Source organism: Vigna unguiculata, chromosome 3, assembly GCF_004118075.2.
Source record: "Vigna unguiculata cultivar IT97K-499-35 chromosome 3, ASM411807v1, whole genome shotgun sequence".
NCBI lineage: Eukaryota > Viridiplantae > Streptophyta > Magnoliopsida > Fabales > Fabaceae > Vigna > Vigna unguiculata.
The window spans coordinates 18,293,723-18,365,811 of NC_040281.1; the positions used below are offsets into that span (position 1 = coordinate 18,293,723).

General features: G+C 37.4%; 2 protein-coding genes, 1 long non-coding RNA gene, 1 other non-coding gene and 1 pseudogene across 4 annotated transcripts; 2 read left to right on the top strand and 3 right to left on the bottom strand.

The window, feature by feature from the left end:
• The first annotated feature begins 4,122 nt into the window (after positions 1-4,122).
• On the top strand, positions 4,123-5,750 carry LOC114176980. The gene is made up of 3 exons (XR_003603091.1): positions 4,123-4,160; positions 4,269-4,338; positions 5,714-5,750. It is a non-coding gene; the product is annotated as an uncharacterized LOC114176980 (long non-coding RNA).
• A 22,671-nt stretch (positions 5,751-28,421) lies between these two features.
• TRNAI-UAU lies at positions 28,422-28,495 on the bottom strand. Its single transcript has one exon. It is a non-coding gene; the product is annotated as a tRNA-Ile (tRNA).
• A 14,597-nt stretch (positions 28,496-43,092) lies between these two features.
• On the bottom strand, positions 43,093-44,820 carry LOC114175107. The gene is made up of 2 exons (XM_028059865.1): positions 44,205-44,820; positions 43,093-43,175 (listed from the first exon to the last, which is right to left on the bottom strand). The coding sequence occupies exons 1-2, from the start codon at positions 44,818-44,820 to the stop codon at positions 43,093-43,095; spliced, it is 699 nt and encodes a 232-aa protein (XP_027915666.1).
• Positions 44,821-59,160: 14,340 nt separating this feature from the next.
• LOC114175110 (CBL-interacting serine/threonine-protein kinase 23-like) lies at positions 59,161-62,234 on the top strand. The gene is made up of 15 exons (XM_028059868.1): positions 59,161-59,364; positions 59,461-59,523; positions 59,627-59,698; positions 59,791-59,898; positions 60,027-60,107; positions 60,188-60,241; positions 60,352-60,477; positions 60,615-60,704; positions 60,806-60,877; positions 61,008-61,121; positions 61,452-61,568; positions 61,685-61,741; positions 61,820-61,894; positions 62,035-62,110; positions 62,209-62,234. The coding sequence occupies exons 1-15, from the start codon at positions 59,161-59,163 to the stop codon at positions 62,232-62,234; spliced, it is 1,335 nt and encodes a 444-aa protein (XP_027915669.1).
• An 8,279-nt stretch (positions 62,235-70,513) lies between these two features.
• The window catches only part of LOC114175111, a 1,614-nt pseudogene continuing 38 nt past the window's right edge, over positions 70,514-72,089 (bottom strand).

The window sequence follows — 72,089 nt, forward strand, 5'->3', positions numbered from 1 at the left end:
ATTTATGGTATCAGAGCGGTCATTCCTTAGGTCTGTGGATTTGGGTTGTCCGCTTAGCTTTCTCTGTGTGTCTTTGAGTGTTTAGTTAAAATTTTTGCCTTTATCAAGCCTAACCAAGTGATTATCTGTGTGCCAGTGGACTATGGCACCTCCTCGTCGAGCTTCTCAGTCATCCCAGGGAGACGTACCTGATATCGCTAGAGCCATAGAGGCGATGGTAGCAGCTATGACGCAGCAGAGTGCTGCGATGATGCAACAACATGAGGCATCCATGCAGCGTCAAGCAGCGTCGCTTGAGCAGCAGCAGGCTGTGATGCAGCAGATGGAGGCTGCGAGAGTAGCTGCTGAGGATGCTCATCGACAGCACATGGAGGCCCTCCGCCAGTTGGAGGAGAACAGGGTGGCTACCCCTGTGTTTGGTCCCGAGCCACGACCGCCAGTCAGAGAGTGGAGTCTGGAAGACTTCCTGAAACACCATCCCGTGAAGTTCAACGGGAAGACCATCCCAGATGCAGCTGACCAGTGGCTGAAAGACCTGGAGAGGATCTTCGATGCGAAGATGTGCCCGGCAAAGAACCGGTTGGCGTTTGCAGTTTATATGCTAACCGGAGAGGCTGAACATTGGTGGATTAGCATGAAGTCCATCATGGAGGAGCGAGACGAGCCAGTGACTTGGGAGGCCTTCAAGGGGAGATTTCTCTCCGAGTACTTCCCAGATAGCGTCAGATATGCTAAGGAGGTGGAGTTCCTCCAGCTCACACAGGGAGGGAAGTCAGTAGCTGATTATGCTGAGAAGTTCAAGCACCTCAGCCGTTTCTACACCTTGCCACTCGATGAGGAGTGGAGATGTCGCAAGTTCGAGAATGGACTCCGCGGCGACATTCGCTTGATGGTGGCACCCTTGTCCATCAAGGACTTTGCCGCCCTGGTACAGGACGGTGCGCAGTGCTACGTGATCTTCACGCATATGGAGGTGGAGAGAGGAGAAACGACGTCTGTAATACCAGTCGTCCAGGATTTTAGGGATGTGTTTCCAGAAGAGGTACCAGGGTTGCCTCCCAGTAGAGAGGTGGAGTTCTCTATTGATCTAGTCCCAGGAACAGGCCCGGTCTCGATGGCCCCATATCGCATGGCTCCGGCAGAGTTGGTAGAGCTCAAGAAACAGATAGAAGACCTGATGGAGAAACAGTTCATACGGCCCAGTACTTCGCCTTGGGGAGCACCGGTGTTGTTGGTAAAGAAGAAGGACGGGAGTTCGCGTCTGTGTGTGGACTACAGACAGCTGAACAAGATGACGATCAAGAATAAGTATCCGCTCCCGAGGATTGACGACTTGATGGATCAGTTACATGGGTCATCAGTATTCTCGAAGATAGATCTGCGATCAGGTTACCACCAGATTTTGTTAAAGGCTGATGATGTATAGTAGACAGCCTTCAGATCCAGGTATGGCCACTACGAGTATGTGGTTATGCCTTTTGGCGTGACTGACGCTCCAGCAGTGTTTATGGACTACATGAATAGGATCTTCCGACCCTTCCTAGATAAGTTTGTGGTGGTCTTCATAGACGACATCCTTATCTACTTCCGGACTCAGGAGGAGCATGCAGAACATCTGAGGTTGGTGCTTGGCATTTTGAGAGAGAAGCAGCTGTATGCCAAGTTGTCCAAGTGCGAGTTCTGGATGGATGAGGTTCAGTTTTTGGGGCATGTGATATCTGCTCAGGGGATTGCAGTGGATCCGGCGAAGGTCGAGGCAGTGGTTAAATGGGAAAGTCCTAAGTCGGCCACAGAGATCAGGAGCTTTGTGGGGTTAGCAGACTACTATAGGAGATTCATAGAGGGATTCTCCAAGATAGTGGTGCCTCTGACTTTGCTTACCCGGAAGGACCAACCTTTCACTTGGACGGACAAGTGTGATGAGAGCTTCCAAGAGTTAAAGAGGAGATTGACGAGTGCTCCTATATTGGTAATTCCGGATGTGGGGAAACCGTTTGAAGTCTACTGCGACGCGTCTCATCTTGGACTTGGTTGTGTTTTGATGCAAGAAAAGAAGGCGGTGGCATATGCTTCGAGGCAGCTTAAGGTGCATGAGCGTAACTATCCCACTCATGACTTGGAATTGGCGGCCATAGTTTTTGCCTTGAAGATCTGGAGGCACTATTTGTATGGTGCTCAGTTTCGGGTGTTCAGCGACCACAAGAGCTTAAAGTACTTGTTTGATCAGAAAGAGCTGAACATGAGGCAAAGGAGGTGGATGGAATTCCTGAAGGACTACGACTTCGAGATTCTATATCATCCGGGAAAGACAAATGTAGTAGCAGATGCTCTGAGCAGGAAGACGGTACACACTGCACACCTTATGATTAAGGAGGTGGAACTACTAGAGAAGTTCAGAGATATGAGGATACAGGTGGAGTTGGGGTCCGAGTCCATTAGGTGTAGTACCCTTACTATATCTAGTGACTTCTTGGGCTCGATCAGAGAGAGGCAGTTGCTGGATGCTAGTCTGAACAGAGTTAGAGAACAGCTTGGATCAGATGAGGCTAGAGACTTTGCTGTGAGTGATGATGGCATACTGAGGTTTCGAGGCAGAGTGTGCGTACCTGATGATGCCGAGGTGAGGAAGTTGATCCTTGAGGAAGGACACAAGAGTCGTCTTAGCTTGCATCCTGGCATGACTAAGATGTACCAGGACCTCAAGGAAACTTTCTAGTGGCAGGGGATGAAGAAGGATGTGGCTCAGTTTGTATCCGCCTGTCTGACTTGTCAGAAGGCGAAGGTGGAACATCAGAGACCCGGGGGCATTCTACAGTCGTTGGAAGTACCGGTGTGGAAATGGGACAGTATCTCCATGGACTTCGTGACTCATCTTCCACGGACTTTTAGAGGACATGACACTATCTGGGTGATAGTGGATCGGTTGACCAAGAGTGCTCACTTTTTGGCGATGAACTTGAGGATGTCTATGGCCAAGCTAGCCCAGTTGTACATTAAGGAGATAGTGAGACTTCATGGAGTCCCCTCGAGCATAGTTTCCGACAGAGACCCACGGTTCACATCCCGGTTTTGGCAGACGCTACAGAGTGCTATGGGTAGCAAGCTCACCATGAGTTCAGCTTATCACCCTCAGACCGATGGTCAGTCTGAGAGAACGATCCAGTCATTAGAGGACTTGTTGAGGACTTGCATATTGGACCATCTGGGGGCTTGGGATGAGGTGTTGCCATTGATCGAGTTTACCTACAACAACAGTTTTCATGCGAGCATCGGCATGGTGCCATACGAGGCTCTTTATGGCAGGAGGTGTAGGACTCCTCTCTGTTGGTACCAGGATGGGGAGGCAGTATTAGTTGGACCAGAGTTGTTAGAACAGACCACCGAGAAGGTGAGGATGGTGAGAGATAGGATGTTAGCTTCGCAGAGTAGGCAGAAGGCCTATGCTGATCGTAGGAGGAGACCTTTGGAGTTTGCACCGGGAGATCATGTGTTCTTGAGGGTGACCCGAACCACAAGCGTGGGAAGGGCTCTCCGCTCAAGGAAGCTTTCACCCAAGTTCCTTGGCCCGTATCAGATCACGAGGAGGATTGGACCAGTGGCTTATGAGATAGCCTTACCCCCGCAGTTGGCGAACCTTCATCCAGTGTTTCATGTGTCACAGCTGAGGAAGTATGTATTTGATCCGGCCCACGTGTTGGAGGCTGAAGATATACAGATCAGGGAAGACCTCTCAGTGGAAGTACCACCCATAGCTCTTGAGGATAGCAAGGTTGAGGAACGTCGTGGGAAGACCGTTAGTCTTGTTAAAGTCATTTGGGATCGGAGGACGGGTGACTCGACTTGGGAGTTAGAGGAGGACATGAGAAAATCACATCCCCATCTGTTTACCTGGTGAGTCTTTCATTTTCGAGGACGAAAATTTTGTTGTTGGGGAGAATGTAAGGCTCCATTTCCTTTCTGCCCTAGAATTTGTGGGCTGCTCTTGTAAGTGGGCCTAAGGGTTAGCCCAATGTATATACACCCTTAGTGTTGCCCTAATCCCATCTCACACTCACACTTTCAGAAAACCAACCGTCAACCCTTTCTCCCTCTCACGAAAAGCTCTACTAGGGTTAGGTTGCGCCATCTTCAAGCTAGCTCGAAGCTATTCCCTACTCCATGTAAGTGACTTTCGAGTTCGTGCTAGTTCCCTTTTGTTTTTTTTTCGTGATCTGTTGTAAGAGCCCTGGCTAACTCACCTGTTTGGTTCTGTTCCACTCTCGCCGCAGCCCTGTAGCGCATCCTTGGAGCTGCCGAGCTCGTGGCCACGTAGTAGAGGTCTTCGCTAAGCTTTTCCAGGTACGGGAAGTTAGGGTTCTAGTTTCGACTCTTTTAGAACTGTTTTTGTGTTGGTTGTTACATTGTATGGTTGGAATCTGTCGTTTTGATGTGTGAAACGCTTTGTATGTGTTGTTTGGCCGGAAAACATGGCGGTACAGCGAAGAACAGTGGCGAGACCTGTTAATCTCGCCCAAGCGAGTCCATCTCGCCTAGGTGAGATGAAACAGGGAGCTCGCCTAAGTTTTTTGCGCGAAAAGTCGCCCGGGCGGCTCGCTCAATTTTTGAGCGAGCAGGCAACTCGCCCAAGCGAGAGGGATCTCGCTTAAGCGAGATCCCGTGTTGCCATGCCCTTGTTTTCTTTGTACTCTCGCCTAGGCGAGGGGGGGCTCGCCTGAGCGAGCACGTCTCGCCTGAGCGAGACCCTTCAGCCTGAGCGAGGGGTTTGGACGAGACAGCGTGATGTGGGGTTGCATATTTGTTCTCTTGTGCTTGGACTTGTTTGGGTATGACTGCTATGATAAGATGCATGTACTGATGTATGAATATACGCCTAATGGGTTGCTATATATGCGTGACATGATTTATGAATGATGAATGGTGAGTGTGGTGGGGACTTAGCATGTGAAATGAATGAATGGATTTGAACTAAAGGAAACATGGTATTATCATGAAATGAGACCTTAGACTCATTGGGACGGTGATGATCAGAGGTATGAACTTGAGAGGTGATGCATATGAGGAATAAAGTTCAAGGGTTGTTATGGGATTGAAAAACATGATTTAATATTCTCTTATGGCTGATTTATGAATGTTGGTCCGTGTCAGCGTGTAATTCCTTGGGGTCTCTAGGTGAGACCTCCGGGGTCGCGCTTCAGTGGTCGGGACGTAATTCCATGGCCCCTGCTAGTGGGTGTTCATGGTGGTGCCCCATCGGTATAACTAGGTAAGGATTCAAGGTAAGGTTGCATCCTGACGCTTCGAGGAGCCAGTTAGTCTCACTTAGAGCGGACTGACTCTTGTGGTGGGAGTAGCAGGAGGCTTGAAACTCACTAAGGGCTAACCTTGTGGTGGGAGAGATTTTGATTCATTGTAACACTGGTATCACATAGCTCAGGATCGAGCAGCTCAGGGTCGAGCAGGGGTATCCACCACAAGCGCAAGCATCCGCTGAATCCGACTAAGTTATACGTATCCGGATGAGTCGAGTCGAGTCGTAGTGTATTGAATGAAGAGTCATAACATGTTTGGTTGCTATGCGGATGAGATGATGAGAATATATTTGATTGCATGTTGAATATGTTGATTGGCTCTAGCTTACCCGTTTTGTTGCATGGTTGTGATGTATGTGGCTGTTCTTTCTTGCGATGATCATCGACTTGGTTGATGGGAGCAGATGGGCGAAGTTCTCGTGGTCAGCAGGGAAACGGTGATCCAGCAGCTTAGCCATCTGGGCTAGACCTCACGCTTCTTCTTTTCATGTTTTCCTTAGGGCTATGGCCCCTGTATTCGTAGTTGTTAGATTGTAAACTCTTAAGTAAACGATTATCCTGTTTTTAGTTGGCATCGTGGTGTGCCTGGTTTTGTAGGGGTGACGTCATGAACCCCAAGACTGCGTTGTTATGTTATCTTATGTGTGGCGTTTCCTTTAATTTCGTTTATAAGTTAAATGGGACGTTACAGTTTTTCTTTTCAGCATTTTTCGTAAGCAAGTATTCGAGATCTCGTATCTCCTCTACAACAAAAATTGGTTTTAGGAGAGGTTTTATTTGGCATTTTTAAGAGTTTTAACTTCCATTAAGTACTTCACCTGCACTTTAACTTTTTTCGAATAAAACCAACATTGTTAACAAATAACCGGTGATTTTGAGTAACCTAAGGTAAAATGGAAGTTCCATGTAGTTTCAAATTATTAGGAGTATTAAAAGCTCCGTAAATTGTCAGGGGTTTCAGAACCCTCATAAATTATCAGGAGTTTCAGAGTCTTCATAAGTTACTAGGGATTTCAAACCCCCATGATAATTTGTTATTTTTTAGTTAATTTAGATACTGTTATCTTTCAGTTTCCAGTTTCTGTTTTTCCCTTCTCTTTTTATATATACCTTGTAGCTTCCGTTTTTGTAACACACTCTGTATTCTTTTCTATTCAAATAATAATGAGAAGCTTTCTCTCGAGCATTTTGACAAGCACTATCATGGTATTAGATTGATATCATTTGTTTCTCTCATGGCTGTTGCATCTTCTTTCTCCGATCACCTTTCTAACCCTACCCATCCTTTATTTGTCAATCTCGGAGAAAATCCAGCCCTAATTCTTGTTACTCCCCCTCTTTCGGACAACAATTATGAAAAATGGAAGCATGACATGCTTGTGGCCCTTGAAACCAAGAACAAAGAAAGATTTGTTCTTGGTACACTTCCGTGCCCTCCTTCTGACAATGCTCTTCATGAACCTTGGAAGAGATGCAACAAAATGGTGATTTCATGGCTGACTTGTTCTATGTCTCTACCTATCAAACAATCAATCATGTGGATGGACTTTGCATATGAAATTTGGCACGATCTTTTGCAGCGATTTTCTCACGGAGACAAGTTCTATATTGCAGATCTTCAAGCCATTTATCTTTATTGGTGGTGTTCATCCTTTGTCATATCTCTCCAAGCCATTTATCTTTATTTTCCAATGGTCTTATTATCTGGTACACTGCTAGGCAAAATTTATAATTGACTTGCAGGCCTCCATTCTTCTTTGGCATTAGAAGTTCTACTTTGAACTAGAAAACATGAGTGTATCACACAAAGAATATTTTCAATTATAGCTCAAGTTTCACCAAGGTAAAATCTAAAAATGGATATAGACTAAACCTTTTCATGAAAACATATTCAAACTATCCATGCATGAATAAATTAGCACAACTAAAGACTCTATCAGCCTAAAATGTGGTAATCTAGCTAGTTGCAAACTAGAAAACAATAAAAGCATAGATATACAATTAATTGATGTTGTGAAATGCTTCTAAATAGATAAAAACCCAAAAAGTCACTAAAAACAACAAAGACTCATCAAAAACAAATTCCTAAGGCTTAAAATAGTAAAAGAAACTGCTTATCATACTTGAAACAACAAAAGAGTTTAAGACTAAACATACTATTCTACTAATCCTAGAAGGAGAGTAATTAGGCTATTTTAGGACCACAACTGTTTTGAACTTACTTTAAATCACCACACTGTTGTTTTCATCTTAGAAGGAAAATAATTAGGCTATTTTGGGACCACTAGAGGATTAGATGCCTTGTCATCATTTATCTTTATTGTCAGCTTAATTAGTTAACTAGGCCAAGACTAGGTTTAACCGGCTAATCCTAATGAAACTAAAGTAAAACAACTAAGCTATTGGTTTAAGAATCTAATTGTAGAACTAAAACCCAAAGCCTACACTAGAAAAACTAACTAACCTAATCTATTAAGCAAATGAAAACAACACTAAACTACTATTTGAAACTTCAAAATAAATATCCAGACAACTTCCAAATGGTAAAGAAACATGAAATTCAAGTTAGAACTCAGAAATAATAAGAAACTCCAGATATGACTACTAAAAACCTAAAATACAAGTTAAACTAGGCTAAAGTAGGGTAAAATGAAAAATTGTACGAAACTAGTGAATTTAACTATCATGCAACTACTTCAACACATTTTAAATGATATATGAAGGATAAAAATTGAGCTAAAAGTCAAGAACCATGAAAAAAAACGAAATTTGATGTATGCAAAGCTAGATGTGTCAATTTGGCACAGCCCATAAGGCTTGGCCTTGACCCATGTGGACTAGGATCAAAAAAGCCCACATTGAAAAAAAGACCCCATTAAAGAAGCCCACAGGGCCAAAAACCCTACAAAAGCCCTGTGGGTCAGGGTCAACCCATGGGCTTTCATCTTTAACATGAAAAATATATTATTTTTTAAAATATATTGTTATATGTGGGACAAGACCAACGACTTAGACAAGCACGAAGACCCGAATAGGCCCAATTACCCGTACCTGCCCGACGACCCTGAAAATCTCGACGACCCATACGGGTCCAACGACCCGGACGGGCTTGACGATCCAAATAGGCCCGACGACACCGATGAGGGCGTAAACCTGGACGGGCCCGACGATCCGTACGGGCCTGATGACCTGAACGGGCCCGATGACCCGGATGAGACCGACTACATGGATAAAACGACGACCCGGACGGGCCCGTCGACCCGGAGATGCCCGACGATCCAGATGGGACCAACAACATGGATGAGCTCGATGACCCGGACGAGACCGACTACCTGGACAGAACAAACGACCCGAACGGGGTTGACGACCCGGACATGGTCGTTAAGCCGAACGGGCCCGACGATCCAAACGGGTCGATCGACTCGAACGGGCCCGACGACCTAGACGGACCCGACGACCCGAACAGAACCGACGACCTGGACGAACCCGATGACCCGCACGGGCCCGACGATCCGAACGAGCCTGAAGATCTAGACAAGCATGACGATTTGGACGGGCCTGACGACACGAACGGGAACGACGACCAAGATAGGCCTGAAGACCCGAACGGGCTCGTCAATTTGGACAGGCCCGACGACCAGGACTGGCCCGATGACACGGATGAGAAAGATTACCTGGATAGGACCGACGACCCGGACGGGCCCATCGTCAGGTCGGCCTGGGTCGTCGAGTTCGTCCATGTCGTCGGGCCCGTTCGGGTCGTCAGGCTCTCTCGGATCGGCAGGCCCATCCGAATCGTCGTGCCCGTCTGGCTCGTTGGGTCCGTTCGAGTTTTCGGGCTCATTCGTTTCGTTGGGCTGTCCAGATCGTCGATGTCTTTTAGATTTTCATGCCCGTCCATGTCATCGGGATTGTTCGGGTCGTCAGGCCCGTCCCGATCGTCAGGCCTCTTGGTGTTATCAGGCATGTCTAGGTCTTCAGACCTGTCCAATTTTTTGGCCCGATTTGGGTCTTTGGGCTTTAGGGCCCGTTCGGGTCGTCGAGACCGTTTGGGGCTTCAGACTTGTCTGGGTTATTAGACATGTTTGGCTCGTTGGGCCTGTTTGAGTCTTCGGACCTGTCTGGGTAGCTCGACTTGATCTTTAACTCTAGCTTAATGTAGTATTATTTGGGGGGCCTAACCTACCTTAGCCCTAGTCCTAACCCACTAGAGAAGACACCTCTATGCAGACCTATAAATTGCATTAGAACATCAACTAGTCTTGTTACTAAACTACAATGACTGAAAATGAATGCTTAAGCTATCTAAATAGAAAAACCACCATCTAAACAAGTTCTAATTGACAAGAGAATGCTAAAAATTAGGCTAACTACTGCCAAATACAAGAAATGCACAATTTCACTATTCAATACCTATGAAATATGCATACTAAACTAGTCTAAAAACTAAAATTGTACTAAACCAACAACTATTAATGCAATGCAAACTAATAATGCAATGCAATTGTCTAAACAAGTTTGAAATGGCAAAATAATGCTAAGAATCAACTCAAAAGCTTCCTTTCTACAAAAACTCAAAAGTTTACTATTGAGAACCTAAAAACATGCTAAAACTAGACTTAAAATGAGGATTGCACTAAACCAGAAAATGAAACAATTATATAACTATCTAGATATATTTTCAATTTTAAAATACTATTATGAACAAAGCTAACTACTGCAAATATCTAGGCATATTTTAATATGCCTATGCAAACCTGAAAAATGCCTTAAAACTAGCAAAATAGGACAAGATTCTATGCTACTTTCAAATAGTAAAAGAAAAGCTATTTAATATGCACCATAAAAATGCATGATCCTACCATCTATACATGGTTAATATGATGCTAATGAGTTATTAAAATAGAGAATTTACCTAAAGAACTAGTGTAGAATAAAATTTCTAATTCTAGCTATTAGTTTAGAAAACCTTGTAAAATGCATGGAATGAGATAATTGATGGCTCAAACATGTTTAAAATGACTAAACTAAGATGCTAAAAGTGCTCAAAACAGTTTTGGAATTACAGAAACTCAAAACCAAAGGTTGGATCAAATTTGAACATAAAAATGGGTTTTCATTTAGTTTTGAATTCTGGTGCAATGTTGGATATATTTAGATGGTTTTATTATTTGCACATGCTTAAGATAAAAATATTTGAATGCTAAAGTGCATAATTATGCAGAATATGCACTAAAGCAAAAATACCTAATTCTATAGATGCATGTGAACCTAAGATGCAACCAAATGGGTCAAATTTTATGAAATGACTTAGAACTCTAAAAACTTTATACCAACATTAAACTAAAAACGAAAAAAAAACATGTTTGAATGATCAAATTACTATTGGAACCAAGAGAATAGAAAAAATCATATTCAAACTCAAAGAACGAACACATGATGGGAAAAATCAACTAGACTAACTATAATAATTTGTGCATGGTTTTGAATCTCCAAAGTGAAAGTCAACCCTAAGGTCAACTATGCAGATATTTAGAAACTCCAAATTGCACACAAATTTATTCTTTTGCAACAATTTGTGCCATTATATATGACATTATATGTGTGGAACAATGCATATAATTTTATGGTAAGGTTAATATTGTGATCTATTATAACTTTTGAATTGAAACGAAATAGATTCCTACTAGTGTAGGAAAAGAAATAAGTATTTTTGTTAAGTAGGTCGAATATCACATTTTTCTAAACTTAAAAGGCCATCTTCACACATTTTCCATCAATATCTATTGCATAGTCTTTATGATTTTACTGAAATTTTGTTTGATGACTATTGCAAATATATTTTTGATCCTGGTGGAACCAAGCTTCAGTTGCTGTGGGCCTTGAAGAACCCTCTTGATTTGAGGACAAATCCTCTTCAAGAGGGAGGGGATGATGAATCCACCCCAAGGCCCAATCCATGGCCCACATGTACCTCAAGGCCCAAGCCCAATCAAAGGCCCAATAACAAGATGATGCATGTTGGAGCATTAGAGTATACTTTAATTTTGGGCCAATTATTTAGGTCATACTTTGAAAATAAATTGCAAAATTACTAGAAGTAGTTTTGGGTCATAATTGATCTAGCTTTTGTAATTGAGTCCATTCAAGCCCAATTACAAAAGTCTAGACCAAGTTTGCATTTAATCTTAGCCATGAGTTGCACATTTAGCACAAGTTTAAATGAGGAAAGTGTGACATGCCACATGGCATGTGATCCACTTTTTGTGGATCTTAGATCTAAATCTAGATCTAAACATATGTGCTTCACATGGCCACCTTGCATTTGCATTGCATTTAGTCTTGCATTTGGATTTCATTTTAGGAGATGCTCTCTACTATAAATGAGAGACTCCACACTCTTTGTAAGGTTACTTTGGATTGGTAATAGACTTAGTGTTGAGAGTACTCCACCTATTGCCTCTAGAGTCACTTTGCTAGACTAGTTTCTACCAAGAACTCCTCTAGCCTCCTTCCCTAGAATAGATTTCTCTTCTAGGTTTCCTTTCCAATTCACCTTCATTACTTCAAGAGCCTCCAAGCTTGAATCCACTCCTCTATTTTAGCTCCATTTCCGTTGCATCCATGGACCTCTTCCTCTCCATTATGGCGCTTCAAGGTCCATCACTGAGGCCTAATGGGGTATCAGAAATTAGAAAAAAAAATAAAATTAAATATACTTTCTGCCTCAGGTATGGTCCAACCGAGGCAGAAAGCTAGATTTACTACCCCGGGTCTGGTCCAGCCGAGGCATATTAACTATTAAAAGGATCGAAATAACCTTCTGCCTCAATTTTGGTTACAACTGAGGCATAAAGGTGTTGCTTTTTATTTTAAATTCTGGTCTTGTTTCATTCATATCCAACACATTTAACTTGGAAATTTTCAACCAGAAAACCAGAACCAGGTAGAAACAAAAGTCAAATGCTATTCAAACAGAAAATGTGGCAAAATACTTAAATATTATTCATATTAATGTAGTATTCATTAAATCTCATATGCTACCATAAACAAATATACTAAGTACTATTGTACATTTGTATATTGTACTTTGCACAAGCTATCATTAAATATTTGATGGACTTGGCAGGGATTGATGTAGTGGTACTGAATCTCTGCACACAAGAGAATAATTTAAATTAGTACATAAAAACTAAGACAAAATTGCAAATAAGTATTTTATATAGTGAAATTATTACCGTTTCCCAACCATTTGTGATACGAGCACGTACAACGGTTGATATCCATTGCATTACATAGTAACCACACTCATATGAGCCGGTTTGTAATTCATTGTTGTACCTTAAAATAACAGATTATAATTAGAAGTCAACAAACTACACTTACCTAGTGATCAAGGTCGTACCCGACCAAATAGAACCGTTAAATGTAATACTCGGGAGTTAACCCAAGGTCGTCTCCCAATGACCAAACCTTACATTCAAAGCTTTCCAGATTGTAATTCAACACAAAGGGGGGGGTTGGCAGATTCAAATGCTTACAACAGATTAAATGAAATGCAACACTGATTAAAACGTACTAATTTTCGTAATTCAAATACAATTTCACTTATCATAGGCCACTAGATTAACACCTCTGCCTACTCTCAATCCATTAGACAATGATCCACTAAGCGAAAGTTATAATCCAGTTTCATTATGCAATAAGAAATGCATACATCCATGAATTCGTGACAGCCTACACACATTAAGCATGAATATAACCAAACCCAAACATATGCACTTAATATGTAAATTAAGCATAAACATATGAACCCCATACATTCCACGAATTCAAGATAAAGACATGGCAGATTTCATAAAAGAAGCAGAACCTCAAAGCTTCATTGTATATTTCATTAAGGAGTCAATACACGAATTTAGCAAACCATGGAAATGGAGCAATTAAACATTTCAAAATGAAAATGACCAAAATAGAACATCAAAATCTAACTTGGGTCTTATTGAAACGCAAATTCAAGAGCAAATGAGAATTCTAAAGTTTTAATGGAACAAAAATGACTGTTATTCTATAAAAACTGGAAACCCCATGCATGGGTGCTGTTTCAAGTCAATATAATCAACAAAACGAAATGCCAAAGCTAGCAAATGAGTTGAAAACGTAAAACCCACATTGAGTGTTGTCAATAATGCATAAAAATGTTAAAAACGAGTGCTAAAACGTAAAAAACGAAAAAGACACCTCCATGGGTCACCAACCAAAGCTCAAGGACGTGAAAATGGAGAATGGGGAAGAAGAAGGTGGTTGTTACTCTAAGGAAACCTAAATTTTTGTAGTCAAATCACCACACACCCATCTATTTACAAAAATGTCATTATGGTCAGTAGAATTACAAAAAGGCCACTATGAGCTTAAAATGTTGGCCTAGTGACGTGGATAGACTCATTGATTGTGCAGATGTGACAATGATGTGGCAACTCTCTCTTCATCTTTAGATTAGTGTCCAAACTCCAAAATTTGTTCCACAAAATACCTAAAAATAATTAAAAAAGAAAAATTAGACCAATTAATGCCAAATTATTCAAAATTAAGAATAATGGTCTAACGAAGCCCAATTGAGGAAAATGCACTAACAAAAGACAATTAAGCATTAAACAAGCATTAAGATGGGCACAAAAAGGCAATAGAATAAGGGAAAATAATGACTCATCACCCAGTAATATATGGGACAAAATATATTTCCTTCCCTCGTCCAGAGCACTAGGTAACGTATGCTAGAATGTCATCAAATTTATTGCCTGCATGAGTGAGTTGGGGGTCTATGAACCCGTATACATCACTCAACCCCATATTGTTACTAACACCAAACATATACTTGGACAAAAACATTTATTTAATATAAGTTACTAGATAAATTAATTAAACATAATGAATGGTTTAGATACTTACATCCTCCATAACTGAATAAGGGTAATATTCAGTTCTTTTATCCCCGACGCAAGCTCTAAGACATCTTGCTTATGCAAGTACATTGGGATGTCACTATCTCTCCCAAATACATCAGAATCCCATGGAACTGCCATCGACTTATCACTTATGATGTTAGTAAGCTGGTGCACCAAGAGGATCATCCAAAGATATTAGAATCTTCATAGGTTGAAGACTTTCCACTTTATGCGACTATTATTACATAGAAAAAACAATTTGATTGTGAACATATATAACATGTAAACTTAACATGAAGAGTACTATAAGGTGGGTTTGGGGATCCATAATAAGGGGTCAAAAATAGAACCAACCAAATATTTCGGCCAGACGAGGACAGACTGAAATGCCTGTGCCACAGTATATACCTCATATGTTGGCACAAGAACTAAAGCATCTGGTACAATAACTTTCTTTACCATGACCTTAACCTCATCATCCGTTAGCTCCATATTGTGAAGAATAATGACTGCATAAAAATATTGTTCTACGGGTGACTACTGTCTTTCCTGTACCATGCAGAACATATAGTTCACATCGATGAGCATCGTCTACATCATCCCCTGGTACAACTAGAGCCGAACAACTCCCTTTTCTTCTTTTACCTATTAGAGGTCATGTTAATGTTATTTTATTAAATCACAATTATGGAAAATCATAACTTAGCACAAAATGATTGTTAATTTTACCTGTTGGGGGCACAAAAGGTTTTGGTTGGGGAATTAGTTGGGGAAGGATGCCATGACCACTAAAATGCTGCTTGAACTAACACATAACCCTTTTAGTGATTTGTTATATCAATCATTGTGTCAGTTTTTCTTCATACTTAGCATTGTGTATCCATGAAGACTGACTAGAGGAGCCACCAAAATATTAGCGAATGTCGACTCTTGATCCAACAACATGCACACATCCAGGGTGCTCAAGCCGTCCAATTGAAGTAGCAAGAATGTGATGATGACTTTCTAGAATGATATTATTGTTTAAAGTAAAGTTAACTCTTACAATTTTTTTAGAGATTTCTCGTGTAGTTTTAGAAGTGCAGGTGCCCGATGATCGTAGACGGACTAACTTCCACTTTCGGTGACGAGATGATGGTGAATGAGGTGCGAGACTATCATCTTCAAAAGATAGGGGCCTAGGCTTCTCTTTTTCCTTCAATATCTTTTCTTCAAGCTTTCTATACCCACCACGAGAGAATAAGTGGGGGTTTTTATTTTGAGCACTTATTGCTTGGGCTTTTTTCCTCTTTTCTTGTAACATATAATTCATTTTATGAATTAGTTAAACTTGTACACAATTTCAACAATTTTTTGAATTTACGAAAACTAACCTTCCATCCCTTAGATGTACGGGACTCAAAAAACTGACGCCAAGTGTCTTCATCAATTGCCTTGTATAGCTCACGTCGATCTTCATTCTTTTTAGATCCATATATATCTAGACGTCAATTTTGTTTTAAAACCACAAAAATCCTCGGCAACTGCTGACATACATTTATGTTTAAGTGTCGTCACATTTGGAATATCAAATGTTGTCTACAATAAAGAAAATGCACATCAATAAGTTCTTTACCAATATAATGAAAATATAAATGAAAAAAAGTTACATGACATAATTTACCAATATAACTTGCCATATTATGTTCCGTTGAACTTCAGACACATGATCGAAACTAGGAGTAAGGATGGATATTTTGTCACGTGCTAGTACTCCTAAATAACTTTTGAAGATGTCTCCATTACGACCTAAAGCTTGACTAGTGACAACGTCAATAATGACAGGAGTCTTCTTTCCTTCTCAAGAAGAGCTTCCTCAATCTAGTGGCTCCTTTGGTGGTTCTGTTTCTGGGCACTTTATCCTCTAATTCTCTTCATTAACATTAATTTGTTTCTTACCATGAAGAGCAATAAACCAATGTTTAGACGCAAGATGTTTTACATAAAAAACTTGAGATGGTTGATGTGCCATGATAAAGGGCTCATCTGGATAACCCACCTTTTCGAAAATCAACTAGAGTCATATCAGATTCATCAATTTTGACACTACTCTTATTATCAATCCACTTACATTTGAACAGTGGAATAGTAAACATAGTATGGTCAACCTCTTATATATTTTCTATTACACCATAGTACATCATTGACCAAATTACCAGATTTTGATCTTTGGATATGGAAAATTGCCACGACTTAGCTTCAAGACTCACTCCACTATTTTGTACTATGCCTTTATCATCCAAATACTTTGTATAAAATGTGCAATTATTAATTTCATAACTTGTACAAGTTACAACATCAAACTTCATCCATTTGCGAGCCACATCAAAGTCTAAGAAGATTGTGAATCATTCCAAACCTTAGATTTAAACCAAGGCATGACCTTTTTGTTATGCTCCATCTACTGCCATTTTGTGTCGGATGTTGTGTCTTTACAATGGCTTTGTATAGATAAGTAAGGGATCACCTCATCAGTGTTGTTCAATATATAAAGATATGCTTGCAATAGTTCTCCACGATCTTTGGTTACCACATTCACACCCCAAATGTTGTTACTTATATAACACTTGTTCAACCATGATCTAGGAGGAACTCCTATAAGATTTTCTTTTGTCATGTAATTTGAACAAAACTCGATACTTTTTTCAGCAATATACCTTTCAATCATTGAAGCTTCTAGATGATATTGATTTTTCACGTACCCTTTCAAAATTTTCATATATAGTTCAATAGAATACATCCATCTTAGGTATACTGGTCCACATAACTTGATTTCTCTTACCAAATGAACAAGCAATGTACCATAATGTCAAAAAAGGACAGAGGAAAAAACATCTCCAGCTGACACAAGATGATAACAATCTCACTTTGAAGGTCATCTAACTTTACAGGATCAATGACTTTTCTACAAATTAAAGAGAAAAATGAACACAAACGAGTTATAGTTTGTCAAACATTTTTGGGTAAAATTCCACGAATAGCCACCAATAACAATTGTTGCATTAAGACAAGACTTCAGGCCAACAAACTTCAAATCCTACATTGACACTAAACTCTTAACATTTGAAGAGTATCCTTGTGATACCTTGACACTCTTTAGACAAAGGCAAAAAACTTATCTTTTCCTGTCTAGACATAGTGTAACATGCGGAAGGCAAATAAGTACGCTTACTAACCTCCCTTGGTGCTAAGTCTTCACGAATATTCATTTCAAGCAAATCCAACTGAGCATTTACTAAATCTTTTGTCTTTCCTTGAATGTTAAGTAGTGTACTAATCAAGCTATCACACACATTCTTCTCCACATGCATTACATCTATGCAGTGTCTAACCTCTAACTTCGACCAATATAGAAGATCAAAGAATGTTTATTTTTTCTTCTAAGGGCTCGTTGCAAATGATTTCTTGGGGGTTTTCTCAAATACATGATGCATTTTATTAAATTTTTCATGAATTTGAGCATTCAATAGAATTGGTGCATCATCATTCTTTTGATGTCCATTAAATGCTTTTTTTAACCTTCGATAAGGATGATTCAATTGCAAAAATCTCTGATGGTGCATATATACTACCTTCCTTCTGTATTTTTATTGATGAGCTGTAGTATTTTCTTCACATATGGGACATGCTTTATGACCTTTGGCACTATACCCTAAAAAGTTACTGTAAGATGGAAAGTCATTAATGGTGCAAAATAACATTGCACACATCATGAAAGTCTCAAAAGCAAAAGCATCAAATGTTTCAACCCCATCCATCCACAACATCTTTAAGTCTTCAACTAGTGGACTAAGATAAACATCTATGTCAGTTCCAGGTCGTTTTGGACCAGAAGTCATCATAGACAACATCATGTACTTTCTCTTCATGTAAAGTTTAGGAGACAATTTGTAAATAAATAATATAGCGGGCCAACAATTCTAGTTGGTACTTAAATTACCAAATGAATTCATTCCATCAGTAGCTAAACCAAAACGAATATTTCTACATTCTTCATCAAACTAGGGGAACTCTTGATCAATATTTTTCCATTGCATTGACTTAGCTGGATGACAAAACATACCGTCACATCTTCTCTCATCTGCATGCCATTGGAGGTCTTTAGCGTCTTTTGGATTCACAAACAAACGCTTAAGTCAAGGTACAATTGGAAGGTACCAGACTAATTTCAAAGTAGCCCCATTCTTTTCTAACCCACCTTTATCTTCATTGTTGATTTTCTCCTTGTACCATGATAAGCCACACTTCAGACACTTTTTTAATCCTTCAAATTCTTTCCTATAGGGTATGCAATCATTAGGACATGCGTGTATCCTTTTATACTCAATACCCATCAGACAAAGAATTTTCTTGGCATCATAGTTGCGAATGGGTAGTGTATTTCCATCTAGAAACATTTCATTCAACAACACCAGCAATTATGTGAAACTCTTATCGGTGCACCTATTGGTTTCCTTCAAATTCATCATTCTTAACATCGCTGGCAACCTTGTGAACTTAGTTGAACCAAAATACAATGAAGTCTCCGAATCAGTAGACATTGTCTTGTACACATGCACAAGCAAAAACTTCAACCCCAACATCACAAATCATGTCCTCTAATTTGTCTTCTTCACGTCGATCTTCCATGGTTGAATCCAAAACATTTTCAGTTCGAGAATGTTCACGTCCTCTAATTTGTCGTTCCATTTCCATGTAGTATAACTTGGAAGGAAACCATCACAAATATGTTTCCTAATTTCAGTTGCATTCAACTTTCTTGCGTTCAAACACTTCACACAAGAACATCTAAATTTCACTTCATCATCACTTCTACCTTCATTCTGTTGCGCAAATTGTATAATTCTTCTACTCCTTTCTCATACTCAACACTGATGCGTGGTGAGTAAATCCAGTCTCGATCCAAAAGTTTATATATCGAAATTGTGTGAACAATTTCATTAATCTTTAAATGAATGTTCACCTCACTTTTCTATTTAAGGTGTGACCTTATCCCATTCAAGAAGATTCACTTCTTCTAGTTTAATGGTACATATTAATTTTAAAACACATTTAAAATTTCTTGAAATTTTGCCAGCATTTTGCATTGGTCTTTAGGTTACACGAAATGAAAGTGATTATCAACCACAATCAAATATGCACCCGAAGATCAATACCAAAACACATATGACAAATATTCATGAATATTAAGATATGTATATTAAAATAAATATGCTCCAATAAACTACTAAAAAATGATTAATCTTCTTAAACTGTCCAATTGGACAATTCAAGATTGAATACATGTAAATTATTGTACTATTTCTTTTAAAAAAATACATATTCTTTAAAAAAAACTTGGATACCATTAAATAATTTTCGTATTCAATCTCAAACGGAAATTATGGCTAACTCTATGCAACAACGATTTCAGATCAAACAAAATAAATTAATTTACTTAAAAATATAAATAAATAAACATACAATAACATAGATTTATTTTAGCATATAATTAAATTAATTTATCTAATATACAAAAATAAACAATATACTAAACAATTATAGGGTCATAATAAAATTAAGAACCTGGGAGCGTGAAATGTTAGCAGCAACGGAGGAGAATCAATCTTACCCACAGTCCAACAACGGGGGTAATAGTACATGGACATTGTTAAACGTTTAAAATAAACTCCAATGAAATTGATGCGTACTAACTCCTAGGATCCAAACTAAGTTATGTAAGTTGGAAAAGCAAGCAAAGTTCATCATCGTCAATCCCATATTTAAAACCAAACTATTTTCCAACAATCTCATCTCTATAAGCCAAAAAGAATTTACAAGCTCAATCCTTATCAAAATACAAACCCAATTTCTACTATATATCTTCATTATCTCAAATTCAAGATTGAATATCTAAGAACATATAAACAACGCAAAAAACAAAATGGAGGCAAAACCAAAAATGACAAAAAAACGTAAAAATAAAAGGGGCGAGATTGAACGGAGGCAATGGCAGCAGCACCAGAAGAACCTCTTTGACAATGTAGTGGTGATGCAAGCAGAACGAAATGGCTAGCACGTAGTGGCTGTGGAAGGCAACACTATTGCCAGAATAGCCTCTTCGGCGGTACAACGATGAAGCAGCGATAGTGCAAGTGGAACTGAATGGTTGGCTCGCAATGGCTATGGAAGGCAATAATGTTGCAGCTCGAAGAAGAAGGGACACTACTGTAATGAAGTGATTTAGGGTTTAACCCTATGAAGGGTTGCTGCCTCGGTAAATTCAAAATTGAGGCATAAAGACACATCTACCTAGGTTAAACAAGAATCGAGGCATTTTGCCTTGTTAAAATTTTGATTTTTTTATTTATTACAAGGCAGCTTATATGCCTTGGTTGGCAGCATACCCGAAGCATAAGATGTTTACTGCCTCAGTTATAATTGAACCGCGACATATTCAGTTAGTGAATTAATAACAAATTTAAAATACTGCCACTTAACTGCATCAGGTGAAAAGCAACAGAAGCAGAAAGGATATTATGCCTCGATTGAGCGGGACCGAAGGAATAAAAGTGTGTTCTAAATTTTAAATTTTGAAACAACGAAAATTGTAACAATTTTTGAAGCTATATGCTTCAGTTAATATCACAACTGAGGCATAATAGGGTTTGTCATTTATTTTTTTTTCCTCATTTTCTTTTATTTCTCTCTCCTATTTTACGTGGTGGGGTCTTCCTCTTGTATTAGCTTTTTCTCGTATCAATTTTTTTAGGTTTGTTTCCTTGCCTTTCTGTTGTTGCCACATATATTGGTAAATAGAAAACTACTTTAAGTTGGCATATTTGTGAATAATATTGGTAACCATTAAAAAGAAAGAAAATCAAGTTTAGGGTTTTAAGGGAGCAAAGTAGAGACGATTGCCAAAATATAGGTTAAATGTTAGGGCTCATGGGAGAATGTGGTGATGGGTGCGAAAGAAAATATTATAGGTTATATGTGGCTTCTAAATGCTAGAGAGAGGAAAGTGAAAAGAGCAAGGAAAAAACTAGAAAGAACTAGTAAGTGAAGGTTAGGTTGCAAAGTAGATGCGTTGTGGGAGGAGATAATCGATAGTGGAAGCTTAACCTTGTCTCCATTTCTATATATTTTGATGAATGAAGTTGAACCTTTGTATTTTTTTCTTAACTCTATCATTACTGCATGAATTTTGCTAAGTCCTTTTTTTTGAGTTTGGTGCGGGGTTTTTCGCGTATTGGTGTTTTATTTTGTGTGTGCTTAAATCATGCGGTTTGGGTTCTAGATTGCATTAGTAATTAGGACCTGTGGTTGCATAGAAAAAATATGGTGTTCTCTGTCATGGTGTAGTGCTTTGTTCTGTCACTGTTTTGGCTCTAGGGAGATTGTCTCCTTTTAACTTCTTGTGAAGCTTTGTTAATGATTGTGTTTTTAGTATGCGTAAATAATGGAGGTGCGTGAAACCAATGCAGGTACCGAGGGTGTTGTGGTGTCTTTCCTCTTTCCATTTTCTTTGCGTTTGATACACGTTGTATTTCTTTTATAAGTGCAGCTATTGGGGTATATGCGTTAGTGGATGCATGGTCTCAATTTCGGTTGTTTGCATTGTCCTCATATATCTCATTTTCTTTTAGGTGGAATATATGCATGGGTATACATCAATGCATGATGCATGATTATTCCTTTTCTTGGATCCTATATATATATATATATATATATATATATATTATTTGTGGAGTGTACATTTTCTATTTAGCCATGAATTTAATGTGCCAAAACTATTGTACTTTGAATCTTATCATGGCCATGGGATATGTGCATCGTTCTATGAGAATGGATTGAATAGTTTTCTTGATTTCATTTGGGTTATTATATAAGTGCTTTGGTGCATAGGAGGGACCCACGATATGCATGTAATGTAGCCTTTATCATGCTTAAAGGGTGGCCACACGAGCTGGTGTGTTTCCTTCTTCACATTTTTTTACATTATAGGGTTTGTTTTGGTTGGCTAGGCATTTTCTTTTAAAGTGTTTAAACCTTGTGGTAAGTGATAGGACATAGGTAGTGGGCCAGGCTTGACTTTCTTTTTCTTTTAGTAACCAAGAGAATCAACACCTTTTTGGGTTAATTGGTTGATAGAAAACATGGAACCACAAATAAATTCTAATTCTTTTGTCCTTAGCCTTTGGATGCAGTCCACGTAAAGCTATCAGCATGGTTGACCAAACTTTTCCTTTTAAAGTTCTAAGCCATTTGAGTGTTGCAACTTTCTTCTCTCCAACATTATGCTATGGTATAGTACATAAAAATGGGTTGAGATAGGGCCCAAGTGAGAGAAATCAAGTTGTAACCCAATCAAATATTTGGTGCAGTGCATTTGCCAGACAATTAGCCTTATATATAGATATATTAACATGTTAGGGCATATGTGTAGTATTGGTGGTTGGTATTATTATCCACACATGAGGGTCTGCATGTTGTTTGTGGTTCTGTTATTGGTCGCTGCATAGAGTGAGGTTTTAGGTGTAATTTCCAAATGCTTTCTATTCCCATTGCATTAGGTACATTATAGTAATAATAAGAGTTTTTTTGCCTTGGGGTGCATTGTAAAGCCAACCACAGAAGGGAGAAAGTGCATGGTCTGTAGTGGAGTGGTGAGTTCTCTTGGTTACATTGGTGGTGTAGCTCTAAGAGTAAATTAAAAGCGTATGGGTCTGGGTTGTAGGTTTTCATTTATTGGTCATATATTTATATATTTTATTGTGTTGGTGGTCTTTGATGTGATGGTTGTATCATGTTAAATAGATGTGAAGACCTTTAATTGTATTGAACTTGTGTTATTCTGGGTTCACGATTGTGGTGTTGTCATCTCTTCAACCTTATATATTTTGATAATATCATGTTACGAGTGTGATTGTGATTATGATGCTTAAGTATTGTGTTTAGATGTGATGTTCAGTATTATGTATAATGTCTTATTTTATTAAATTTCGTTTATCTATCATTGTTTATGATTAGCTTACCCCTATTGTTTGTGTTGTGTGCGATGATTGTAGGACGCGTGTGTTAAACAAGAGTAGATGATATTGTAGATGATTCTAGCATGGAGTAGACTGATGAGAGAAAGGGGTGAACTCGGGATTTATGTTCATATTTTTTAAGTTGTTAAATTACGTATTAAAGACAATGTAATTTATTTTCAATGTTGTGGTTATTTAAAAATTTTAGACAATGGATGTTTGAACACAATTTTTAATAGATTAAATTATAAATTTTTACTTAAGTTCATTTTATCGATAATCGTTTCCACTAAAAGTGCTCATTTTAAAACTTTCTGTGACATCCCAGATTGGGGTGTTATAAGTTATGGAATGGTATTTGGATTTATAATGTTTCAAGGAAGCATAATATCCTTATGAAGACAACTTTGATATGGATTATTAATGACTTCCCTACATATGGAATGTTATCCGGTTGGATCATACATGGTAGATTAGCTTTTCTGCATTACATAGAGCACACTAAGACATTCATATTGAATTATGATCGGGAAAGTTATTGGTTTGACTGCCATCATAGGTTATTGGCCACACCATCCTTTTAGGAGAAATAAAAAGGCATTTCGTATAGGGGAAGTCGAAACGGATAGGCCACCTCCTCGAGTCTTACAGACCCCATCACAAGTTTGGAGAAGAGTAAAAGATTAGACAAAAATGACTTACAATTGTGTGACAAGGATAAATGGGTATGGAGAGACTAAAAGAAACATCTTTGGAGATCTTCCATTCTAGAAAGACAAGTTGCCAACACATAATCTTGATGTTATGCATATAGAAAAAAATTTCTTTGACAATATCTTCAACACCGTGATGAATGTTAGTGGTAAGACAAAAGATAATGGCAAGGAAAAAAAATATTTATCTTTATATTGTGGGTGAAAAGACTTGGAGTTGAAGGTGCAAGCTAATGGGCAGTTTCTCAAACCAAAAGCAAATTACACCTTAACAAAAGATGATTCTAAAATAGTTTGTCATTGGATCAAGGAACTAAGAATGCCAGATGGTTATTCTTCAAACTTGTCAAGATGTGTTAATATTGAAGATGGTAGTATTCTCAGTATGAAAAGTCATGATTGACATGTCTTCATGGAGACATTACTCTTTGCTACGTTCGGCTCATTGCCAATGCACGTGTTAAATCCTCTAATAGAAATTACTCAATTCTTCAAAGACTTATGCTCAACGACACTAACAGGATTGTTTTGCTTTGTTAGAATATGTTTTTGTATCTTTGTTGCTATAAATTTCTAACAAATCTATACCTCATGCAACAATTTTTGAATGGAGTGTACTTTATTTGGTCAATATATTGATATGTTAAATGCATTTCTTGCTTTTGCAAAAGATCAACATGTTGTTATTGCTTTACACTATTGCAAAGTGAAGACCTTCCAAGGTATGTCACTCTCACAATTCATTATTGTTCCTTCTTAGAAGTAGGTCGTTAGTGTAATACTAATAGGGGAGGTATACGAAGGTGTGGCTTTTAGGGCCGACCACATTGATGAATTCCTATTGAGGGTTTATAGAAGAGGTCATCTTAAGGCCGACTCATCTTAAGGCCAACCACCTAAATAAATTCTTATAATAAATCTGTAAGGGTGTACAAATATAAGGCGGGTAGCAGGACATTTGAGCTTCCTATAACTGATGCCCCCAGGAAGGATGTCTCCCTCAGACCAACCATCCTACAAGGTGCTAAGATATGGCAAAGAATGCTTGAGAATGTAGCAAAGAATCTTGGGATTATGAAGAGGCCAAGAAAGCATGCAAAAATTAACACAGAAAACATGTCTCCATATGGTCGAGGTCATTGCAAGAATCTAGAAGGGTGTCTCCACAAAGCCGAGGCCATTGCAAGAATCTTGAAAGATGTCTCCCTAGGATCGACACCACTAAGGGTAGCTGGTTGATGATTCAAGATTTGCGAGGATGTCACCTTAGGACAAACCTCACTATAAGAAGCTAAGATGGAAAGGAGAATATTCGAGAATATAAAGAAGAATCTTAGAGGAAAATCTCATCTACATTTGATGAATATAAACTAGATTAGGAAATATTGTTGTTGTTATTTACTATTTATCTTTTGATTAGATTATTTTGAGTATATTTGATTATGTATATCTACAAAAATTGTACCTGACTTCAGGGGCGGATTTTAATGGGGGCAGAGAAGTGCCCCGGCCCCCCCAATTTTTTTTTTAATTTATAATATATATATATATATATATATATATATATATATATATATATATATATATATAATTTATTAAATTGTAGGTAGTATACTTTAAATATTGATAAAAATTAAATTGTGTATTTTTCCATTTATTTTATAAAGTACAAAATTTAGTGTTAATAGATAATAAAACAAAATTAAATATAATAAAGAATAAAAATATTTAGGCTTAATTTTTTTGTTTTTTTTTGTCAAAAAATGATCCTACAATAATGTTAATTACACCAACAAAGTAAACCATATATTAAGAGTTTCTATTTTAATAAAAAAAGTCATTGATCTGTTTTAAAAAATTGAATGAAATTTATCGTAAAAGATCAAATTGTATCAATTTTTCAATAATTGGGACCAAATTAAAACTAAAAAAACTAGAGGATCAATTTAACATTTTTAAACCAAAACATGAATCAAAAGAATAATTAAACCAAATATTTTTTAAGATAATTTTTATTTTCTTTCTTATTATCTTTTTAGTTCTTCACAAATTGTAATAATTTCTCACTCTAATATTGTAATCATTTCTTACTCTCATATGTTTTCTTTCTATTCTTGAAGAAAAAAAAGTTAGAAACAAACTCATTATTTTTGCTCTCATTTCTCATTTATCACATCCTTTTCTTGTTTCTTGTCTCAATAACGTAAAATATTATTTTTTATCTCATGAGCTCTTTTTAGTATATTCATTTTTTTATGAATATAGAAGAAAAATAAATAATGTATTATGTGTTTTTTCATAACCGATTTTTAATTATGACTTGATTATAGTATATTTTTATTTTAATAAGTATGTGTCTCAATTATAAAAAAATACTATGATAAATTATTTTTTATTGTTATTTACAAAAGAAAAGTATATTGATAAAATAAAAGAATAAATTCATTTTTTAAAAGTGATAAAAAAGAAACTATTAATGAAAAGAAGATAAACTCTATCTCTTCACATATTTTGAAGCATTAGACTAATTATCAATTCAGTTAGAGAATTCATTTCTTAAAACATTATACTAATGATCAAATCTAATAATCTCAAAATTATATTACTTTAGCCCCTCCAACATTTTTTGTCAAGATCCGCCACTGCCCGACTTGCTTATAAATAATTGTGTTACTCCCACGGTCAATGGACAAAATTATTTTGGCCTAAGTGAGTCAATAGCTAGGGTTAAAATACTTCCTTCTTTTTGTCTTCGGTCTAAAGGTTATTCTACACCCTTTTTGACTGGAACAATTTTATTTCTAGAAATTTATAGAAAGTTATTGATATGTTGATATATTTTGTAGAAAAAGTTTCTCTTCAAAATTGTATGAAATGTAAGAAGATAATTTTTAACTGTGATGGTGAAGATGCTGTGAAGTTGAAAAAAATGTAATTAGATTTTATATGCAATTTATTTTTGTTCATATTGTGTTTAATATATATTTACTAATGTTTTTTGTATGTTGTACGACGTGGGATAATACAAAATCTTTTTCTCATGCTCTGACCTAATTATGTCTGTCTTCAAAAGCAACCTTAGAAGATGAATTCATTAAGCTCAATCCTAGAAACTTCATTGAAGGTCTCAGATTTTAAAGAGGTCTAATTCATTTTCTTTTCATTGCAGTTAAATTGTTTGAGTTGAATAGTGTTGAAATATTTATGTTCCAGGAAAGTACTTTTCTAGTGAAGGCTACTATTAAACACATTCTGGATCATGATGATTAGTGGTACACGACACGTATTTGCGACAATGTTGTCTATCCTGATTTGAAAATGTTTTTTTTTGTGAGAAGTGTAATAAACATGTGATTAAGGTTACACCAAGGTAATATTAACAATATTCCAAAATTTTGCTTTTATTGATATACGAATATTAATATATGAACAAATATTTATAATGTATTAATTGTTTTTTTGTTAGGTATAAACTCAGACTTTGTGTAATTGATGATACGGATTCTACAACTATTGTTGTATTTGATCGTGATGCAACTACAATGTTGAAGAAATCATGCTATGATATTCTTGACTTACAAGAGAAGGTTAACTTTAAAATCTATTCATATCAACTCATATTTTTTGCCTTTTAACTTTAATGTTTTGTATCATTTTCAATCAAATGATTAAGAAATATTTTCATATTCAAGATTTTGGACTGCTTTTAGAATTATTTAAATGATCGTAGTTATTTAGAGTAATGCATTTTGATTGAGTTAACTAATTTCAAGCTATACTTTTACTAATAGAACACTGATGCTAGAAATCTTCCTAAAGAGTTTGAAGTCCTGATTGATAAGACTTATCTCTTCAAACTTGAGTGCAAGAATGATTATACTAGCAAATTTAATCAATCATTTAGAGTTAAAAAAGTGTGCATGGATGAAAAAATCATAGAAAGTTTTACTGATGTTGAACCTAAGTTTGTGGTAAGATGTGATTTTCTTTTTTCGTGTTATCATATATGAGTTGATTTTTTTTATTTGTTCATTTGCTCATTGTGAACTTATTCTACTTTAATATATGGTTGAGGATCTATACTCCGCAAATGAAGAAGAAATGATCTTTTGTACCACTTTATATATGTTGACTTTGGGAAGTTACTTTTCAAGATTTGCTGATCAAGTTCACTCAAGAATCAAATCTTGTCGAGACTTAAGTGATGATTTAAGCACTATAGGATCATGAGAGTGAAGCTTTGACCACTAAAATAGTAATTGGTGTTGAAAGTGATGAGTTAACCTGTAAAGAATCAACTCATTTGGACAATCTTAGCTTTGAGTTGGCCACCGACGAAGCAGTTGTCACGGCCTTTAAAAGAGATTCTGTTAAAAATGGACCGAACACTAAAAAAAGAAATGGTCCTGGCGGGGCTTGAACCCGCGACCTTCAGCTCATAAGACCAACGCTCTAACCAACTGAGCTACAAGACCATACATTAAGTTATATCATCCTTCTAAATAACCATCTACTACTAAAACAAAAAATTGGTCCTGATGATGTGAAACTCCCGATTGTACCAGACTTTTGTTGGTTTTATGTTGCTTATGTATGTTTTTCGAAAAACATTTGCTTTCTTTTAAGTATATGTACTAATGACCAACAACTTTTTTTGTTCTTATGTTGATGTTTTGTTATTTTGAAAACATTTACTTGAAGTTTATCTTTATTTGCTTTTGAACTTTAGTATTTGTTGCTCAACATTTATTTCTACTTCTATTTATTATTCTTAATTTAATGTTTTAACATTCATAAATTGCTAGATGAATAAGAAATTGTTGATATTATTTTATGTTGTCAATACCATAATCATGCTAGTTACATCAAAGAAAGTAAGATCACCATGAATTGTAAACTTCCATTGTTTGTATGTGTACTGCGTTGTAAAAGATTTTAGTATTTTGGTATCTTTATTGGTCTCAAATTGTTAAATTATTATTATAAAACTATTTCAAGGAATCATATTTTTTGTTCATTTATTTATTATTTGTTATTGGCTGGATTAATATTGTTTGATCAAAGTATATTATATTATAAATTAAAAAATTCATACAAGCTACATCTTTGTTTTTATTTTTATTATTATATGTATTTTTTATTTCTAATAAATACATACGCGATTAATTACTTTGATGGGTTGATAATTCATAATTTTGAAATAAGTGTGAATAATTTATAATTTTTCAATTGTATTGTTAATAATATTTTTTGGGTTAATAATTTTTATTCACAATATATTCACATTACATGGTATTTTTATTTTCTATTGTTTTTTATTATTTCATTTAATGTTGTCAACATTAACTTTTTTTGTAATAAATACATACTGTATATTTTGTTTTTGTTTTTTTTGTCAGAGATTTCCTGTTTCAATTTTCTTTGAAAGGGTCTTTCCACTTTTTCTGGTCTTATGTTAAAGGGCCTGACCTTAACTTTTGGGCCTAAGGGCTGGCCAATAGGGTGCCCAAAACTCCTAAACTAGTCCTAACCCTCTCATTCTGCCACACTTTGCAAAAACAACTCATTTTCTCACTGCCACTTCCTTTTCCAATAGAGTTTTGCTAGGGTTTTGCTCTCGTTCCTCGTTAAGCTAGAGAACCCCATTCTACTCCATGTAAGTTGGCTCTCGACTCATGTTTTCTTTTCTTCCACTTATTCTTCGTGATTCCAACTAGAGTTCTCTTGGTAACCTCGTTTTGGTTCTGATGTTATCATTTCCAGCTCGTAACTCAGTTCCAAGAGTTGTGGTAACCCTCTGTTGAGTGCCTGTGCTTTCTGCTAGCATCTGTCCAGGTAAGGGGAGCTAGGGTTCACTATTTTTGAATTATGTATGCCTGTTTGGTTTGCCTTAAGTTATGAATGGTCTCGATATATATTGTTATTCGTGTGTTAATATGATGCTTGTATTGTTGGAATGGCTTAAATCTAGTTTGGCGTGTAGGGAAATATATGGATTCTGTTGAACTTGCCCAGGCGAACGGGTTGGTCGCTCAAAACGAAAGCTCTCGCTTAAGCGAGGAGCTCTCGCCTGAGCGAGAACAACATCAACTCACCTCTGTCTCTATTTCGAGGGCTTGCCTAAGCGAATGCCTCTCGCTTGAGCGAGATGGTCCAGCTTGAGCGAGACCTCGTCGTGCCCACTGTTGCAATCTCGCCTAGGCGAGATCTGGTAGCTTGAGCAGGGGGCTCCTCTTGCCTGAGTGAGAGCTCCTTCGCCTGAGCGAGATTGATAGTGTTGATTGGTTGGTATGTTACTTTACAAAGTCATGTATGATGCCTTATATGTATTCTATATGACACAATGGGAATGGCATTGAGAAGCTTAGTATGATTATTCGTATGAAACATGATTGGATGGTTGGTTAAATATTGGTATGAGATTGGTATGCATGATAATCTTATGTTTGGTTAGTGATGTATTATTTTGGTATGGTCAGGACGTAATTCCATGAAGGTTTCGTGGTGGTGCCTTATGGTCAGGACATAATTCCATGAATCTCTAGGTGAGATCTCATGGTGGTGCCTCATTGGTCAAGACGTAATTCCACGGTGGTTTTGTGGTGGTGCCTCATTGGTCAGGACATAATTCTACGATGGTTGCGTGGTGGCGCCTCATGGTCAGGACGTAATTCCATGACCCCTGTTAGTGGGAGTTCATGGTGGTGCCTCATTATATAATTTAGTAAGGATTCAAGTAAGGATTGCATCTTGACACTCTAAAGAGTCAATTAGTCTCAATTAGAGCGTACTGACTCGAGTGGTGATAGTAGTAAGAGGCTCGAGTGGTGAGAGTAGTAGGAGGCCCTAGTCTTTGGCAGGATAATGGCCTTAGATGTTTGAAGGCTAACCTTGTGAGTGGTAGGGAGAAACTCATTGGCAATTGGCTCTGTAGAGTTGTAGAGGCCACCACAAGTGCAAGCATCCAGTGAATTCGCTGATTATATGTATCCGGATAATCATGTCTTGAGTCTTAGTGTATTGTTTGCCGGTCATTATATGCTTGGGGAATTTATGCACGCTCGACTTTTAAATTGTATGTTCGATTGCATGATAAAAACCTTTTTACTCTAGCTTACCATTTCTGCTTGCTTGTGTGTTATGTGTGTGGTTTTCTCCTTTTGCGATGATCATCAATTTATTGATGTGAGCAGATGTTGGAAACCCTAGTGTTCATCAGGGTGATGGAATTTCCACTGTGTAGCCTAGCTTGTGGTTAGATCTCATTCCTTCAAGTACCACTTGTAGGCACTGTTGCCTAGGTATTTGGTCAATTATCAGACTTTTACTTTCTGTTTTATTATTGGCATCGCGGTGTGCCTTAGTTTTCTTTCTAGTATGTTCGGATGACACTAAGATCCTTATACCTTAAGCCTCATATCCTTTTGATATTTAATTTATGTAATGTTTTATTTAAATAGATTTATCTATTAAAATGGGACGTTACACTACTTCCACTTCTAAATAAATCATAAAAACACTTTTTCTTTTCTACTTCATATATTTAGTTTGGATGGTGCATCCATTGCAGGAGTAATTATTCGAAGAATTGTGATTTCAAATTGATTAAACAACTATTGTGTCTATAGCTTAAAGGGTAAGCAAATATAATTTAATTTCCATTCGATTTCTAAAATTTGATATAAGACATTTTTTGTTTTTCTTTACACTAGCATTGTTATGCATACTATTGTTCTAGTTTCTATTCCTCGAAGGACTCGATCTAACTTCGCTAGTAATGGGAACTGCTATGCCAAACATTGTCCCAGGTCTTATCTTCATCATTGCATGGATTTCTGGGTAATCTTATTTTACTTGACTTTTGGTACTTTTATTTTAACTTTAAATCATCCCCAAATTGGTGTATGTAATAGGTAAGTCAGGAATTGAAATGAGTTTATTGCAAAAATAATTATTTTGTTAGAAAGGAAAAATTTTAATGAAGAAAATGATTAATCTTCTAAAAATGGAGCTTTAACTAATTACCTTTGGTACTCAATATGAAATTATGTATTAGGCAGGTTAGAGCAAGTGGACTTAAGCAATCAGACTGTTATGGTGGGTGAGCATGGTGGTGGGTTGTCAATAAATACAAAATTAAGCTACTTTTTACTTTATATATATAATATTCAAAAACTCCATCATTATTCCCATTATCCATTTCCTTAACTATATATATATATATATATATATATATATATATATATATATATATATATATATATATATATATATATATATATATATATATATATATATATATATATATATATATATATATATATATATATATATATATATATATATATATATAATGAATGTATATACGTGCGTGTCTAAAAAACGTGAACTTGTTGATTCCACCTCAAGATGGAGTTGGATTGTTGGCATTTCAAAGGCTGATTCATTCTTAAAATTTGGGTGAGTGGAGCAAGTAAATAAAATTGGTGATAGAAGTGATCACTTGAGGTACTCATTAAGGTAAGTACACCTTCTAGTTGGTAAAGCTTTCTTCTGATTTGCAATTCTCATTGATCTATTGAGTTTAACCGTTGTGCTCAAGGTATGGATTTTCATCTTGTAATATACAACATCAATTGTAACGTAATCACATGGTGTTTTATTGCAAGGCAGCTGTTGAGGTACGTGAACTAAATGTTATGGGGGTGCTTGGTTGACAATTATCTTTTTTTTATTAGAATTGTTTTATAAAGTTAACCAAATGTATCCTTATCCTTGATTTTTTATGTGAATAGTACGTTTCAGGAACTTGAAAAATATTAACCTGCATTACATCAGGTGATAACAATGTTAAAATTGTTGACACAAGCAAGCTTGAAGCAAAGATTTTATAAATCCAAATGCATGAAGATCACATGTGTTTGATGAAGATTGATGAAGATCCACTTGGAGATTATGTTTCAATTGTATTAAATCTGTAATTGATATGTTAAATGTAATGATTACATGTTATATCATGTTGGTAGACTATATGACATAGGTTAGATGTCTTGTTAGTCTTAGTGTGTCCTTTTTAATCCATTAAAATGGGTTTTAACAGGTTAAAAGGCTTTTGTATATAGTTTTTGATATGAATGTATTCAATCAGTTGAATTATTTTTCAATCGACTGATTTCACTTAAGTCAAGCTAAATAAACTAATTGTACCGAAAATTCAACCGATTGATTTCACTTAAACCAAACTATATAAGTTGTGTTTTCGAGCGCATAGGCACGATTCTGAGTTTTTGAGCGTGAAAACTTGTCATGCATCACTGGAAAACTCTCTTTCTGCATCACGCAGTTGCAACGTGTAGATTGAAGATCTTAGTTGATCTTTGAGGCATTTTGGCTTGGGATTAGGTTGAAGAACTCGTGTATGGTTGGCTAGGGAGAGCCACCATCAAGTTTTGTAGTTCTTGTGCCTTTGTTGTTTACTTGGTGTGATTCCATGTCTATGAGTGTGATTCTTGTAGGGTGTTAGGCTAGATTTTTGTGGGATCTTTGTTCAAAAGTGTAATCTTGGTGTGTGATTTGTAAAACTTTTGAATATAGTGGAAACCATGCTCAAGTTGTCTTGGTAAACTGGATGTAGCTTTATGATTGAGTGAACCAATATAAAAATAGATGTGCCACTCTTTTTCCTTCATCTCACTCATTTTAATTCACTTTAAAAACTCAAGAAAACCAAGCAAATCATTCTTTGTTGAGTTTTAATACGTTTTTGTGTAATCTGATGATGCATACCTGTTAGGGATATTGATTGGAACTAGTCTTATGAGTAAAAGTTTATTGTTTAAGTTAAATATGTGAATTCTCCATTCTGCATAATTTCCCAGGATTGTAGCCATTTGAAATTTTAATCAACGAATTCATAGGCTCAAGAACAAATTAGTCTACTATTTTATTTTTTGACCGATCGAAAGTGTACTATTATGCAACTTTTGCATTCTTTGTGGTCTATTTGATTCAATCAAAAGGGGTTTTAAGCTTTCAAAAAACAATTAAACAGCCAATTCAACCTAACCCCCCCGGTTCTTGGCTTCAATCATCATTTCAAACTAACAAAATTAAGAAGTGATTAGCAGTACATTTGTAGTTCCACGCAATGTGACTAACATAAACTCTCGTATTGTAATGAAATAAAGATGCTTGCTGATGACTATTTCTCAACAACCATTTCCCAGCAAGTGTATTGGTACATAGTTGTATCAAAATGTGTCGTAACCACAAGGATTTAGCAAGAATATTAGTAGTTTAATTTTTGGGTTTTATGTTTGTGATAAAGAGTGCAATTAAAAATAGATAGTAGTTATTAGATAGATTGAGTGGAGTAAGGGCTATGAATTGATTTCATCTCATCTTCTTCTACCACACCAATACAATTTTGTTTACTTACTTTGCAAATCATTCAATGTCCTAGGAGTACTCTTTCGATGTAGATCTAGGTTCATCTCGGATACACTAGAACCTAAGGACTTCAAACCCAGTGTGATTCCTCAACTCTTGGTAAAATGAATCCTTGCTTTAATGTGCAGGACTCTCTCCTCCAACATCCCCTCTGCTACTTAAATAAACACCAGTACAAGTATGGTGATTTGATTGTGTAAGACCCGTAGAATTTAATTAATTAAATAAATAATTAATTAATAAATGCGGGAGGGGAAATAATTATGACATTAAATTATGGTTGGTATGACGTGGAAAAGTACTAGCTCATGTGATTGAGAGCACTTTGATTGTGTGAGAGGACTTGGGTTTGAGTCCTATGTATGCTAACTTTTGTGTTATTGTTTTATTATTTAAATCTATGAAAACATGTTCTGGTATAATATGATGATTGAATTGTGATTACTGGCATGAAATATGAATTGGTTAAATGGTTTGATATTAATTTGGCGATTGCATGGTTATGGGTTCAAGCCTTGGAGAACTTACATTAAACTTTATTTTTTGGCATTTTTGGCTTTGACTTGAATATGGAAAGCTGGAAAGAAAACCTAAGTGAGTGGGCAGCCAAAGGAGGCTGGAAAGGCAGCCGTAGGGGAGTTGAATGGCACCTTATGTCCTATTTAATGCCATTTTCGTTTTGGGATTAATCACCTAGTTTTAGGCACACTTTAAAAGGTAAAATTAGGTTAAGAGCTAAGGTTTGACAAGCTGGAAAATATACCAGAGAGAGAGCACGAAAATCTGAGAGTTGTGAGACTTGAGGGAGAGTTACGGTGCTGAATTGTGAGGAAGCAAGGAAGGTGGGTGATCAAAGGAGAACCTTACAAATTGTCAAAGTTTAAGCGAAAGGATCCAGGTTAGGGGAGCTGGACTCCGCGGCTTTATTTTAAAAGAATAATAACATGTGATGTATGATAATTGAATGCCTAACTACTGTTGTATGCTTGGATTTATGCGTTTCTGGAAAATTTCCCGAAACCGCCTGGCGGGTGGTGAATCACCGCTAGGCGGCTCATCTGTTTATGCTGGTTTTGTGGTTCTGGAAAGGGAACCGCCTGGCGGCGCACTCCCAGCCGCCAGGCGACGCTTGGGGTTACACTAGTTTCGGGGTTTCAAGATGAAGGGCCTGGCGGGGTTAATCCAGCCGCCAGGCGACGCGAGCGTAAGGGCTTGATTTTCATGTTTTTGGAGTTCTGGACAATTTTCAATCAGAAAAGAATTTGTAATAATCCTTGAATTATGATCACATGTTAGAAACACCGTTGATTTCTCGTGTATGTGAGGTTTAAGTGAATAAAACAGTGCAACTAGGTGTTGTTTTGATGAAAGAAAACTGAGGAATCTGATACTGTAAACTCCAATTGCGAGGAAATTATGAAAGGAAAAATCTAAGGGTAGGTACAGTCATATAAGGGATTTTATATATGCAAGATTGTGAGAACTGGGTGAAATTTGGAGTCTGGTTGGTACAGTGCAGGGATCTGGAAATGTCCAAAACTAAAGCACCGCCTGGCAGCGTGGAGCTTGCCGCCAGGCAACGGCGACGACAGTGCAGAGGTGACGTCTTTTTCGTGATTAAGTGGGAGTGGAGGGTCCGCGGATGTTTGGTGTGGTAATGAGTGCATTTAGTTGAAGTTCGGACATAGGGATTGAGAGTTTATAAAATAAAAGTACATAGACGTTGGATAGGGTATGCGAGGATGAGTATATCAGAATAACAAGGGATAATTGTAATTGAGGTTTTGGTATGAGTCATAAAACTGTGTGAGTGCAATATTTGATCTCGAGAGGTCGGGTTGGAAGGTGGTAATGCAAATATGAGTATAGTGGGAATAAGTTTATGAAATATAGCGAGATAAATTTGTATAATTAAGTAAGCTATAAAAAGAGGAAGGAAATGAGGACAAGTATCGTATGAGCATGGGCACTATTTAGAGAAAAGGGTGGATTATAATAAATTGTAATAAGGGTACGTGAATCTAGATTGGGAAAATGGTTTCAAGTAAGGTACTCCAAGTGATGCAGGGGCATTGTGACTAGCCAAGTCTATGAGAATTGTGATGATCCATTTAGTGAGAAGTGCATTGGGAGCTAGAATCTGTGAACCATGAAAATTCATGATAGGGAATTCAACTAGAGTGTTGTTGTACTGATACAGCGCCTAACGGCACGATTGAGTCCGCCAGGCGATAGCCTAGCAATAGAGGGCAACCAAGTGGCAGGCGCCTGGCGGTGAGGGTAATACTGCTAGGCAATACCTGCGGTGAGATGAATTTTGAGGCGATGTGCGCCTGGCGGTACGTGACACCCGCCAGGCGGTCTGGGAGCTGGTTGCGCCTGGCAGCACGTGTCCCCCGCCAGGCGATTTGCACTACTGCAGCTTTGAAACTTTGATTGTGTATTTGTGATCTACAAGGCGTCTAGTGGTGCTTTAAAGGTGGGGTTGCTGGTGTTCCTTGAGTTGTGGCTCGAAACGTATCCCTTGAGTTATGGCTCGGGGTAGGGGTTAAGCACGTGGTATTCCTTGAGTTGTGGCTCGGAATAGCATCTCTTGAGTTGTGGCTCGGGATGGCGGATGAACACGAGGGACCCTTGAGTTGTGGCTCGAGTTGGCGAGTGTTGCCGGTGTGAGTGTGTTGGTTGTGGCCAGTACGGATGGGTCCAGACAGGTTGCCCTCCTCAGTTGTTGGTTGACGAGTTTGGTAGTCTTGGGACGGTACAGACTATGTTCATATATGGGAACTCTACCTGGTGTTACGGTGTATGATCCGTAGCATGTTTTCCCGCATGTGCTCTGTCGGTTGTGGCCGATAGGTATGGCAGCATGTCACCTTGAAGTAATCATGAGACGATGTAGAACACGAATAACCCGATTTGGGGGTCAGATAGTAGGAATAAAAGTGTAGAACAATGTGGGAAGTTAAGTTAAGTACTGTGATACGTGTGTATGTTGATATATATGTTTGTAGCATTGTATATATGATTTATCTGCTAAGCTCACCCTATCTGCGTATGTTTGGCGATGATTGTGTATGCGGTTCACGGGAGCAGATGTTGATGATGCAGGTGGCTCAGGTGCAGCTTAATCGCGGAGAGGGGTTCGACTTGGGAAACTCATATGTTTTATTTATTGCTTTTGAAAACAGTTGTAAACCCTGATGGGTGATTTTATAACATTGGTATTTTGGTTTTTGTAGTGGAGGTTTATAAACTTTATTCGATCATTTAATAAATTTTAAATTTTCTCGAGCTTTGGGAAAATGAGGTATTATTAAATGCGTTGTATTTAATTATTCCTTTTATTTTTTTTATATATCCGTAATATCCTTACGGGATGTTACAGATTAGACCACAGTTTGAGACCATTTCCCAACTCAATCCAAACCAATTAAATATATGAGTGATCAAGTCATCATTAAGCATAAATCATACCACAAAAATTTGAATGAAAGCAAAGATAAATACCAAGAAGTAGAAGTGAATCGAATCAGAATTGATTACATCAAACCTGGACACAAGGGAGTTCAACTACTCATATAATATTACAATGAAATATCAGCAGCATCTACACATAAGATTTACACTAAGAGCACCTCCCTCGTGCCTTACAGACCTTATTCTCTCTTATTGCTACATTTTTATACCTCCACTTAATGCCTAAAATGAGGACGGTGCTCAACGCAGCTTTTGGTGTTCAGCCACAGGGGTTACTTCACAAGTGGGTTTCCTTCTCATCTCAGCCCTTTGTCCTAGTGCTTAGCGTGTGACCTTTCCTTCTTGGAAGGGTTTTCTTGGCTGATCAGCCTCATGGATTTAGGCTCCAGGTTTCCTTGCAAAGAGGGTTTCTTCATGAGGCTCAGCTCTATTTCTTGTGCTCAGCCAGAAAGTCCAAATATGTTGTCTTGTCTTTTCAACTTCCATTGCTCAACTTCAGTACTGTGGCTTAGTTGCATACTTGATATTTTCTTTCATTTTTACTACAAAACAACAAAATATCATTATAATTCATAAAACTCTATTTCTCAATATCTCATGCGTATCTTAAGTTAAGGAGGTTTATTTAGACACAAATAGCATCATTTGATACATGATAAGTGTCAATTTCAAATGAAAAATTTACTTATTCTTGACACTTATCACTTGCTAAACTAAGCTTCCAATGATGACACTTGGTGCATCTCCATCTTCATTTGTCAAAGAATACTAATTTTGAATCTTTCCTCGTTATCTCTTTGAATCATTTTTATGCATGTTTTCATGCATCACTGATTAATGGACAAGACTGCCACAACAAATATATAAATATACGTATAGAATAACTTAACCTCGGGGCCCCAAAAAAGCAGGATGCTTAAGGCCTATAAAGCAGGATGCTTGTGAGTAAGCAATTTGATAGAATTATTCTCAAATGCCAAAGTTTTTGACATAGTTTACCCAAATCATTTGTATCAATTATCTAAATTCTTTTTGAAGATATATTCTATATGAAATCCTTATAGTTGTCTACTTTGAATGGATAAAAGACGTTAATGATTTTCGGGTTCCATGGCTTGTTCCATGTGGTTGTATTGGATATGGAGATGGAAATTTGGCCATCATTCCAAATGATTAGCATATTGCATTGCTGCTTGTGTACCTGAAGGCATATTATCGTGACAATGGTTTGATGAGGTTCACAATATTTGTTCTTTTGATTCATAACATAGCCACCAAGTTCTAACATTTTGAATTTGTGCTTTGAGAATGATTTTTAGTACTTCATGACAATTTTTGCAAGTTTTTGTTAATTAATATTGTACTTGAATTTGAATTTGAACTTTAATGTATATTTTTGTTATTCTTTGATATGCATTTACTTATTTATAAATAACTTGTCAATTTGATGTGTGCTATATCTATTTACGTATAACTTCATCAAATATAGATAAAAAAAAATATAATAAATGTAAATAATTGTGGTTGAAGAAATATATGTGAATTATGAATGATAAATGAGTTTAACACTAGTGCACACATGGGCTTTTACAACAAGCATTATGCCTCGGTTCCCTCCAAAATGGTGCATATCAAAACACAGTGGCATTTTTGAAATTTTTGTAAACTTTTATGCCTCGGTTATTGAGAGAACCGGGGTATATAACGTTATATGCCTCGGATGGCGACAACCCGAGGCCTAATGCCTCTTAAAAGTTTTAAAATTCATGCATATTTAAATTTTTTTAAAGTAGAAGGGGGTTTTATACCTTAGTTATTTGCAAACCCGAGGTCTAATGCCTCTTGAAAATTTTAAAATTTCCGCACATTTAAATTTTTTTAAATACATTTTTTTAGAAGGGACTTAATGCCCTGGTTGTTTGCATACTTGAGGCAAAACGTTTTTTATGCCTCGAGCAATTTATTACTGAGGCAGAATGGTTATTTTAGGGAACAAATTGGGACATATCATCTTTTTCCTCGCGTTTCAGCATTTCAAACTTCCTCCGCCAGCTTCCTCTGCAACCTTCAATTCCCATTAATTCGCTGCGCTACTGCTACTATTCTAGGACAAGGGAGGTTGTTACTATTGTTTGAAACCACAACTGCTTGGTGGTTTTTTTTTTGTTTTTTTTTTGCATTTTCTTATTTCTGAATGATGGTTCTGGTTTTGGTTCGTGAGACAGAGACATTGAGGCATGGTTGTGTTTGTCGGCGTCGCAATGATGGTGGTTCATCATGGCAGCATCGACGATGGTGCTGGGTTGCAGATCAAGTTTCCTGGTGGCCTACGTTTCGCGGTGGCATGCCTATTGTGTAGCATTGGTGTTCTGGAGGTGCTCACGATGATCTATGGTGGTCTACAATGGTGTCGTTTATCACTGGTGGATCTGTGTTGGTTCCGTTCGCGTTAGGTTGTTTGCCCATGGTGGTTGCAGCTACTGTTGTGGTCGTGATGGCAGCATTCAAGTCCAGCTCCCGATTTGGTTGCGTTTACGAGAGTTGCAGTGTTCTTTGGGTCGTAGTCACAGTGGTGGGCTTGCTCGTAGTGGTGGTTGTCGTTTGTTCGCACCACACATTTTTGCCTCGGTTACAGCCAGACCCGAGGCAAAAAGATCATTTCTAGATGTGAATTATGCCTCAATTAGGAACTGGAGCATAAAGGTAACCCTTTTTTCCTCGGTAATATGTGCCCCGATTCTTCAACCGAGGCCAAATGACCAAAATAACCAGGGCAGATACCATTTTTTGCACTGGTGTAAAGATAATAATATTACAAATTTAAAAATTTATTGTACTTTACGGAGGTTATTTTATGGAGATTTCAAAACCCATGGTAATTAACTGGACTTTTAAACCCACAAAACCTAATAGAGGTTTCAAAACCCAAGATAGTTAATCGGGGTTTTAAAACCTATGGTAGTTAATCGTGGTTTAAAAACCTACGATAGTTAATCAGGGTTTTAAAATCTCCGTCAAACACAAGAGGATAAAAAACCCTAGTCATTGATTGATGTAACATCCCGTCAGGATATTACGGATTTATAAATAAAATAAAGAAAATAAAATAATCAGCGCATTTAATAATACCTCATTTTTCCAAAACGCGGGAAAATTTAAAATTCATTAAATAAGCAAATACGTTCATAACCATTCGTTATAAAACCAAAAGAACAATGTTATAAAATCACCCATCAAGGTTTACAACTGTTTCCAAAAGCAATAAAGAAAACATAAGAATTCCCCAAGTTGAACCCCTCTCCGCGACTAAGCTTCACCTGAGCCACCTGCATCAACAACATCTGCTCCCGTGTACCGCATACACGATCATCGCCAAACACACACAGATAGGGTGAGCTTAATAGATAAAACATATACATAAAGTTATAGATATATATAAGCATATAACCATATGTAACTATACATGACTTAAACATCTCACATTGTTCCATTCTTTAGTTCCTACCATCTGACCCCCAGTCAGATTATTCGTGTTCTACACCGTCTAATAAATTACTTCAAGGTGACTTGCTGCCATACCTATCGGCCACAACCGATAGAGCACGTGCGGGAAAACATGCTACGGATCATACACCGTAACGCCAGGTAAAGTTCCCATATACGAACATAGTCTGTATCGTCCCAAGACTACCAAACTCGTCAGCCAACAACTGAGGAGGGCAATCTATCTGGACCCATCCGTACTGGCCACAACCAGCACACTCACACCGGCAACAGTCGTCAACCTGAGCCACAACTCAAGGGTTCCTCGTGTTCATCAGCCATCCCGACCAACAACTCAAGGGATGCTATTCTGAGCCACAACTCAAGGAATACCACGTGCTTAACCCCTATCCCGAGCCACAACTCAAAGGATACAATCTGAGCCACCACTAAAGGAACACCAGCAATCCCACCTTTAAAGCACCACTAGACGCCTTGTAGATCATAAGTACGAAACAACAATTCCAAGCTGCAACAGTATAAATCGCCTGGCGGGGGACACGTGCCGCCAGGCGCTGCCAGCTCCTAGTTCGCCTGGCGGGTGTCGCGTACCGCTCGGCGCACAGCGCTTTAAAAATTTATCTCGTTGCAGGTACCGCTTGGCGGTATTGCTGTCACCACCAGGCGCCAACGTACCAGTGATCCACTGTTGGCCATCTCTCGCCTGACGCCACAGTCTCGACCGCTAGGCGCCACTCTCTCTATTATTCTCTAATACCCGCAATATCGCCTGGCGGAACCATTCCTACCGCCAGGCGCTATACCAGAACAGTGCGTTTCTGATTAAAATGTCTTAGCGTCTCGATGTCTTTTCCAAACTCCTCCCTTCGACTTCGCCTACCGAATTGGGTCTCACCATCTAAATTTACGATCCTTACTTCCCTTTTTCTTTCCCAACACTTAATTATAAACTATAGGCTACATCAACACACCCCAAAGTGTCATATTCGTATTGTCCATCCATTTTTAGACCAAAAGCACCATCACATATGAGCTTACCACCATCTTTCTTTACTAGTTCTCATTTAACTCCAACTTTTCCTGTCCCCCTCAATAACAACACACACAAAGAACACCTAAATCAACCTTTGCATTATTCTACGACTTATTAACAAGCCCCGGGTACTAGATTCTTACCCTTCACTTGCATATGTCATTTACCGAGCTTGTTATCCTATATTTACTCTACATTCCCATACCATAAGACATTCCTACATTTCCAAAATCACAGATCCTAAATATTGCAACGTTTCCACAAAGGAAACAAAGTCTCTGCAATAGCGCCTGGTGGTAACCCCGTGCTGCAAGGCAGTGCATACCAGTTCTGGATATTCTAGAATTCTTCCTCTCTGTAACAGCCCCCAGATATCACAATTCAACCTTCGTTCGGTCCAATTCCTCCTAGTTCACACCCCTAACTCACTCATATACAGTCCTAAGTGTAAATCCTCCTCTCAATCTATATCACTTTCTCCCTTAAAATTTCCACATTAACTAGTTTAATAGCAAAGTCCCATTTTCCTCCAACCCTAACATTGTTCCATAACTTGTACAGATCATTTAAGCCGAAATTTAATAAAATATCACCTCCATTACCTTATAACTACCAATTCCCACCTTTTTCCCCGATTAGAATTCTCCCAGAAAGCACAGAACCAGAAAATCGAGTCAACAGACTCGCGTCGCCTGGTGGAAATTCATCACCACCAGACAGATCATAAAACTAAGCCCAGAATCTGATCACTCATTTGCGTCGCCTGGCAGTACAGGGTCCTACCGCCAAGCGTTGCCCCTAGAAACACCCCAAACCCACATAGTTGGCATGAGCCGCCTCGCGGGCGCCGCCAGGCGGTTTCTGGAAAATTTCCAGAAATCAAAATTTCATGACCAGAACAAGAATCATGCATTCATATCATCATATAGTTCGTGGACTTTAATAAAAATACTAAAGCAACGGAGTCCAGCTCCCCTAACCTGGAATTCCTTCGCTTAAATCGAAATGTTTGAGATGCTCCAATGATCACCACGCCTTCCCCTTCTTGGTGTGCTCACTCAATCTCCCCAATCTCTCTGAATTTCGTGCCCTATTTCAGGTTGCTATTCCAGCTTGCCAAAACCTTCACTATGACCACTTTTTACCCTTTTAAACTTGGCTTTTAGTGGAGTTTAATTACCCAAAACGAAAATTTACCTAATAGAACTTGTTAATTACCATTTAATTTACCTTTATGATCTATTTTTCAGCTACCCAAGGCTGCCTCTCAACTATCTAGGGTTTTTCCCAACCTTTCATATTCAATTCAAGGCCAAAACGCCAAAAATAAAGTTTTTAGTTTAGTTCTCCAAGGTTTGAACCCATACCGAGTCAATCACTAAGCAATTGCACTACCAATTCAACCAAGTCATGTTTCATGCTTAACAAATCCAATACAAACATCATATCATACCAGAACATGATTATATAGATTTAAATAATAAAACAATAAGTCAAAAGTTAGCATACATAGAACTCGAACCCAAGTCCTCTCACACAATTAAAGTACTCTCAACCACTTGAGCTAGTACTTTTCCATGTCATACCAACCATAATTTAATGTCATAATTATTTCCCCACCCGCAATTTATTAATTAATTATTTATTTAATTAATTAAATCCTACGGGTCTTACAATACTTCCACCTTTAAAATTTTTCGTCCTCGAAAAAGAGAACTTACCAGTGAAAAGATGAGGATAGGACCGCCTCATGACATCTTCCATCTCCCATGTCATTTCCTTAGTTGCCTCATCCCATAGTACTTTTACAGTTTTAATTTCCTTTCCTCTGAACTGCTTTACTTGAGAATCCAAGATTCTCACTGGTCCGGCTCCAATGGTCAAGTCTTCCCGTATCTGCACATCATCATCCTCCAGAACATGCGTAGGATCAGCTATGTATTTCCTCAACTGTGACACGTGGAAAACATTATGCAAGTTTCCCAAGTGCGGTGGCAAAGCTATCTCATATGCTGCAGGGCCAATCCGTCTCGAGATCTTATATGGCCCGATGAATCGAGGCGTCAACTTTCTCGATTTAAGTGCCCGACCAATGCCTGTTGTAGCCGTCACTCGAAGAAACACGTGATCCCTTGCCTCAAACTCAAGCGGCCTCCTCCTCTTATCTGCATAAGATTTCTGCCTACTCTGAGTTACGCGCATCCAATCCTGTATCACCCTCACCTTCTCGGTAGTTTGCTGTAAGAACTTTGGTCCAAGCACCACTGCCTCACCATCCTGCTGCCAACACAAAGGTGTCCTACATCTCCTACCATACAGGGCCTCGTAAGGCGCCATTCCAATACTAGAATGATAACCATTATTATAAGTAAATTCTACCAACGGCAGCACATCACTCCATGTACCCATATGATCCAAAACACATGTCCTCAGCAAGTCCTCCAACGACTGTATGGTGCGCTCAGACTGTCCATCTGTCTAAGGATGATAGGCAGAGCTCATTCTGAGCTGAGTTCCCAAGGCGTTCTACAATGACTGCCAGAACCTCGATGTGAACCTCGAGTCTCTGTCCGATACAATACTCGCCGGCACCCCATGTAACCTAACAATCTCCCTAACATACAAATCCGCCAGCTTATTCATATTCATCTTCTGATTAATCGGTAGAAAATGAGCACACTTCATCAATTTGTCTACTATCACCCAGATTGAGTCGTGCCCTCTCACCGATCTCGGCAGGTGTGTGACAAAATCCATGGAAATGTTGTCCCATTTCCATTGTGGAATGTCCAGAGGCTCTAACATACCCCCTGGTCTTTGGTGCTCGATCTTCGCTTTCTGACATACCAAGCAGGAAGCGACGTAATCAGCCACATCTGTCTTCATACCCGTCCACCAGAAAGTAGCTTTCAAATCTTTATACATCTTAGTCATACCAGGGTGTATGTTAAGACGACTCTTATGCCCCTCATCAAGGAGCATCTTCCTCAGAACTCTGCTGCTAGGAACACACACTCTCTCCCTGAACCGTAGAATCCCATCTCTGCCCATCCGAAAATCCTTCCTCTTCTCAGTGCCCAACTCACCAATGATCTGTTGCAGCTCCTGGTCCTTACCTTGTTCCACTCGAAGCTCATCTAGGAACTCATTCGTGATCCTCAGCATGCTGCATCGTATCTGTCCAGGCCCTATATCCAACCCTAAATTCATGTCATTCAACTGTTCTATCACCTCCAACTCTCTAATCATCATGGTTGACACATGAATTCTCTTCCTACTCAGGGCATCCGCTACGACGTTAGCTTTACCAAGGTGGTACAATAGCTCAAAGTCGTAGTCCTTTAAATATTCCATCCAACGCCTCTGCCTCATATTCAATTCCTTCTGATCAAACAAGTATTTTAGGCTTTTAAGATCGCTGAATACCTGAAATTGCGCCCCATACAAGTAATGCCTCCATGTCTTGAGAGCAAACACGACTGCCGCTAACTCCAAGTCGTGGGTCGGATAATTTTTCCCATGCACCTTCAACTGTCTCGATGCATACGCCACAGGTCGTTTATCCTGCATCAGCACACAACCCAACCCCTGATACGAGGCGTCACAGTACACCTCAAATGTTTTAGCTGTGTCAGGGATTGCCAGTATCGGTGCGGTAGTCAATCTCCTCTTCATATCTTCAAAGCAGGCTTCACACTCATCTGTCCATGAGAAAGGCTAGTCCTTTCGGGTAAGCTGTGTCAGGGGACTCACCATCTTGGAGAAACCCTCCACAAATCGTCGGTAATACCCTGCCAAACCCAGGAAACTCCGCACCTCTAAAACTGTTTGTGGCCTCTCCCACTTCACCACGGTCTCGATCTTAACTGGATCAACTGCTATTCCTTGGGCTGAGATCACATGGCCCAGGAATTGTACCTCCTCCAACCAGAATTCACATTTTGATCACTTTCCATACAACTGGTGCTCTGTAAGAATCCCCAACACCACTCTTAGATGCTCTGCATGCTCTTCCCTGCTCTCGGAGTATATCAGAATATCATCGATAAACACTACCACAAATTGATCTAGATATGGCCGGAAAATCCTATTCATGTAATCCATGAATATGGTCGGCGCATTGGTCACCCCGAATGGCATCACTACATACTCATAGTGGCCATAACGTGACCTAAAAGCAGTCTTCTGTACGTCCTCCGGCCTGACTAGGATCTGATGGTATCCAGATATCAGGTCTATTTTCGAGAACACCGCAGCTCCCCTCAGCTGATCCAACAGATCATCAATCCTCGGCAGCGGGTACTTATTCTTTATTGTTAACTTGTTCAGCTGCCGGTAATCAACACATAACCTAGAGCTACCATCTTTCTTTTTCACTAACAGAACCGGTGCTCCCCACGGTGATGCACTCGGTCGGATGAACTTCTTCTCAAGCAGATCCTCAATCTGTTTCTTTAATTCGGCTAACTCAGCAGGCGCCATCCTATACGGTGCCATAGAAACTGGCCCAGCGCCAAGGATGAGACCAATGGAGAAATCCACATCCCTGCTAGGCGACAACTCTAGAATCTCGTCCAAAAATACATCTGCGTATTCATCGACTACTGAAATCCTGTTGATCTTCTTGGTCGTGCTCATCTTCTCCGCCTGAGCCACAATCATGTAACACGTAGCTCCAGCCTCAATCTCCCTCACTGCCTGATTAGACGAGATAAGCTCCAACCCTGCCGTATCTGGAAACACTATCTTGCGCTGTCCGCAATCAATGACAACATGGTTGCTCGACAACCAGTCCATGCCCAGTATCACATCCAGACCCTTCATCGACAGACAAATGAGATTCAGCTTGAACCTACGTCCTCCCACCTCCATGGGGCACCCCACACATACAGAAGTGGTGGATACCTCTCTAGATGTTGGCGTCGTGACTATCAATTCGCACTCCAGCTCTCGCATAGCAAGTCCGAGCCTCCCCACGCATTCATTAGACACAAATGAATGGGTGGCCCTTAAGTCAAATAACACCACCACCTATTGGTCACACAACAAACACATGAACTGCAAGAAATTACCTGACAAGTTGCCTCTGTAGTCGTCAAGGCGAACACACGCCCTGGTGCTTTGGCCAATCTCCTACAGGTTTCTTGGCTAGCGCACCTCCAGCTGGTTTTCTGTTAGGACACTGTCGTGCAAAGTGTCCAGTCTGATCACACACGTAGCACTTACCAGTGCTACCGCCTCCACCTGTACTACTGGCAGGTCTAGTACAATCTCTCCTCAAGTGCTCCCCGCCACAATTATAGCACTATAGCCTCCTGGAGGTAGTCGGCGGTCTGCTATAAGGTTTCTTCTGTGATCTGACATCTGGAGCAGTCTTATGCTGTCTCTCTCCCCTGCTAGACCCCGTCTCCAACTGCTCCACAGTCTTGGCCTGCTCGACCAAAACTGGAAATTCTCTAATTCGCAGCGGCACAATGAAGCGACGCAGTTCATGTTTCAGCCCGCCCTCGAACTTCCTGCACCTCCACTCCTCGGTAACTACAGGTGAGTTGAAACGAGCCAAGTACTCGAACCGCTCTATGTATGCCTGCACGGTCAAAGTTCCATGTTAGAGGGTAAGGAACTCTGCCTCCCGCTCGTGCCTCGCACTATCGGGGAAATACTTCTCCAGGAACCTCGTCCTGAAGGTAGTCCATGTTACCTGCTCCTCACGGGTTTGCATCAACTGTTGCATCCCCTGCCACCAGTACTCCGCGTCTACCACCAAAAGAAATGTGACAAACGACAGCTTCTGCTCATCCGTACATTCCAACACTCAACAAATCTTCTCACACTCCCGCATCCAAGCATCTGCCTCGTTAGGAGTGGCCTTGCCAGAGAACTTAGTTGGCTGATGTTTCATGAAGTCCTCCATAGATATTAGTCTACCGGGTGCCACTATGGCTCTGGGTGGCGCAACTATGGGCTGCATCGCGTTCACCATGCGATGAATCGCCTGGGCTATGTCATCAGCTCCAGTAGCGTTCCTCTTCCTCTTGTTAGCCATAGCTTACGCGCGCCACATGTTATAGTTGTTCATACACACAGCTCAAATTAGGATTTCGCATCCAAAATAGTACAATAATACAAACAATAGTCACGTAAGCGTGATGCGATAAGCTCACTCCCCATAGACCCCAAAAATCATTTTGAAAACCATTGCTCTGATACCAAATATAACATCCCATCAGGATATTATGGATTTATAAATAAAATAAAGAAAATAAAATAATCAGCGCATTTAATAATACCTCATTTTCCCAAAACGCGGGAAAATTTAAAATTCATTAAATAAGCAAATACGTTCATAACCATCTGTTATAAAACCAAAAGAACAATGTTATAGAATCACCCATCAGGGTTTACAACTGTTTCTAAAAGCAATAAAGAAAACATAAGAATTCCCCAAGTTGAACCCCTCTCCGCGACTAAGCTTCACCTGTGCCACCTGCATCAACAACATCTGCTCCCATGTACCGTGTACACGATCATCGTCAAACACACGCAGATAGGGTGAGCTTAACAGATAAAACATATACATAAAGTTACAGATATATATATATATATATATATATATATATATATATATATATATAAACATATAACCATATGTAACTATACATGACTTAAACATCTCACATTATTCCATTCTTTAATTCCTACCATCTGACCCCCAGTCAGATTATTCGTGTTCTACACCGTCTAATGAATTACTTCAAGGTGACTTCCTGCCATACCTATTGGCCACAACCGATAGAGCACGTGCGGGAAAACATGCTACGAATCATACACCGTAACACCAGGTAGAGTTCCCATAGTCTGTATCGTCCCAAGACTACCAAACTCGTCAGCCAACAACTGAGGAGGGCAATCTATCTGGATCCATCCATACTGGCCACAACCAGCACACTCACACCAGCAACACTCGCCAACCCGAGCCACAACTCAAGGGTTCTTCGTGTTCATCCGCCATCCCGAGCCACAACTCAAGGGATGTTATTCTGAGCCACAACTCAAGGAATACCACGTGCTTAACCCCTATCCCGAGCCACAACTCAAGGGATACGTTCCGAGCCACCACTCAAGGAACACCAGCAATCCCACCTTTAAAGCACCACTAGACGCCTTGTAGATCATAAGTACGAAACAACAATTCCAAGCTGCAGCAGTATAAATCGCCTGGCGGGGGACACGTGCCGCCAGGCGCTGCCAGCTCCCAGTCCGCCAGGCGGGTGTCGCGTACTGCCAGGCACACAGTGCCTTAAAAATTCATCTCGTTGCAGGTACCGCCTGGCGGTATTACTCTCACCGCCAGGCGCCAACGTACCAGTGACCCACTATTGGCCATCTCTCGCCTGGCGGCACAGTCTCGATCGCTAGGCGCCACTCTCTCTATTATTCTCTAATACCCGCAGTATCGCCTGGCGGAACCATTCCTACAGTCGGGCGCTATACCAGAACAGTGCGTTTCTGATTAAAATGTCTTAGCGTCTCGATGTCTTTTCCAAACTCCTCCCTTTGACTTAGCCCACCGAATTGGGTCTCACCATCTAAATTTACGATCCTTACTTCCCTTTTTCATTACCATCACTTAATTATAAACTATAGGCTACATCAACACACCCCAAAGTGTCATATTCGTACTGTCCATCCATTTTTAGACCAAAAGCACCATCACATATGAGCTTACCACCATCTTTCTTTACTAGTTCTCATTTAACTCCAACTTTTCATGTCCCCCTCAATAACAGCACACACAAAGAACACCTAAATCAACCTTTGCATTATTCTACGACTTATTAACAAGCCCCAGGTACTAGATTCTTACCCTTCACTTGCATATGTCATTTACCGAGCTTGTTATCCTATATTTACTCTACATTCCCATACCATAAGACATTCCTACATTTCCAAAATCACAGATCCTAAATATTGCAACATTTCCACAAAGGAAACAAAGTCTCTACAATAGCGCCTGGTGGTAACCCCGTGCCGCAAGGCGGTGCATACCAGTCTCTGCAATATCCTATATTTCCAGAATTCTTCCTCTTTGTAACAAGCCCCAGATATCACAATGAAATCTTCGTTCGGTCCAATTCCTCCTAGTTCATACCCCAACTCACTCATATACAGTCCTAAGTGTAAATCCTCCCCTCAATCTATACAACTTTCTCCTTTACAATTTCCACATCAACTGGTTTAATAGCAAAGTCCCATTTTCCTCCAACCCTAAAACTGTTCCATAACTTGTACAGATCATTTAAGCCGAAATTTAATAAAAGATCACATCCATTACCTTATAACTACCAATTCCCACCGTTTTCCCCGATTAGAATTCTCCCAAAAAGCACAGAACCAGAAAATTGAGTCAACAGACTCGCGTCGCCTGGCGGAAATTCATCACTGCCAGGCAGATCATAAAAATAAGCCCAGAATCTGATCACTCATTTGCGTCGCCTGACGGTACAGGGTCCTACCGACAGGCGCTGCCCCCAGAAACACCCCAAACCCACACAGTTGGCATGAGCCGTCTGGCGGCTATATATAGCCCGCCAGGCAATTTCTGGAAAATTTCCAGAAATCAGAATTTCAGGACCAGAACAAGAATCATGCATTCGTATCATCATATAGTTCGTGGAATTTAATAAAAATACTAAAGCAACGGAGTCCAGCTCCCCTAACCTGGAATTCCTTCGCTTAAATCAAAATGTTTAAGATGCTCCAATGATCACCGCGCCTTCCCCTTCTTGGTGTGCTCACTCAAACCTCACCAGAATCTCACTCAATCTTCCCAATCTCTCTGATTTTCATGCCCTATTTTAGGTTGCTATTCCAGCTTGCCAAAACATTCACTATGACCACTTTTTACCCTTTTAAACTTGGCTTTTAGTGGAGTTTAATTACCCAAAACGAAAATTTACCTAATAGCACTTGTTAATTACCATTTAATTGACCTTTATGATCTGTTTTTCAGCTACCCAAGGCTTATTCAATTCAAGGCCAAAATGCCAAAAATAAAGTTTTTAGTTTAGTTTTCCAAGGTTTGAACCCATACCCATGGTATCACTAAGCAATTGCACAACCAATTCAACCAAGTCATGTTTCATGCTTAACAAATCCAATACAAACATCATATCATACCAGAACATGATTATATAGATTTAAATAATAAAACAATAAGTCAAAAGTTAGCATACATAGGACTCAAACCCAGGTCCTCTCACACAATTAAAGTACTCTCAACCACTTGAGCTAGTACTTTTCCACTTCATACCAACCATAATTTAATGTCATAATTATTTCCCCACCCGCAATTTATTAATTATTTATTTAATTAATTAATTAAATCCTACGGGTCTTACAATTGATGTTTCCTGGAGTTTGTAAAAACCTCAACTAACACATTCTCAAGGACGGTTTAGCAAGGGAATTTGAAACCCTGGGTAAATAATTTAGCAGAGGTTTTAACCCTAGGTAATATAAAAATGAACCTCCGCTAAAATCATTTTTTCTTGTAGTGAAGCAATCTTCAAAAAGAAAAGCACCTACAGGTCCAAATACATCAACCACCACAACTGTTCAACTAGTGGACACAAGGAAGATAAGATGTGTTGACATTAGTAGCCTGGATGGTTTGGTACTTGAAGATTTGATGAAGCTTTGACAAAGGTACTTGAAGCCATTGCCTTGTAACCATGCCTACATTGATGAAAATATGGAGATTTGATGTTACTCGTGTTGATCAAGCCTTGTATGCATGCCCTCTATTTGGATCCATCATGGGGAAATCAAGCTTGAAGATTGTAATTCATATTGTAGACCATTTTTGCATTAATTATATGTATAGGGTCTTTATTGTGTCTTTTAATCTATTGAAATATTTTTCAACATGTTAATTGGTGTCTTTTAATCTGTTGAATGGATTTTTAACAGATTAAAAGGTTAGTTTTAGTAGTCTTAACTATGACTTATTCAATCAGTTGATTTATTTTTTAATCGACTGATTTCACTTAAGTTAACTGAAATCAACCGATTGATTTGAAAATTAACATGTTGAATTTCATAATAGTTTAACTATAAGAGCTGTATTTTTCAAAAAAGCGGTAACAAACCATTTTTTAGCGCAAAATGATTCTGGAAATTGTGAAATTCTCTCTCTTTCGTGATCATACAGATTGCAGCTAGTGAAGATTGATCTTGGATCATTCTTGGAGAAGGTGGTTGTGGTAGGTAGGGTTGTGTTACCACTGAGGTTTAATATTTCTTATGCTTTGTGGTTGTGCTTAGTGGTTTTCCAGGTCTGCAAGAGGTGTCTTGTTGTGCTGATTTGATTCTTGTGTAATTCAATAGTCTTTTGCGTGTGTTTTTGCATATTTTAGAAGTGTAAGGGTGTAAAAACTTTGTAAATCTTTTGAAATAGTGCAAAGTCAGGTTACCTTGATAAACTGGATGTAGCTCAGGTTTGAGTGAACTAATATAAAAATCTTGTGCATTGTTCTTTTCTCTAACCCTTCTCTCTTGCATTCCAATTTAAAGTTTAAAGAATTGTGATATAACCCATCTTTTTTACATTCTTGTGAGATTTAGTGTTATATACAACATTGATCATGTTTATATAACTCATTGGAACCTATCTTGACTAATCTTTCATATTGTTCTTGCTTTAATCATATATTGATGTTGAAAAGTGATGACTTATTATCAGTATTCCAAGGTGCACTGAATTTACAATTCAGATAATTTGAAGGTGCAACTACTTTATGTGACCATTGTGAAGTAATCAAGCCAGATTGAATTATATTAGATGACACTATATATACATATGATGTAATCAAATAGGATTCAATTATTATATGTAAAATTTGCACTATGAATACGTATAATTTGCACTATGATAGCCTGATAACGCATCATTTCATCAAACATATTTCTTATCTTATTATACGTAAAATATGCGTTATATACACATATGAAGTAATGAAACATGATTCAATTATATTTGAAGTAGCACTTGGACATTTGCAACTTTCAAATTTCATTACCAAACTTAATACTTAAGGGTCTAATCACCTAGAAAAATTGTACACATCACAAACTGAAATACAAATTACAACAAACTACTACATCACAATCTGAATTAACAACTAAAATTACTCTTTAGACACAAAATTACACAAAATATTAGTGTAAACTCCTAAGCCACAACAAAAAAATAAAACTTCATATTTCCCCTCTACCCTCTCTGCCACTAATTTCAACTTCAGCTTTGTATTCTTCCTAACCATTTTTATCACATATTTTTCGTTAGCAGCTATCATTTCATCTTCTTCCTCTATTTTTGGTTTGTCTTGCACCATAACTTCTTCACCTTCGTCAACCCATTCAATGTACTTACAGTTATCATCACTCTACAGCCGAAACAAATACACATTAACAAAACCAATCATAACAAATTTGACTAACAAAAACAGAATTCAAATTACTTACTCTCCAATTCCTATATCTCTAAAAAAAATTCCTTTGTTCTTCATCGTGTTTGCTTACAAAAGCATTACTTTTTGCCCACAACCACATAATTTCACTCTTAGGCCCGAGAACCAAGTTGATGCACCAATACTCTTCCTTCTAGAACTCCTACGAATATATGCAGAGTTTTTGCCATGGAATTTCATCGTGAACAACTTGACATAATAATGGTTACCAAAAATCCCCAAATAAAACAACTTTACCCCATTCAATCTTTAGAAACCCTACACCCCAAATAAAACCCACTTACCCGTTCTTCACCACAACCTCACTCGAAGTCCAGATCGCTCTTTACAATTGAATTTCTTGAGCTGGTGTGACCCTTACCTAGTGCAGAGCAACAATGGACAACCACGAAAGGCAATTGAAGGTTTCACAATAAAACCTCACCCGCAATACAACCCTAGACAAGTCTCTCAAACACAACACTAACATAACAAAAATAACGTTATTTTAATTTTAATAATACATGTCATCTTAAAAGTTAATAGGTCATCTAAATTGTTTGCCAACTCATCACAGATTTAACACTGTTTAAAATGGAGAATGTTTTTCAGTTATTATGAAAGTAAAAGGATATTTTTATATGAACTTTGAGGGAAGACCGATTTCCAATTTAGCATATTAGTATAAGACAAAAAACATACTTATACCTAAAAACTATTTAAACATATAATCATACGCAATTAAAATAAAAGACATCAACTATATATATATATATATATATATATATATATATATATATATATTTTGTTCTCAACTTTACACGTTTATATTGTCCTCGTGAGTAACACATCAACTTCTCAAAACAAAAGTAGAATCAACTTCTAAAAAAAAGAATAAAACATCAACTATACATATTTATACAATTTTTTTTTCTAGACAAAATTGTAAATCTTACTTTTCGCGTGTAATTTTTCGTTGACAAAACTATAAATTCTTATTGTGCAATTTTTTTGACAAAAAATGTGATGATGAATAAATTGTGCTTCAAAGAGTTTTATTAAACTTGAAATATATTATGAAAGCTAAAACCAAAACAACAATTGATAAATTATTTAGTGGTAAAATTGTTGTATGGAAGGTGATTTTAGACTAACTATGAGAGTTGTCATAAAGGAATCAAGATGAAATGTAGTAAAGTGATCATTAATTTTTTTTTTTAATCATAGAAAAGATGCAAAATTCTTAAATTGTAAATTGCATTAAAAGATAGTAAAGTTTTCAAGCTTGACATGCAAATTGGAAATTGCATAGAAATATTGCAAATTCAAACACACATTAAATCAAACAAAGACTACAAAATTTAAGGTAAATAGTTGATATCAAAGTTTGTTAACAACATTAAATATTCTGGTTAAATTGAAAACTCTATACGTATAATACTTTTAAGAAACACCGATTACACAAAATGATATTTGTTATAAAACAAAGTTGCAAGTGAATATCTGAGCAAATATGTTATTTATGCTACTATAGTTACAATATAAAACATTGATAACTTTATATATATATATATATATATATATATATATATATATATATATATATATATATATATATATATAAAAGAGGACAATAATTAGGAATTAAAATAAAACTATTATCTATATTATCTATTATCTATAATTGTAATTCAGTAATTATTATTATTTTTTTGGGAATTTAAAATTATTATCTATATTATCAATTATATAGAATATATATATATATATATATATGTATATATATATATATATATATATTATTTTAATTTTGCTTAAAAAAATAAAAATAAGTAAATCAGAAAAACCAATGACAAGCTAAAAATTTCAATCCCACACCTCCTGTTTTGACGGAGGGATGACAACCGTACCTAACATGTATATTAATTAATGGATTAAATAGGTTTGAATTTCACATTTAAATACAAAAACTAAAAACATACCTAATTCTTAATTAATAATCACTTAATATGTTAACAAGCATTTTTTTTTTTTACCTACAAGACCAAGCATTTAAAAAATACTGTGCACAAAAACATATAACACTGACGAAATAATTGACGACTTTAAATGTGAACTATAAACGCATAATATATTGTTGAGAGAAGTAGCAAAAATCTACAACATGTACAATTGAAAAAGAAAATATGAACACAATAATATGGAATCGGAAGAAGGCAAAAGAATTTCACAAAAAGACGAATAAATTAAAGAATCCGACAAAAAAAAAACTATTAAAAGAACTAATAATTCATTATTTATCACTAATAGCAACTTTTATACTGAGACCAATCTTGATTTTCATCGTAACTGTCATCAGATTGCTCTAGACTATGAACTGCAAGTTGGTTTTAAAGTTTGATAAGTATTGGGGTGTGATAAGTGGAGTGATGGCGATAGGTATTGTGTTAGATCCCAGGTATAAAATTAATTTGTTGGATTATTTTTTCCCTCAAATATATGGTGATCAATCTGGTTATGAAATTGAAAAGGTGAAGATTCTTTTTAAGGACTTGGTAAGAGAGTATGAAATAAACATGAAAGGTAAGAAGTTAGTTTCTTCATGTCAAAATCCAAACATAAATATATGCCAAAGTGTTGATGGAAGAAAAGATGCTTGGAGGAGAGATTTTGCAAAACATCAGATTGCAAAGAAAAGTGAATCATCAAATTATAAGTTGGAACTTGACTATTACTTGGAGGAACCAACACTACCTGATTGAGGTGAAGAATTTGACATTTTAGTTTGGTGGAAGGCTAATGGGTTAAAATATCCAATTTTGCAAATGATTGCAAGAGATTTTCTAGCCATTCCTATCTCAACAGTTGCTTCTGAGTCTTCTTTTAGTACTGGTGGTCGATTTCTTACTCCACATCGTAGTAGATTACAACCAGACACTTTGGAGACATTGATGTGTGTTCAAGATTGGCTATGGACTGACATAGAAGGTAATTAAATTAGCACTTCAAATAACATATTTATATTCATTCAAATGATTGATTATGACAAATCAATTGATTTTCCTTTTCAGGTTCTTCAAAATTGAAAGTGGACAAGATGAAGCTTAATACAATACTAGAGGAGATAATTGATGATGATGTTAGTAGTTTTATTTTTAATATTTTATTCTAATTTTACTAATAGTGTCACTATGATTTTTATTGATGACTTTATTTGTGTTTTATTTGTTTCAGGAATCAAGTGGTCAACATGAAGATATTGGAGAGGAAACATAGATCTTAGACTGTTATTTTTAGAAGAATTATTTTTTAAATTTCTTATATTTGGGATGTATGTTTTAGGTACTATTAATTTGAATCTATATTTTAACTTTTATTTAGTTGTTCATTAACTTCTATTTAGATGTATGCTTAATTTTTTTTTTCTGCAATTTAATTTGGACCTCATTTAAAAATTAATAATTTTTTTTAAATATCCGCGGATATCCAACGGGTATCCGCGGGTTGAAAAATATCCGCAAGTATTTTTTATGCGGGTATCCAATGGGTAACGGGGCAAGTAACGGGTACGATTTTTTCTTGCGGGTCGGGTAGCGGATAGACACTATCTGTGCCCGACCCGACCCGTTGTCATCCCTAACTGCAATAGAATCTTCATTTGCTTTAACAGCTGCATCGTCCCCAGTTCTTGCAACCTCTGCAACAGTAATATACTCTGCGTAGAAATGTAGATTGATTCCACATCCCCACAACTAAAGGAAAAGATTAGAAATTAAGAATATTTCTCCGTTAAATAAGCCCCTTTCTGCCATCCCCTTCTCCCAACCCTATGAAAAAACGAAGTTACCATGCAATTAATTGCTTAAGAGAAATAATAATGCAAGAAATATTGTGAGAAGTACACAGAAATATTAGGGATCCTTTTTTGTATTCACTTTCCCTTCAAACTTCATCAAATTCAATCTCTGTGGAATAAATAAAAGCTGTTAGTGAATGGATTGTAACACAATTTAATGAACATGGTATTAGCCGTTTTGGTTTTCTATCTCTACAGTGTGCCTTTGTTTTATGGTAGAAAAAAAATAATAACTTCTGACCAGAAAAATAAATAATATGTAAATGTAAATTATTACTATAGAGCTGAGTACCTCTTGTTGGTGGAAGACATATTAGAAGTCATTGCCTCTTTTTTCTACATATACAGGAAAACAAATGGAACAGTAGGTCAAGGTCATTATTATCTTCAACATCCTCATTCAACGAGCTGTTTGCAGGTTTGTGAGCAGCTTGTTTTCCCAGTTGCCTCAAGGTTCTACCACCTTTATCCTCCTCACCGCCAATACAAGATCTTCTGTTCTTCTTTGGAGGATGTGATGTTGAACCATCCCTCTTTCTCTTATTAGCATCCTGATATGAGAGAATGCTAAATGACAAGAAATATTAAATAAATACAATCACATTCACAAATCAGATAAATGGAAGAAGAAAGAAGTGAACTAATATTTACTTGTTTTTCCCTTGTAACATCAGCATGCAAAATATCAGTCAAGCTGGATCTATGCCAGAATTCATAGATTCATAATCAAAGACATTCTCAACTGGACAGTCAGGATTCAAGCCCACAATTTCCTGATACCAATATAACCATGATCAATATTATTCAATAAAATAACCAATTTGTTATTTTTCCAATGACAACAGAAGAAACCCAAGGTCATTCTTGAAAGCAAAGGTAACTCACCTATATCAGTGGCAACTTGGGTGGGAAAGTCATCAAGGGATTCCAACCCACAAAAAATGTCTGCAGACTGTGAAGTACAAAATCTATCAATGTTTAGAAAAATAATGATAACGAAAGTAAAACACCACTTCCTTCAACCAGTACTATATATAGAGTGTGCAAACCTCCGGTAGCCTTCAAACTGGGTTTTCTCCCCTCTTCAAAGTCTTCCCAAAGCCACTTTCTTCCAACCAAGAACTTTTCCGCCGCATGCTGCTTCTTCCACCAAGAAGATTCCCGAGCCAAATATTATTATAATTCTTGATCTGCAAATTTGCCTGAGCCTGTTTCTTCCTTCCAAGGTTCGATAAAGGAAGAAAAAACGAAGGTTGCAAGAACAAGAGCCACGGTCTTGATATATATAGCAGCAAAAGAAAGTAGAAGAATATGGAGCACTCAGAGGGTAGCACCAGCACCAGCAGCAACACCAATTCCCGTATCGGAAATTATGAACTGGGTCAGACTCTGGGCAAAGGAAACTTCTCCACCGTGAAGCTTGCACGTTGCCTTGACACCGGAGACAATGTGGCCATAAAAGTTTTCGGCAAGTACACGATTCTCGCCAACCAACCCAAGAACGAGCTGCGCAAGGTTCTTTTCCTTTCATATTCATTCATCTTTACCTTGTTCCACTCTTCTATACCATGCATTCTTACCTCATATTTCATGCTGCTCAACGTTTTGCAGTTGGAGCGAAACTTGTTAATAATGAAAATGGTTAGACACCCTAATGTGGTGCATGTCATTGAGGTTAGATGGAACAACCGTGTGTTGCATAACTTAATTATTTCTTCATCTTCGAATTTCCCATTGCAAGTGACTTATATACATGCATGCGTTTATCTTGGTGTAGGAGATATATACCAAAACACATTTCTTTATTGTAACGGAACATGTAACTGGTGGGGAACTGTTTGATAAAGTTGTAAGACTCTTTTTTTCTTTTCGCCTTCTCATTTGGGATCAGAATCCTCTGTAAAGATTGTAACTTTTTTTGGTGCTGTTTTCCTGAACCAGACAAACTCCGGGAGAATGACAGAGCCCGAAGCAAGAACATATTTTCAGCAGCTTATACATGCTGTGGATTACTGTCACAGTAAAGGTGTTTCCCATAAAAACTTAAAGGTGAGTGAGGTGTTATGACAATAATATGTTGTTTCTTTCATTTTTTTTCTAAGAGAGAAAGAGAGAAAGCTAGTTAACTGATTGATATTAATTTTCTACATATCTTTTATCAATTCTGTGTATTACAGCCAGAGAATCTGTTGGTGGATGCTGATGGAGTGCTTAAAATATTGGACTTTGGCATGAATATGCTGTCGCAACAAGTTGGAGTGAGTCAGTTATTGGTGAATAAATTTTCAAAACATTTATGTTGACATGCTAATTGATTTTACCCTATTGTTATTTTTAGCCAGATGGGTTGCTTCACACAGCACGTGGTGAGCCACAATATACCGCCCCAGAGGTGTATTTTGTATCTGAAACTTCAAATTCAATCTCTTTCTCTCACTCTCATATTTTTGTAATAATATCACTATATATACATAATCTCTCTTATCATACGTATATATATAGGTGAAAATGAACATCGGCTATGAGGATGCAAAGTCTGACATCTGGTCATGTGGTGTTATTCTTTTTGTTCTATTGGCTGGATATTTACCCTTCAAATGTAAAGACATTGCCACTTTATGTCTAGAGGTGACTCTCACTTAATGTTTGTGATGCTATTCTTGTATTGTTTGTTAGCACACCACATTTATGTTTTATTCATGAACATGGTGATTTATGTAATCATTTCTCAAATAATTGAACTCTGCCTGTTTTTAAATTTACAGATGTTTAAGGCTGATATCACATGTCCTTCATTTTTTTCTCCAAGTGTAAAGAGCCTAATTGAGAGAATCCTTGATCCCAATCCAGCTACAGTAAGTACTTGACATGTTCCACCCATGGTTAATTTGATTGAGCCATTATCTCATGAAATTAAAATGTTATTACATCACCTCTTTCTTATGGCATGGAACAGCGGATTGCAATTAAGGAAATATTGGAAGATGAATGGTTCAAGAATGGGCCTCAATCCCCGAATTCTGATGAAGTAAGTGTTAGTTTCAGTAGTGTCTGTAGTAACTCTAAAACCTTCTAATTAGCTTTAATATTGATTGAGTATTACTCAGCAGAGCTTATGTGTCTATCTTCATGTTAATGTACATTATTTTTATGAACAGAATTCACAGGGGCCTGCAGAACCTGCAGAACCTGTAGAACCTGTTCCCAAGAATGCATTTCAGAAAATGCGTGTCTCTCTGGGCTTCGATCATGTAGGAAATCTTCTGAACAAGGTATACAAAACCTTAAATTTAGTTAGATATCCAATTTTCCTGTTGATATTCCTTGTCATTAGATTAAGAAACATTATATACTTAACATATTTAGTTTAATCAATCCCCGTGTAATAATTCATCAGATTTTCTTTCGAGTCATTCACATGAAAAAGAAAAAGAACTCTTATGCAAGCTTTTGTTCTGAGGTTTGACTATATTATGATAAGGTTCTGTTTATTAGTGTTACTAATTAAGAACTAAGAATACACAAAACTTGTCTCTAATTTGATAATTCTGAATTTTTACTTGGTCCATTTTCTAAGAAAACTTGAGTTTTTTGACACCTAGGTACTTGGTAAAAAGGAAACAAGTTTCGTATCCAAATGCTCCGCAAATGAGATAATTTCAGGAATTGAACGTACTATAGCTTCTATGGGTTTTAATGTTAAGAAGAGAAAGTACAAGGTAAGAAATTTTTCTTTAACTCGTGCATTTCAATTTCTAAATAATTGCAACCACTAACGTTAATAACTTGCTATCTAATTTCTATTTCTGATAATATTTCTTATTACGCATTTCAGTTGAAGATTGAAGGGGAAAAGGATGAACACAAAGGTCATCTATCAATAGTCACTAAGGTACGTGTTTTTTAGTTCAAGATTTCAAGATTTAAGTTTATTACTTTTTCAATGGTTTTTCTAAGTTCTGTTTTTCAGATCTCTAAGGTGAACCCTTCCTTTTTCAAGGTTGAGGTTCGAAGGGATGGAGGAAATACTCTTGACTTTCATGAGGTAATTTCTATAAACTTCAATTTTCAAGGATATGTTTTATTTTAAAATTTTTGGTCCCATCCTTTTGTATTTTTCTTACAATAACAAAATTTATTTTTCTTGTTCACTAACTTAGCGGAATGAACTTTTAATGTTTGCAGTTCTACAGAGATCTATCTGCTGGGATGCGTGATATCATTTGGGTAGAGAAATCTGCCAACTCAGAAAGAGAAGATGGTATTAACTACGTAGTTCTCTACACATTTAAGTGTACAAAATAGATTGAGTTAAACATTTTTAGACATTTCTCACGTTACTCTATTGTTTATGTGCAGGTGCAAGTACATCAACTGCAAGATAATACATTTCTCACATAATTTGATTCACGTTACTCTGATGTTTACCTTCTTCTGGACATATTTTTCGTTTTATACGGTTAAAGGATTCTTACTTTTTTGATTTAGCTTTCTTGCGAACTTCCTATTTTTGGGTCGAATCGTAACTAACAAATCATGTTGATGTTTCAAGTAATATTTTTGTTTCCTTTTTACTGTTACTTGAATCGTGATTTTGATTACAAAGTGTATATTTGAATCATAATAAGCAAATCAGGGTTTGATCCTTTAAAATGAATAAATTGTGGTTTGGTTGATACCGGGAAATAATACTTTTATTTTTACTCAAATCGTGATTATGGAATTCATGATTATTTTAATATATATTAGACAATTTTTTTATATACATTGTTGCGAAAAACACCTTCGTGAGAACTATCTTAGGCAATACAAGAAAAAAACTCCTAAAACAACAATAAATAATTATAAACATCTCATTAAATTTCATGCACTCTTTTACTTTATCTATATCCGATATTTTTTTAATATTCTTAATTCAAATATTTATCAAATCAAAATATAATAATATTTTATTTTATTACATATAACATTTCTTTGTGTAACATGACTAAAGTTTATTAGAAACAATAAATAGCATAAATCATATTATTAATATGATTATTCAAATGTATAAATATAAAAGTTTTATCAGCTTATTTATATAGATTAAAATAACATAAATTATCAAAATTTTACTTCAGAGTTTCGAAACTGTTTCAGTGAGGCCCAAACATAATCACAATATTTATGTTGTCGACCAATGGTGCATCGCTAGAAAACATAAAAACATACTCAAGTTCATAATAGTCACATGAAATATGTTTATAAAGGGATAATTATAAAAAGATCCACAATATTACTTGCAAAAGGTTGCTCTTGCATACACAAACGTCTACCAAGCCTTAAACATAACTTAGTAAAATTGATCTTTTGAATTTTTGTTACTTTAAATTAATTGAATTCCATATTAAGAATTATCTAATCAATAAAATATTTATTTAAGTGTTAAAAAATTATTACTTCTTATTTCAATATTTTTCCCATCATAATTACAATTAGACTTCCTAAGTTATATAATACCATATTCATAACAAATTTCAATTTATAAATAAAAAACATTTTAACATTATTAACCTCTTGGTTGTTAACTAAAAGAACATAGGGAGGGCACACAACAAAGTGATATATTGGACGTATATTCAATAAAACCACTTAAAACAAGAAAATGAGGTGCTTATATAGCAGCACACTACATAAAAGAATACAACTGATAAAACTAACAATTTGCTACACAAAAAATATTCTTGACATATTTGACTTAATTACTAACATTCCTCCTTAAGTCAAATTATCTTTGACATTAACTATGCCAATTGTATCTCTTAACCAACGAAACCTTTTTGTTCTAAAGGCTTTTGTAAACAAGTCTGCCAACTGCAACTCAGATGTGCAGTGTTTAATATTGAGTTTTCCACTACATACTTGATCACATATGAAATGAAATCTTGTCTCAATATGCTTACTCCTCCCATGCGATGCAGGATGCTTTGCCAAATCAATTGCAGATTTGTTATCCACCAACAACCTAGCTTTGCTTTAAAGCTCCACTTTCAATTCTTTTAGCATTGTTTCTAGCCATACTACTTGACAATAGGCTTCTAAAGCTACAATATACTCAATTTCACATGAAAACAAAACCACTATTGGCTCCTTAGTTGAGTTCCATGAGATTAGAGCTCCTCCAAGAAAGAAGATATATCCTGCAGTGCTCTTCCTACCACTCTTATCACCAGACCAATATGAATCAGAATATTCAACCAATTCTAATTTTGAATATGATTTTTCGTTGGGAAACAGAATCCCACAACTCATTGTCCTTTATAGGTACCTTAGAGTCCTTTTGACAACATACATGTGTGACTCCCTTGGATCTTGCATGTATCTACTTATTAAAACAATATTAAAACTCAATTCTAGTCTAGAATTCCGCAAGTACCTCAAACTACCGACCATCCCCCTGTAATTTGTTGCGTTAATAGATTCCTCATCAGTTGTTGGTTCCAATTTCAGTTTGGCCTCTGCAGGTGTAATTACAGGATTACTCTACTCCATTCAAAATCGTTTCAGTAGGTCTAGTGTGTACTTGGTTTGATGCATTACAATACCATGCTTTGTCTTAGTAAACTCAATACCAAGGAAATAGTTGAAGTCGCCTAGATCACTCATTTAAAACTCATTTAGCATTTGAAGCTTGAATTGAGTGATTTCTTCGTTGTTGCCTCCAGTCACCAACAGATCATGACATATAAGCACACAATCACCTTGTTTGCTTCAGAATCACCAAGTAGACTTCTTATTTATTCCATGTTCTGAATTGCACCTTTTGATCCTAATGAGTCTAAGGAACTGATATATCCTTTGGTTCCAAGCTATAGGAGCTTGTTTCAAACCATATAAGGCTTTCTTCAGCTTATAGACTTTCTCCTCCTATCCTTTCACGACAAAGCCTACTGGTTGTCTCAAGTATACATCTTCCTCAGAAAATCATTCAGAAATGATACTTTGACATTCAACTAGTGCATAGGTTGCTTGAAGAACACAACTAGTGACACCACGACTCACACCGTCTCTATCCTTGCTACTGGTGAGAAAGCTTCCCCATAATCAACCCCTCATTTCTGCAGAAAACCTTCACAACCAGTTTGACTTTATATCTCATTATATCCCCTTTTGGATTCATTTTCACCTTATAAACCCATGTCAAATCAATAGGTTTCTTCCCAGATAGAAGATCAACCAATTCCCAAGTCTAATTCCTTTCAATTGATGTTATCTCTTCCTTCATAGCTTTCCACCAACTGTTATATGTTGCAGCCTTATCAAAGCTCACATGTTCAAACTCTACAATTAAGGCAAAATGTACCAAGTTACCATTGACTGTTATATCAACATCATGCATCACCTCATAATCACATAAATGTGATGGTTTCTAGATTGTTCTTGATGACCTCCTCACATGAACGTCTTGGTCAACAAGGACCACATTGGTACTCTCTTCCTCTATCACGATTGTGGACTAAGAAATCTTATTATTGTGATCTTGTTATGAGATATAGGCAGAGGTTTCATCAACCACCTCATCTTTGTTGATATGCACTTAGCTTGTTTCAGGATCCAACATCTTGTAACCTCTTGTTGAGTGGAAACCAATTTCCCCTTATCATCCAACTTGCTCCTTTGCTAGTCAGGTATGTTCTTAAAGCATAGAAACCTGAAGACTCTCAAAGGTGCAACATTGAGTTTTACCCCACTCCAAGCTTCTTCTGGTGTAATCCTTCTAAGCCTCTTCATAGGTGATCAATTAAGAACATAAGAGGCCGTCAGAGCTGCCTTTCCCCATACCTCTTTCTTAGTGCTTGCAACTTTACTTTTTTGTGTTTCTCTCCATCCCCGTAAGTCTTTATCAAGATCTCCCACACTTCTCTGGTAGTAGTTTCCTTTTAAATCTTGTTAAAGATGTTGGAGCTTATACATTGATATGATAAGAATCGTGCATTGTTGTCTAACTTCTGTTGTTGCTTGAAGTGCTTCTTTTCTTCCTCAGATGCCTTGCTGCTTATTAGCTGACCTACACTGTCTTGGATGATTTTTGCAACATCTTGAAATCCAAAGACTACAAACATCTTGATCTTCCATTCATCAAACATCTTGTCGTCAAATACTGGCAAATCCCCCTGTATAATACTCCTCATTCTAGCCATTTTTTCGTAGATTCACTTGACAATACCACTCTACTTGAGATTCTTTTATGGATTTTCTTGATTGAGCAAGAAAACCAATTTTCTCCTCAAAGAATCACTCTTCTCTCTCTAGAACACTGTTCAAGAAAACTTTACGGATGACAAGTACTCACCCATGCAACTCTTCACAGGTTCTATCAGAATCGTGCTCCTAATACCATTGTCAACTAAAAGAACATAGGGAGGGCACACGAGAAAGGGATATATACGTATATTCAAGAAAATGAGGTGCTTATATAGTAGCATACTACAGAAAAGAATACAACTGATAAAATTGACAGTTTGTTTCACAAATACTCATGACATATTTGACTTAACTACTACCATTGGTGACATGAATTCTTATATTAATTTACAAACTCTTTAATGTTAAAAGTGTGATATTTTCATAATCACAACTTCCAAACCAATTTTTAACGCATCAAGTAAAGCAATAACGGTATAAATAGTCCTATTTTATCATAAACAATTATACTATAATCATAATTTGCTTTTCTTTTATATACACCCTTCAACAATTGATACCAAATTTTAAAAATGTCACCACATCATCAATATTTTTCTTAACACTACCTTGTTTATTATAAGTTTTAATCCACTGGGTTTGTTTAATATAAACTTAAATTCATTGCATCCATTACAATTTAGATAGTCTCCATAATTGCTTTAACAACCCACATGTTATGTTTTAATGTCACTCTACCATTTAATTCATATACAGATTGAACCACTTGCTAAATTGAAACCATTACATCAAACTCATCTTCTACCTTATACAAAGAAAATCACATGTTTGTCAACTAAGTCAATATTCAAATTCAAATGGAACAATTTTGTATAACAAATACTAAGAATTATTTGAATTCTTATTTCACTGCTATTTTTTTAAAAATGGCCAAATACAGTGTCCATTTCTAATGTTCTTCTAGTAATATGTTTAGAAAGGCATACAATTGCACTTTCATTAATTTGAATGAAAGAGAAGGTTATACTTTGAGTCTTCCTCATCACACTAACATTGAAATTGTATTAACACCAACTTAAGTTCACATATGATCGTCTAGTTATGTATGATGCAACTTAGATATTAGCATATATTCATTTATCACAAATGATTACTTCTTAGTTTCAATTTCCTTTTTTATATTATCATTGAGTTATATGCTAATTTGTAGATTTATGCAATAAATTATAACAACTTCTAAATCCACCTAATGCAAATTCTTTCACCAACACTAACCCCATCCATTCCAATAAAGAAATAATTTATTTTAGAGGACTTACCCCAACAAGTCACCATTGTGGAAGTCAAAATTGTTGCAACCTTATTTACAAATATTGTAACTCATAAGCAACATCATCCAACATAATTGTTTTCTAATTAACTATTTTATATCATCTCCAAAGTTCTAGAATCTAAATACAATAAACAAGTAATTGGAATCAGATACTAAGATTTGGTTAGACTAACAGAGTTTGTACTAGAGAAATAGAAAAGAAACTTTGTATTGCTATATTAATGAAAGAGATTACTAGAAGATGTAAAAGGGAAAAACAGAAGCGGGAATGAAAAGTATGTATATGCTGATAGAGGGAGAGAGCGTAAATATATATACACTCCAAAACCAAGAAGGCGAGAAAGCCTAAAAGGAGAGGTGCTGGCAGTTAATAATAACTGAATGAACAACATCAGGCAAAGGAGAGATGGAGAGTTTATCAACCCCCCTCAAGCTGGGAATAGATATTCTGGATTCCCAGCTTGGAGAAGTGTTGGGTGAAGGAGGGCAAGGGTAACAGTTGGTAAAAATGTCTGCTGCTTGTTGAGCGGAAGGAATGGGGATGAGTTTGATTATACCACTGGCTACTTTTTCACGGATGAGGTGACAATCTATTTCTATATGTTTTGTGCGTTCATGGTAGGCCTGGTTGGAGGCTATTTGAATGGCTGATTGGTTATCACAGTATAACAAAGCAGGTAAGGAAAACGAGGCATGAAGGTCTTGAAGAAGATATATGAGCCACTGAATTTCGCAAGTTGTGGAGGCTAAAGCACGGTATTCAACTTCAGAGGAGCTTCGTGATATGGTTTGCCCTTTTTTTGATTTCCAAGAAATAAGCGATTGACCAAGGTAAATGGAGAATCCGGTAATAGATTTGTGTGTGTCTGGGCAGGTTGCCCAATCAGAGTCACTATAGGCCTTGAGTTCAATGGGTGTGTTGATCGAGAAAAATAGACCATTTCCAGGGGAGTTTTTGAGATATCGAAGGACACGAAAGGCGACTTGCTTGTGAAAAAGAGTTGGAGCAGCAACGAATTGGCTTAAATTATTGACAGAGAGGGAAATGTCAGGTCGCGTGTTTGTAAGGTATATGAGACGACCTATGAGCCGTCTGTACGATGAAGCCTCGTCTGGATCAAGAAGTTGGCCAGTGTGTTGGAGACGGGATGTTTGAGCCATAGGAGTAGTGGCAGGGGAGGAATCCAGCATGTCAGTGTCGTGAAGAAGATCTAAGGTGTATTTGCGCTAGCTGAGATGAAGTCCAGTGCTATTGCGGGCAACTTCAAAACCAAGAAAATATGTGAGGTCGCCTAAGTTTTTGATACGAAAGGCAGCATGTAGAAGGTCCGCAATGGGATTAATCTCGGCAGCATTGTTTCCCGTGAGAAGAATATCATCGACGTACACAAGGAGAATGGTAATGGAAGGATTAGTATAATTAATAAAGAGAGAATGATCAGCAGAGGAACAAACATAGTTATGTGAAGTTAAGAACTGAAAGAGTTTAGCATACCATTGTCGGTCAGCTTGTTTGAGGCCGTAAAGAGAGCGTTGAAGTTTGCAGACGTGATTAGGTTGAGAGGATGGAAAGCCAGGGGGAGTTTCATAAAAACTTCTTCATGGAGATCGTCGTGGAGAAAAGCATTGTTCACATCGAGCTGTTTAAGAAGTCAATTCTGAGAGGTGGCGAAGGCAAGAAGAAAACGAAGTGTAGTGAGTTTGGCGACAGGAGCGAATGTATCCGTGAAGTTGAGTCCTTCAAGTTGATTGAATCCCTTAGCCACTAGTCTGGCTTTGAAACGTTCAATTGACCCATCAGATTTATGCTTAACTTTATAGACCCAACGACATCCAATAACAGATTTGCCTGGGGGAAGGGTGGTAATGGTCCAAGTGTTGTTGGTTTGCAAAGCTTCGAGTTCATCAGCCATGGCTTTGAGCCAACGAGGGTCCTTACAGGCTTGGGCATAAGTGCGAGGTTCGGGAACAGAATTGATTGAGAAAACAACATGTTGAAAAGAGGGGGACAGTTTGGCATAATTAACATAGTTAGAAATAGGATATCGGGTGAGGGTATTAGTTTGAAAATCATGAAGGTAAGATGGGACCTTTCTGGGGCGTGTGGAGCGGCGAAGCGGTGTAGGAGATATATTATCAAAGTCAACATTATCGTGGAGAGATGTAGCATCATCAGTATAAGTGGGGGACACATCAATTACCTCGGTAGTGGATTGGGCAGAAGGATCAGGAAGTTCAGCAGTAGCGGTGGCGTCAGATATTGTAGAAATAGGTGCGGGAATGTTGGTGACAACAATAGTATCAAAAGGGTGATAGTCATTGGAGTAATTGGTGGGAACAGGTAAAGAAAGAGAAGAAGATGAAGAAATGTGTTGATAGGGAAAGTGTGATTCATAAAAGAAAACATGACGTGTTACATCAATTTTGTGATTGTGAAGGTTAAGAAATAAGTACCCTTTGGTGTGAGGCTTAAAGCCGAGGAATACGCCTGAGACAGCTCGTGAGTCAAACTTTGTCCGATGTACAGCAGGGGTGTGAGCAAAGCAAAGGCAACCAAAAACGCGTAAGTGAGAAAGATCACATAAGAAACCATACAAGTGTTCATAAGGGGAATCATTGTTTAATAGAGGGGTGGGTAAGCAATTAATAAGAAAAACAACATGCTTAACAGCAAAGCACCAAAAAAGGGAAGGTAGATGAGCATGAAAAAGGAGAGCACGAGTAGTATTGAGGATGTGTTGGTGTTTGCGTTCAACAATGCCATTTTGTTCAGGTGTATAGGTGCATGTGGTTTGGTGAGTGATGCCTTTTGTAGAGTAGAAATCATGCATTAAGAATTCAGGGCCATTATCAATGCGGATATTTTTAATGACAGTGTGGAAGTGTGTTTCAATTTTAGTGACAAAGTCAATGATATGCTTGCGGACAGATGTTTTATCAGGCAATAATATGACCCATGTATAACGAGAGTAATCATCCACGATAGTCAAAAAATATTTGAAACCATTCATAGAAATAGTGCAAGGACCCCATATATCCATGTGAATAAGTTCAAAAGCATGAGAGCTACGAGAAGAACTAAGGGGAAAGGGGAGTTTCTTATGTTTAGCCTTGTGGCAAGCATCACACACATAGTTTTTGTCAGTCCTAATATAAAGTCAATCTGTCATTGGATGGATGGCCTAAGCGAGAATGCCAAGAAGAGGGAATGGTGGCAGAACAGAAAGAGGAATTATGGAGAAAATCTTGTGAGCGAAGAAGATATAGGCCGTCGTGAAGGTTAACTGAACCAATCCTCTCGTTGGTTGTTAGATCATGTATATCACAGCCAGAAGAGGTAAATGTGAGGGTATGATGAAAAGAAGAAAGTAGTTTGGAAACAGATATGAGATTAAAACAAAAGGAAGGAACATATAAGACATTATAAAGTTGAAATTTTTCAGAGAAAGTAACAGTGCCACTGTAATGAGCATGGACCGAACTACCATTTGGAAGACTAATAATAACAGGTGTGATTCCTTTGAAAGAAGAGAAATAGTGCAGGGAAACACAAATGTGATATGTGGCGCCAGAATCAACAATCCAAGTGTGACTGGAATGGAGAGGGTGAGGTTTTGAAGGAATATTACCAGTATTAGATTGGGTAGAGGTAGCAGCACCAATTTGGTTAGCGTGAACAACAATATTGGTGTTGGAAGCATTCTTGAATAGGTCTGCTAAAATATGGTACTGTTGTGGTGTTAAACGAATATGATCTTTATCAGATTGATCTATCGCAGTTGGGGCATCGTCTTGGGTGGAGACGTTGTTGATGTGAGGCTGACGACCATTGGGAAACATGTATCCAGGAGGGTAACCATGCTTCTTGAAGCAAACTTCAATAGTGTGACCAGATTTGTTGCAAAAGGTGCATAGTTTACATATTGATTGAGGTTTACTATTTTTTTTGTCTTGACTAGGAAATCCATGCTTGCGATAATAAACGTCTTCTGTGTGTCCAGATTTGTGACAAAAGGTGTAGGCTGGAGTAGATGAAGCAGCAAGAACGTGAGTGGAAGAAGAATTGGAGTTGCCCGAAGATGGTGCAAAGGTGTCATGATTGCTAAGAGAAGGATGAGCAGCAGCAAGTTGGCGTTCTTGTTGTAGAACGGAAGAAAAAAATTTGGTGACAGCGGGCATTGGATCCAAAAGAAGCATGTGAGACTTGATGTTGGTGAATTGATCGTTAAGACCGTAGAGGAACTGCATCGATTGATCTTCAAGCTTTCTTTGATTCAAGATGGAAGAAAGAGGGCAAGAACACTTGGATTTGCAGGTGCATATAGGGTCAGGTCGGAAACTTTCTAATTCATCCCACAAAATTCTGAGTTTGGTGAAATAATCAAAAACACAAAGATCCCCTTGATGAAGAGTATTGACTTGCATTTGGAGATCCGAGATTCAGGAACGATCGCTTTGGGAAAAACGATTGTGCAGATCAGACCAAATGGCAGAGGCGAGGTCCATCCATAGAATACTCTATCGAATGAAAGGAGAAATTGAATGGACGAGCCATGACACAACCATGCTATTACAACGGTACCAAGATGCAAAAGAAGAATCAGTTTTGTTAGGCTGAATAGCGGTTCCAAGAATAAACTCTATCTTGTCTTTGGCGTTGAGTGCAGTGAGCATACTGCGACTCCAAGAATGGTAATTGGAAACATCAAGAACATGAGAAACT

Coding starts and splice junctions, on each gene's coding strand:
- LOC114175107 (XM_028059865.1), bottom strand. CDS start 44,820: ATGGCGCCTTACGAGGCCCTGTATGGTAGGAGATGTAGGACACCTTTG. Junction 43,176..44,204: donor CTATCCTCATCTTTTCACTG/GTAAGTTCTCTT, acceptor AATTTCCACCAG/GCGACGCGAGTCTGTTGACT.
- LOC114175110 (XM_028059868.1), top strand. CDS start 59,161: ATGGAGCACTCAGAGGGTAGCACCAGCACCAGCAGCAACACCAATTCC. Junction 60,242..60,351: donor CACAATATACCGCCCCAGAG/GTGTATTTTGTA, acceptor GTATATATATAG/GTGAAAATGAACATCGGCTA. Junction 61,895..62,034: donor ATACTCTTGACTTTCATGAG/GTAATTTCTATA, acceptor TAATGTTTGCAG/TTCTACAGAGATCTATCTGC.